At 44.2% G+C, this 71,024-nt stretch overlaps 3 protein-coding genes across 4 annotated transcripts; 2 read left to right on the forward strand and 1 right to left on the reverse strand.

The window, feature by feature from the left end:
- Window positions 1-2,667: 2,667 nt before the first annotated feature.
- Window positions 2,668-11,667, forward strand: HRK (harakiri, BCL2 interacting protein; the record flags this gene model as incomplete). The annotated part of the gene is made up of 2 exons (XM_082773709.1): window positions 2,668-2,994; window positions 10,952-11,667. The coding sequence occupies one exon, from the start codon at window positions 2,668-2,670 to the stop codon at window positions 2,932-2,934; it is 267 nt and encodes an 88-aa protein (XP_082629835.1). The 3' UTR covers window positions 2,935-2,994; window positions 10,952-11,667.
- A 2,528-nt stretch (window positions 11,668-14,195) lies between these two features.
- Window positions 14,196-50,384, reverse strand: RNFT2 (ring finger protein, transmembrane 2). 2 transcript variants are annotated; one of them, XM_082774002.1, is made up of 13 exons: window positions 50,246-50,384; window positions 49,712-49,900; window positions 47,276-47,765; window positions 43,976-44,454; window positions 42,763-42,839; window positions 41,115-41,215; window positions 38,465-38,618; window positions 27,272-27,421; window positions 22,715-22,780; window positions 21,624-21,725; window positions 19,434-19,960; window positions 17,533-17,603; window positions 14,196-14,217 (listed from the first exon to the last, which is right to left on the reverse strand). In XM_082774002.1, exons 3-11 carry the CDS (start codon window positions 47,356-47,358, stop codon window positions 19,826-19,828), a joined length of 1,347 nt encoding a protein of 448 aa, XP_082630128.1. In that variant the 5' UTR covers window positions 47,359-47,765; window positions 49,712-49,900; window positions 50,246-50,384; the 3' UTR covers window positions 14,196-14,217; window positions 17,533-17,603; window positions 19,434-19,825. The 2 variants fall into 2 exon arrangements, with proteins under 2 accessions (XP_082630128.1, XP_082630127.1); XM_082774001.1 differs by lacking the exon at window positions 14,196-14,217 and having other exon boundaries at window positions 16,421-17,599.
- A 53-nt stretch (window positions 50,385-50,437) lies between these two features.
- Window positions 50,438-56,410, forward strand: SPRING1 (SREBF pathway regulator in golgi 1). Its single transcript, XM_082774003.1, has 5 exons — window positions 50,438-50,712; window positions 51,240-51,396; window positions 52,652-52,803; window positions 53,331-53,444; window positions 54,070-56,410. Exons 1-5 carry the CDS (start codon window positions 50,602-50,604, stop codon window positions 54,151-54,153), a joined length of 618 nt encoding a protein of 205 aa, XP_082630129.1. The 5' UTR covers window positions 50,438-50,601; the 3' UTR covers window positions 54,154-56,410.
- The last annotated feature ends 14,614 nt before the right edge of the window (window positions 56,411-71,024 follow it).

Genomic DNA, 71,024 nt, shown 5'->3' on the forward strand with positions numbered 1-71,024 from the left:
GCGGTCTCACAGGGGGCTCCCAGGGCTCTCTCAGGGTCTCGCAGGGGTCTCACATGGGACTTAAAGGGTCTCACAGGGGTCTCACGGGGAGCTTTGCACAGCCTCCACGCCCCCCACTTCTCCCACCAAGATTTCACCAGACGCCCCATGCCCCTTAGATTCCCTTCGGTGTCTGGGGTTGCGCTCACACCTATGGAGTGGTGAATTCAGCGCTCCACACTGAGGTCCAACACAGTCTGCACAAACCTGCAGCTGGTAGGCTTCAAACACCTTCACACCCCACCAGCATGAGACTTTTGATGTGTTTTTTGGAGGAAAGGGTGTTCGGGGAGGAGACAGTGTCCAGCTGAGTCTCCCCGGTATCAGCCTGCTTTGCTTGAAGACGATTCAGGTGATGACTAAAAGCGGCTGCTGAAACATTGGTCAAGGTGCTGCCATTTCCTCAGCAAGTCCAGAGGAGCAGCTTAAAGATAATCTACACAAGCAGAGGGGCATTTTAGTTCTGGATTTTATTTTTTTTTTCATGTGGATTACCTCATCCTGGAAATGCTGTATTTAGACACCCACCCTTCACAAAAATAAATAAATAAAATAAAATAAAATAAAATAAAATAAAATAAAATAAAATAAAATAAAATAGCCTATAAAACTCCCAGTTGGGCTTGGAGGAAGATCTCTGTGGGGTACATACTCTGACTTGGGGAGCCCTGCCATGGAGGGACTGCAGAGGAAGAGCTGCCCCTGCAGCAGGACTGCTCTGGGGAGGACATGGGGGGAATAAGCCCCCCAGGATGGTCTCCACAGACCCCTGTGCCATACCTGGCTGCTCTGCTGGGGGGTGGCAGCAGGCTCCCTGATGGGGAATGGGCCCCTGTAGGGAGACTGCTGCCCCATGGGGAGCTGCAGGGAGCCCTCGCTGCCATCCCCACAGCTGATGTGTTATAATAGGGTGTCCTGCTGGGGGGCTCTGCATCCCCCTGGTCAGTCCCTGGGGGCGGGTGAGGACACCGTGCACGGCTCCTCCTCAGCCACACAAACTGTGGTCAGAATCAGTAATGCTCCGGGTGATGAAATCCCCTCCAGCCCTGTGTAATCCCCCCCTGCTGTCCTCACCATTCCCACACTGTCTTGGGAAACTCCCGCACCGTCCCCAGTTCCCTGAATGTCCTGCTACACAAACACTGCCCCTGAACCCCTACACTGTCCAACCCATCCCCGTGCTGTCCCTCTGTCCTCACACTGCCCCCCATCCCGCAATGTCCCCCCCGTCCTTCAATTCCCCTCCATCCCTCCCATCCTGCCCGCTCACCCCACAGCCGCTGTCCCTCAGTCCTCACAGCACCCCCCCAGTGTCCCCAAACCACTCTGTCCCCCTCCCTGCCCCTCAATTCCCTCTCTGCCCTCCCCATCCCACTGTTTTCACTGTCCCCCTATTACCACTCTATCCCATTCTGCCCGCCCCGTACCTCGATTCCTTCTCTGTCCCATCCTTCTCTGCCCTCCCCATCCCATTCTGTCCCCTTTGTGCACAGCCCCGTGTCCTCCTCTGCAACCCTGTCCCTCAATTCTCTCTGCCCCATCCCTCTCTGCCCCCCCGCTTTCCCCATCCTTCAATTACTGCTCTGCTCCCCGTCCCACTCTGTCCCCCTTGTCCTTCAATTCCCTCTCTGCCCCCCATCCCTCTTTTTGCCCCCAGTCCCACTCTGCTGCCCCATCCCTCAATTCCCACTGCCCCCCTGTCCATCTCTGTCCTCTGTCCCACTCTGCCCCTGTCCCTCAATTCCCTCTCTGCCCCCCCGGTCCTCTCTGTTCCCTTGTCCCACTCTGCCCCCCTGTCCCTCAATCCCCACTGCCCTCCCTGTCCCTTACTGACCCCAAGTCCCTTTCTACTCCCATCCCGCTGTGGTCCCTCAGTTCCCTCTGCCCCCCATCCCCCTCTGTCCCCCCACTCCCTCTCTGCCCCCCTGTCCCTCACTATCCCCCCATCCCACTCTGGTCCCCCAGCCCCTCAATTCCTCCTCACCCCCATTCCCTCTCTGCCCTATTCCCTTTCTGTATCCTGTCTCTCAATGTCCCCACATCCCACTGTGACCCCCATCCCTCAATTCCCTCTGCCCCCCCGTCCCTCCCTGCCCCCCCATCTTACTCTGTCCCCCCATCCTTGCCCCCTGTCCCTCACTACCCCCCCATCCCACTGTGACCCCCATCCCTCAATTCCCTCTGCCCCCCCATCCCTCCCTGACCCCCCCATCCCACTCTGGTCCCCTCATCCCTCAATTCCCTCTGCCCCCCCATCCCTCTCACCCCCCCATCCTTCTCACCCCCCCCACCCCTCTCTACCCCCCATCCCTCACTGCCCCCCATCCTCCTCTACCCCCCTAACCCCCATCCCACCCCCCTCACCCTCACCCTCACCCTCACCCCCCATCCCCATCCCCATCCCCACCCCCACCCCTCTCCCCCCACCCTAGCGCCGCCCCGCGGGGGATGATGTAACCCCCCCGGCCCTCCCCCCTCCCCCCCCCCCTCCTCCCCCCTCCCCCCCCCCCTCCTCCCCCTTCCTTCCCCCTTCCCCTCCCTCCCTCCCCCTTTCCCCTTCCCCTCCCCTCTCCCTTCCCCTCCCTCCGCACACTCCCGCGGCACTCGGCGCCGAGCGGCGGCCCCGCCATGTGCCCGTGCGCCCTGCACGGCGGCCCCCCCGCGCCCTGCCCTTGCAGCCCCGGCCGTGGCGAGCGGCCCTCGGCCGCCGCTCGCCTGGTGGCCGCTCGCCTCCGCCGCCTGGCCGATGGGCTCCAGCAGCGGGCGGAGCGCCGCAAGGCGCGGGGCAGGGGTCCCTCGGCCGCCCGCCGCCGCCTGGCCGCCGTCGTCTGCCTGCTGTGCGCCCTGCCGCCCGCCGCCGCGCTGGCCTGGCTGATCCGCAGGAGGAGCCTCTGAGGATGGGGAGCGGGGCCCCCCGCTGGAAAGGAGCGGGGGAGCTGGCGGGATGAGCAGCAGGTGGGGGACGGGGGGAGCACGGGGATGGGATGGGGGTGAGGGTGGGGTGGGGGTGAGGATGGGGATGGGGTTGGGACGGGGTTGGGATGGGGATGGGATGGGGATGGGATGGGGATGGGATAGGGATGGGGTTAGGATGGGATAGGGATGGGGATGGGATGATGATGGGGATGGGGACGGGGTTGGAATGGGATAGGGATAGGATGATGATGGGGATGGGATGATGATGGGGATGAAGACGGGATTGGGATGGGACAGGGATAGGATGATGATGGGGATGGGGTTGGGATGGGATGGGGATGGGATGATGATGGGGAAGTGATGGGGACGGGGTTAGGATAGGGATGGGATGATGATGGGGATGGGATGGGGATGGAGACGGAGTTGGGATGGGATAGGGATAGAATGGGGATGGGATAATGATGATGATGGGGATGGGATGATGCCGGAGGTGGGATGGGGCCGGCGCTGCTCGGCACGGGAGGTCCGGCCCCGCAGTGCCCGGCGCGCTGTCCGCGGTACCGGCTGCGGCGGCTGAGCGCGGCCCCGGCAGCGCGCGGAGCCCCGGGCTGCGGGGACGGGTGGTGGTAGCACCGATCTCCTCCGCTCCCTTCTCCCCTCGTCCCTCTCTCCCCGTCCCTCTCATCCCTCTCTCCCCTTTCCTGCCTCTCCGTCCCTATTCCCTTTCTCCCCTCTCCCCTCTCTCCCCTCTCTCCTCTCCCCCCCGTTCCCCTCTCCCAGCAGTCCCCAAACGACCCCTTTCCCCTTCCCTGAACTTTCACAGCTTCCAGCCCCGTGCCTTCCCCCCCAGCCCCCCCGTGTTCTCGCTGGGCAGTTTTGTCCCCATGCCCGCACTGAGATCCCGGTGGGGATCAGAGCAGGTCCCATGCCAGCCCAGGGGCACGGAGGATGCTTGTAGCCCCCTGCCCCGTGCCTGTGAGCCCCCAGCCCTCTTGTGAGGGGAGGAACTTCCCCATGTCCTGCCATCCCCTCTGGGCTTTAGAGCCCACGGGTGCTGCAGGACACCCACCACTGAGGTCGCTGGGTGCTGGGATTTCCTTGCAGGACCATCCGGAGGGGCTCCCCCTGGCTCTGTGTTTTGGTTAATGCCTCACCCGGTGCTGGAGGCTCTCTCCAAGGGCAGTCCCAAACCACAAGCCGGGGAAAAAAGCATTTGAGTGCAGTTACCTCTGGTTCCCAGAGCCCCCTCTGTGCCCTGGAGCCACCGAGCAAACCAGCAGGGAGACGGGAGGTGCCTGGTCCCATAACCCTTGTCATCTCCCTGGGCTGGGGGGGACAGCTCTGCACCCTCAGCCCCGGGAGACCCAGGGATCCCACAGGGATGCGGGGAGCTGGTCCCATGTGCCATAAACTGTAAGGTGCAGCCCGGGGCAGCTGGGGGGCTCTGAAGTGCTCTTTGGGACATGGACCTCCCCCTGCAGACATGAGGAGCAGGGGCTCCTGTTTTGGGTGCTTTAAATTACATCTCTGAATGCCTCCCGGTGTCGTATTCCACCGGCTCAGGAAGGACTTAGACAAGACCCTAAAATAAAGCAGCCAAATAATGCCACCAGAGCTGTGGCCGACCTCCTACTCTTAGTTTTAGCTGGGCTGTTTGTGGTCATGGGCCAGACCTCGTCTGGCAGGAGTCAGGGCTTTGCTTATACTGCAAAATATCTTGTGTGCTTTTTAGGTGCATGAAATGTAGTCAAAAATGTCTGCATAATGTGGGGAAAAGTGTGGTCATCTGGAGAGTTTAAAAGTAAGGATTTCCAACAGGTGTGTGTGTGCGCACGGCGTGCGTGTGCGCGGGGCTTGTTGTTGTCTGTCGGGCTGAGCCACGGCTCCTGTGGCTGTCAGTGGGTTCAGCTGCTTGCAAAGATTTCTTTGAAAACAAACCCAGTCTTTAGTTATTTTTGGTGAGCCCAAGCAGTGCCTGTGGCGTGGGGCAGTGGGGCCGTGGGCTCTGCCTTCCCTTCCCATCACTTTGTGGCAAGCGTGGTTGTAGTGTTTGGAATCAAACCCCCCGTCTTGCTTGTTTGTCTGTGCTCAAAAAAAGTTGAAATCCGAGGGGAGCTGCAGCATCTCCCTTATCTAGTGTCTCGATCTCCCCTGTCTCACATCTCAAGTGGCCTTTTCTTTCTTACCAGCCTGGGGAATTCCCTGCCCAGGCTGTGAATTGATCCCACGCAGAGAGGTGGCAGGTGAGAAGGGCTGGCAGAGCAGCCTGCGCCTGTTTGGATTTTAAGTTTCTGTGAAGGTTTGCGTAGCTTTGGTTAGGCAGATGATTTTTTTCCCCCTGATCTCGTGCTGTGGAGCCCTCACCTCTGTCTGGCTTTCTGCACTTCAGGCCCAGCGCTAACCAGTTGCTGGTAGGGTGCTTTGATGAAGGCGCCGTGGAGGAGCGAAGCCTTGTCCTCAGCGCAGCCGAGGCTCCTTCAGCATGCACAGCCCTTCCTCGCAGCTTCAAAGGCTGCCGCAGACAGGACGTGCTGAGCTGCCTCCAAGTGCTCTGGGGCTTCGTGAACGCAAATACAAATGTCAGTCCCTGCAGAGGTCCTTGTGTGCGAGGTGAAGCAGTCTCGGGGATACAGCAGGCAGGGGTGGGAGAGGAAGAATAAGTCCCCTGGCTGCCCCGTGCGCTGACCTGTCCGACTCCCGGCAAGCTTCTAGGCACAGGTGACCAAGCTGCAGATGGAAACACAGTGCAACTGTGAGAGTAATAAATACATCCTCTGCAGCTCAGTTTCTGTGTTGTTTTTGCTGTTTTATTTTCATCAGTAGTCTTCCTGGATAGCGCTTTGCTCGCTCCAGTGGAGACAGCTGATCATCTGCAGCGCCTCAGCACCCAAGTGAGAATGGGTTAGATTTAGAAGAGATGTTGTTAGACAGCAGCGTGTTATTAACTCAGCAGAGTATTTCTGAACAAAATTAGGGCATCCTCAGAGACACTGTGTGGTGATAATAACTTTGTTCTGCAACAAGATGGAAAGCCCAGGCTTGTGATCCTGGGATTTCACAGAATGGGTCGTACAAGGAGAGTAACTTGTGCACCTAATGAGCGTGCTGCCAAGTCAGCATTTGGCTTGCAATCTAGTGGCCACGGAAGGAATAGAGAAGTTAGGGGAAAGGGCCACTTTCAACTTGGCTAACGACTTGAGCTCCCCTCCTGCTTTTTCAAGCAGTAACAGCGTTTGTCCTTAGCAAACGGGAGTGCACGGACTGTTTCTGAGGGAGAGGGGTGGTGGTTGTTCCCACAGCTCCTCGTGGCTTTACGCAGCTGTGCGGCTCAGGAAATAATCCTGTATGCTGGGGAACCTCTGCTCGCACAGCCCCCAGGTGATGGTGCCACTGGAAGTGGGATTAGGCTGCAGCATGTGACCGACTTCTGTATCTGTGGACCATGCCTGGGATTTGGGGATGAATGCTTTGCAAATGGCAGTTTTATAATATATAATCTGACATCACCTTCAAATATCCAGCCAGGGCATGAAGTATAGTTGTCATGTGCCAGTTTGGCATGGGATGTCACTTGTATTTTGCTCTATTAGTTCAGAAGTGGCAGTGTATTAAAATCAAACCCTACATGTCCCTGCCAGCCTCGCCAGCCTGGTTCTGCGCCCACTGCGTTGCCAGTAATTCCCCCCGCTGTTTGCTGCTAGGTTCACGCAGAGCCACTCTGTCCAAAGTCTCAGTGCAGTTAATTATCTGTATTAAAATTGGGTTGATAAGATTTCTGGAGATGTCACACTGAGCTGTGCAGGAGTGCAGAGAAAATTAAGGACCAGAGGCAGTGCTGCTAATACAGGGGGAAGCCGGCTGGCTCAGCAGCGAGCTGCGGCTTTGCAGGAGGACAAACATTCAGCGTGTCGCACCCTGTCTGCCTCCCTGACACAAAGAGCCCAGCGCTGCCGTTTGTCCTCCTGCGACGCCAGGAGGGTGAGGGAGCCTGCTCGTCCTGCTGGCAAGCGTCCTGCTCACAAATCCCACAGGGCACCCTCACCCCTCGCCCCAGTTAAATTGTGCAAGAAAAACCTTAAACGTGAACTTTCATGCTGAACAAGCAGCGAGAGTTCTCAAAAATAAGCAGCAGCCCAGAAATGCCTCTCCCCAGGCAGGCTGTGGCCAGGCAGCCCACTCCTCCATGGGAAGAGGTGAGCCCCTGATATTTCTTTACCCTCTTTGGCTTCCTAAATCTTCCCGTACTAAGACCTCCCAGACACACTGTTCTTCATGTTCTTCTTGAGTAGATCTGCTCTTCTTTCCTCTTACCTCCCGAGCCCCCTCCTAATTGTTTTTTTTTTCTTTCTTTTTTTTTTTTTTTGTCTTCCAAGTTACCCTTCTGTCTCCCACAGAGATGCTAATGAAGTGTGAGTGTACATGGATGCGGGCTGCTGGGGAATTTGACAGGGCTCTTGCCCAGCCCTTGTTTCCTCATTAACCTTCTGCTGCACGAGGAAGCAAGAGCTTCGTCTCTACCTCCAGCTTTCCCAAGCCCTCGGATATTTTTTTTCCTTAAATATACTCATAACTGTTATTTTGTTTATTAGGAGTGGAACAGGTGCCAGCTGAATTGCCTGTGTAAGCCGTTTAGATCAAGAAGTGACATGCTGGCACGTTAGCCGTGAGCAGAGCTCCTTTTGCCAACTGCTTTAGGGGACACGAGCTCAGGTTTTCCTATGGCTTTGTGCAGGTGGTACCCAACCGTGGCACTGCGTCCTGCCTCTGAATGAAGATTAGTTAAAGAAGTGCTGAGATCAGACCAGGGACCCCCTGCCTGAGTTGTTTCGTGGCCAACCTATGCAGCATCCTGGAGAAGAGCACTTTTCTACCTTTCTTTTCTCCATAAACACCACCTTAGCAGGCTGTGTGATAAAATTGTAGAATTTAAGGCTGGAGAGTTCAAAATAATGGAGAAGCCTAGATGTCCAAATTATTAAAAGCAATGGGATGCGTCAAGGCTGACTGAGATGGTTTTGCAAGTATCGGCCAGCATAATTTGTCATCTCACAACTTATCGTTTCATCGATGAAACGAGTAAGGGCAACTTTCTGAGCAGAGGCTGCATCTCCTCAAGTGACCAGGAAGAAGGGAATACATCACCAAAGGGAACGTTAGTTACCATGAAAAATTTCAAAGCAGATGATTTTTTATTTTATCTTTTTTTCAATCCTTGTTCTCAGTAGACTCTGTTTTTCTTATAGGAAGTCAGCTGTAATTCCTTCTTTTCAGGAATAAATGAATTTTTTCTGTAATAGTGGACAATCTCCCAAGAAAGTTTCAACGCTGTACAAATGACACCTAAAATAAACAAATTCTCAGCAGCTCTATGCTGGCACTCTTCTCAACTTACTATCCACCCCAGTATTACAAGTAGGATGTAGTTTGGCTTTGCTGAGCCTTATTCAGACCCAAAGTACCAAATTTTGATCTATCTGCTGAGTGCCTATTGTGGGAAATTTGGAGTAACTCCACTGAAGTCAATTGGGCTGCCCTGGATTTACAGTGCTGTAAATGAGATCAGAATTTGGCTCAAAGTATATTCCATTAATGAGTCAGATACTGGCAATGCAGCCAATGTGCACCCAGAAATGGCTTTAACACAGCCTAGGATATTCAAAATTGTTTTATTGAAAGGCGGGCTGAAGGCCAGGATTCTGGGGTTCTCTTTTATTCTTTCCATGAAATTCACCTTTATGCAGAAGGCCAGCACGAGGCCGATGCAGAACTTAAGAGCCATTTAAGCTCTCAGAAATAGGGCTTGTGAGATGCATAAACATCGCGCTGAGCTCTCTGCCTGCCCCAGAGCAGATTTATCACTCGGAGTTCAAGATGTTCTAGGATTTATCAACTTTTACGGGTTTTTAAAGATTTTCTGTATGTTAAGTGACAGAGCGAGACCGTTTGTAAAACCTTCTGACACCGTGGATGATCTGTTGCAGGCCGGGTACGGCACAGCAGGGCAAGGGTTCATAGCTGGCATTTGGAAGTGCTACTACAGGAGAAACAATAAATAAGGATTAAGCGGCTTTGCTTTGGAAGAAATCATTGAGTCAAATCCCGAAGTCTTTATTCAGAGGTAACCTGAGTAAATAGTTCACCTCTCTAAGCAATGACATCACGGGCTCTTCCTCAGCATCGCCAGCCCTTCTCAGCACCCTACGGGCAGCTCAGGTTGTGCCTTCCCTTCCCACCCTAGCTGATGTGGTTAATTTTGGAGACCTCTCTATAAAGACACCCTGCGAGAAATGTAGATGTTGAGAATCTCCTCCTTGTGAAACGTCAGGAGGCTGGAGAGAGCCGTGGTGCTGTCTGTCTGTCTGTGCTCAGCGTTGGCTGCGACCTGGCTGTGCGGTGTGGAAGGCCAGGATGAGATGCCAGCGAGATGTGTGTGGGAGCCTGGGTGGCAGGAGGGTGCATGACTTCAGGCAGCCAAGCCAAGGGGCCAGACAGGGACACAAGTCAACTTTTGGGCTATTTCTTGGCAGCTGTTTATTGGCAGACTGTGCTCCGTGGGCTGTTTTTGTGTGGCTGGTATTATCATGTTCACACTTCTTCACGTAGTAAACACCTTTCCCATTTACTTACTGCCAAAAAAAAAAGTAGCTTTGCAAAAAGAAAATGAAAAACTGTCTCCAGTACTTCCAGAGTGGGTGTGCGTGTGAAGTCTGTGCACATGCAGATATAGAAGCCATAAAAACCATGTGGCTAGCTGGTAGCCTTGATCACAGCAAGACAAGTGAAAATGTGCTTCAAGTCGAGATGATTCATTCTGGCTTTTGTCCTTCATGCTATTTTCACTGTTGCTTTAGCTGCCTCAAAACTAGAAAGCAAAAGCCGTAAACTGAGAGCAGGAGAGGTTGTATTTGTCACATCCTGCACACACCAGGCAGCTGGCAGTACCTGGGATAAAGCAGATAGGGATAAATCTTAGGAGGCTGATCCAGGGACATTCTAGGTTACTCGGAGCCTGTTGCAGTACCGGCTTTTGCCCACCTTCTTCACCGCAGAGGTTTCAGTTAACCTCGGGGGCAGTGCTGCTGTATCGTGATAACCTCTGCAGTGGTGTATATGGAGCAGTACTACAGAAGGGAGGGAAGTGACTCTGGGTTTACATCTGGGTTTACATTAACGCTGATCCGAATCTGCCCCCAAGCTGTTTGCCAGCCCTAATTACGCTCTGACTTCATGGCTGATGCAGTCTCAGAGTCAGCTGCTCCCCCCTCCCTCCTCCCGCCCGGCTGAAGTCACCTCATCCCGAAGGCCAGCGGAGATTTCTCCGCTGAGGTTTCTGTAAGATCACTCCTTGCCACAGTCTCTGCAAGCTAGACAACACAGCCTGAAAGTTGGGATCTGCCCCAGCAAATGCTGGTATCGACAAACCTAGGTATAAATGCAGGAAATGGGAATTTCACAGTCGATGCCCCTTGGGCACCTCTCCTGCTAATTTGCACTTAGATGGGTGCCTTTCTCTGAGCACTTTATTAATTAAGGCTTGCAGCCCACCTATGAGGCAAATAAGTTATTACTGCCCTCATTTTACAGCAGCAACTGCAAGAAGTGGTTTGCCCAGGGCCACAAATCTAATCAGTGGTGGAACCAGGAGCGAGCGAGCTCTTCCAGTCTCTTGTGATACTCAGTGCACCCCATTGCCTACCTGGAACAAAATTAATGGCTTCCCTAAAAGTTAACATTTTTGTTAACGTGATGTAAATGAAGATGGATCGCCCGAAAGAATGAGCCTCACAAAGTGAGAGCTCACCAGAATTCCTGCAGCAGTGCAGATAAAGGCGTCATCTCTTGTGTTGAACCACAAAACCATCTTCCCCATAAATTATATACCTCTTCTAGTCAGTAAATTTAGCGGAAGGGTTCAAGCATAAATTTAAAAGAAGCTTTTATTGTAACCAATGCATCAATATAATTAAAACCAAACACAATTCTTTTGCTTTCTTAGGCTGGAGGAAACCCTGTGCCCTTGGAGAAATTGTTTCCCCTTTTCCTACAGGGAATCCAGAGCCTGAGCAGCAGCTGTGAAGAGTGGAGATAAAGAAAGAAGTGGAAGATGTTGGAAGTGCTTTGGGCAACGTGAAGAAGGATTTGCACTGAAGGAGCTGTTCAAGGGCCCAGCAGCAAAACAGAGACACATACATGCTTATATATAGAAGAATGTAAACCCTCCTGTATGCATACGTTAAAATGTGCATGCCTTGTTGAGAACGTAAGCAACATTCCTTGTAGATGATGGTGGTCTGAGCATTCGTGCTCCTGCAGTCTGAGTCAAAAGATTAGTGATGTCCTTGCTGTAATGCTAGCATTTTCTCCACTGCACCTTGTTTGTGGTGACATAAATGTCCCTTTCAATGCAGCAGGATGAAAAATTATCTGTACATCCGGAGTTAAGTAATACCTTGACCAAACTTGCTGCAAAGTGGGCATGTTCTAGCCTTGGTGGCGGAGGAAGAGGTGCTTAGCAGCTTGGACAACAGACAGTTTGTGTGTGTATATATTAAGCGCTATAGCACCAGGTGAGATAAGCTTTTCTTAAGACTTTTGTTTCTCTGGTGCTACATTTACTATTTGTCTGGGGCTAAACTGCCTCTTTGTGGTGCTACAGTTTCCCCAAGAGGATGTTCTGAAACATGGGACAAGGAGAAATCTATTTTGGTTATTGATATTTATACACAAGATAGCAAAAAATAATACTTGTTCAAGAAGGTGCTATTTTTTTTTCTTTCTTTCAACCTCTGCATAAATTAAGACAGAAAAGTAATTTAGCCCAGAACTTTATAAAACTAATTTTCTTTGGGGCAGTTCTTTTTCTTTTGTCAGTTCCGAGCTTGGGAAGCAGCATTCGCTGAGGTGGCAAAGACACACCAGCTCCTTTCACTGCAGTGTACATGTCAGATCTGCTAATGCAGAATCTTCTACAGCTCTGGAGCTGGGTGTTCTCCTGGATGCTGACTGGAGTGGTCTCAAATCCTGTTAACCAGGATTTGAAGAAAAGACCTATGGAAAAGAACTATATCTAGACTAATCAAGAGACTAGAGGATAATAGGAGAACTTGTCCTTAGAAATCAAGAGGCTTTTCCCAGCCTAGTACTGAGCACTTTTTTTCTTGCAGCCAAAACTACCTGTCAGATTCAGGATACCTTCCAGAAGCTATTTACGGTAATTCTTAGGTACATTTTTTAGAAACATTTTTCCTGGCTTCAGATATTTGCAGCACAAAATTAACCTTCACATGGCAGGGGTGAATTTTCAAAGGCATAAAGGGATGTCAAGATTCCAGTTTCCAAAGTTTGGCTCCTTGTCTTTTAAAAATACTTTCTAACCCCTGCCCAATCAAGGAACAAACCGAGCAGTTGCTATGTCCCAGTCAAACTTTGCATTTTTGACTACTGCAGGAGAAATGTTTCTAAGCAATCTAAAAGCTAAATTCTCTCTTTATCAAATATTCACCAATGTGTTTTGGGCACCTGCACACATATTCATGGGAATTATTGATCCAAGTCAATTCACAAACAGCAGAAAGGGCTACGCTGAAAGAGCAAATTGTTGCTAATGAATAACCTTGCCCTACTTTATTTTATGTGCAGTGGTGGGAGGGATCATGTAGCTAAGTGTATTTTGTCTATTGATAGAGTTTGGATGGCCTCAGAACCACAGGGACTACATCCACCGATAAAACATTTTTCTACCATTTTTGGCCTGATGCTCACTAATACTAGGCATCCTGTATTCCTTCCTGGCTCAGTCTCTGATCAGAATAAGAATTCTTCTAGCAAATGGAGGAGCCTCAGTTGATTTCAGCAGGGTTGCAAGTGCTGGATTAGTGACTGCTGGATCAGGCATAGTCTTAAAAATACAATCTTCTGCAAATCACTCAAACAAGGAAGCGAACTTGTGTGTTCCTGTATTGCACAATAGTCAAATTTGAACAGAAAATAATTGATTGGGAAGACTGGATGCATAATTTTGCTACAGAGGACACATAACCTGAAGGGGGCCTTCCCTTTACCCCTTCTCTCACCCTGTGTGTGTACCCCATACACGGAGGTAGCCTTGTGACAACACAGCCAACAGAGGAGCTAGCTTACATTTCTCAGTTTCAAGTATGAGGGCTCTCCCACATTTCCTCACCCTTAACAATTACTATTAGCTCCTGAGATCTGAATGTTTTAATAAACTACTAACCTGGAATGTGCATTACTTTTCCCTTGCATCTTCTGTGCATACAGTTTGCACTACCACTGTTTTATCCTGCCATGCTGGCTATTTGAGCTTGCAGCCTTGAGACTTCTTGCAGCATTTTTTCCCAAAGAGGCAGTTCCCCTGAAACACTACAGCACACAGCAAAGGAAAGAAAAAAGAAAGTTCTGTTCTTATCCCTTTGGGAAAGCCCCTTAAATCAGTGACCAACCTTAGCACAAAGTGATTGGCTAATCTTCCCGAGTCCTAACTCACCATGGACAAGCTTTTCTGAAAAACAAGCAACCGAACCAAACCAAAAACAAACAAAACAAAACAGAACTCCCAGGGAACCAGCCTCTTCCTTGGTTGTTCCCAACATTCAGCCACAATGGCAGAAGGCATGCTGCCTGTTGTTACTCTCATGAAATAAGAACCAAATCTATGGTGCTTCCCAAGTATAAACAAGAGCAGGAACAGACTCCAGATCCTGCTTTAATCCTGATTTGCTTCACTTTTGTAGTTCTAAATGGGATGTTTGATGTGAACCAAGGGTTAACTTTTGGAGACTTTCATCTATTAGTTGCTGGGTCAAGCAAGCTTTGCTAGAGAAACAGCTTACCAGCACTTTATAGCTAGCATTCACTGTACATAAATGGAATTACTTAATAGAGGGTATGTATTTGTCAAAGCCTTACATTTTCTGGTATAATTGCTATTCTTGAATGCCTCCATTTTTTGAAAAGGGGTGTTTTTATCCTTTTTAAAATACCTGATTTAACCCTGGTTGATGTTTGTACTAGAAAAGAAAGCATGCTGTATACTCCCCTAGTGCTGTTCATACTGCATCGCAACAGCTGTGTGAGGTGGTGGGGGGTTTCTGTACCTTCCTCACGGGTAGGAAACCAGCACAGTTCCTCTCTTTCTCTCTCCTCTTTTTTTTTTTTTTTTTTTTTTTTTTCAGCAGCCAAGAAGTCATTGATTTTGATTAGCTTCGCAGTTGTGCCTCGGTGAAGACTGGGGAGTGCTCTCTAAATGAAAAAAAAGACCTCATCTTAGGTTTCAGCAGACGGTGCGTGTGCAAGCCAGAGGAGGAGGTTATGAGATCATAGTCTATATAGAACACTGCATAATGTGGCTGTGAGGAAAGTCTTTATTAATTTTTAAAGCAGCACTCCACCAAGATAGCTCCTATCACATATTGGAATTTCATATTTCAAGTTAAAAAAGCAGTACAGCATGGACCACTAATCAGTTCCTCTCCCCTGACTGTTAGAAGAAGTCACTTGGCCAAATTAATTCTAGGATATCACCACTGTCTGATTACAGACAGCTGCGTTACACCCAGGACAGAATTTAGTCTATTGATTCCAGATTCCTTCTTAGAATTATTTTCTGTAGGTAAGAAAATACGGAATGGGACCAGTTCTACCTCTTATGTTGTACAGGAACAGCAGTGCCTCCTAGGACAAGCATCACCCAATAAAAACATAGAGCAAATCACCCAAATCAATGAGTTGCCAGTGATGAGGAATGAGAAACCCATCGTGCTTCTGTTTTAGAGCATGTAGGCATGCAGAAATTATCCTAATTTAGCTAAGCCCATTACTAAAGCAATTTACTTAAATCAGAAACACTTGTTAAATCAGTTTAATCTGATTTGTGAATTTGTTTTTTTTTTCTATACCATGCTAAAATTATAACTTCAGTGCAAAAGCAGAAGCTGTATCTTCTACTGGAAATGATTAGAAGCAGATTTAGTTAAACTGATGCAGATTCTATATCCACAAACACCTTGGCACCAGGCACTTTCCCTGCTGCCTCGTAAGATGAAACAATTTGTTCAATGCTGCTATTGCCATTAGCCCTTGGAGGTTGAACAGGCAGAGGAGAATCTCCCTCTGGGAGGCAGTGGAGAAAAGGGAAGCAAAACCAAAGGAGATCCTTTCTGAAATTCTGCCGTACCATGTACAAAATGGCTAACAGTGAGGACAGGATAACACATCTACCTTAATATGTATTTTTAATTTTTCTACAAATGGTTTTGAGAAAACAGCTGTCCACAATTGTAACAGAAGCCTGGGTGTATGTAACAAACTACCTGTGGTTCCCAGTGAAGCCCACATTTTTTGTAGGCACACCAAAACTTCATGGTTATATTCTACCTCCACAACTGGTTGAACAATACCTTAACAACTGTTCTTAGAGCAAATTTGATTTTGAATCCAAGCTTCAAAACTCAGCCTCATTCTCTGCCTCAGTGTAACACTCTGAAAGTTCACTGCTTTCTGTATGCTGAGTTAAATTTGTTCCTCTCTCTCTGTACAACAGGTTAGGAGACACTGGCCACATGAACTCAAAATCTAAAAGCCTAGGGAAGTCTAAATAAGGTAGGACTTGATCTTAGGAAAACACTAGTCTGAGTGGAGGAGAGGAATCCTCACATGATGCTTCTACCTTGCTCTTCTAATTCCATGCTGGTCTGAATGTGCAAGACATTTTAATTCAAAGGGCTATCTTTGCTTATAGTACAGGTTTATTCCTGTGCCTGGCATAAGACACTTCTGTGCTTCTTCTCTCTGCCTATCCTACTGGCTTGAACCACGTTCCACCTGCATAAAAACAATCTCCATCAGTATGTACTCCAAATGCACTCCTAAATTTGTGTCTTCCGAACTACAGCTCTGCCCTTAGCAGTTGTGGGAAAAAGCTGACTGTTCCAAAGGTACAGAATTTGCATTCCCCATCTGCAAGATAAATTCAAAACTACAAAATTGAAAAAAATGGTGAATATTTTTTCTGACAATATTTATTTGAAAACAAGAGTGAATTTTCACTTAACTCCAATCACGCTTCTTCAGCGTTCACTCTGCATAAATACTTGAGTACTTGAATTTCACAAGTTTTTAAATATTTACAGGAAGTGACTTTGGAGCTTGACAAATATTCACTGAAAGCTTCTGGGTATTGAACTGTCAATCTCCATGCATTATTGGTTACAGATGCCACCTAACTGCAATGGGATTTAGTTTTCATGGATATTCACAGCATAAACTTTCCAAACAATTTGAAAACTGCAGTTTATTGCAAGAAGAAATCTCCCCATCACCTTAAATCCTTAGGACATCTGAAAAATTTCCAGTCTGCTCCCAGATGCATTTCTAACAGAATAAAATTGATGAAATGCAGTGAATACACAATTCCTTGCACATTACTGATTTAGTACTATTTGGATGTAAACTCTTGCAGAGTCACTGTGCAAGTTTCCACCCTCATAAAAGCAAGAGCAAAGCCTATACTTACTGTTGATACAAATCCACAAAGTCTCCTGTTTATAGTTGGATGTGGCTTCTCTTTTGTAAAAGGAATTTCATATGTTGAGACTCTTTGTACATATTTATAATGACTTTATTAAAAAAAAGAAAAACTACTGTTAAATGGCAAAAAAGGCTCCGGCTTTTATTTTCCACTCTAAAATTTGACAGAATAATTTCCTTTCACAACCCTGTCTTCCCATGGAAATCAACAGAAGTTCCTCATCAGTTGTCACCCCTGCACATCTTAAGGTCATATGTCATGTTTTAGGAGGGTAGAATTATCCTGCCCGACAAAACCGTCACCGTAACTTAGCTGAGGAGGGAGAGTTTGGCAGACTGCTGACCCCACAGAGCTGTCATTTCCACAGTGTCCAGGCCCCAAAATAGGGACAGAAGGATGTTGTTTTAATTTAACAGCTACGTAATAGTGGCTTATAGTGAATTCTTCAATTTTGTGGGACTTAGATTTGATCTTTGTTGGGCTTCCACCAGAATAAATATCCACAGCATAAAGTTTCACCTTACATTTAACACTAATTAATCTTAACAGAGAGGTGGAGTTCTGGATGGTCCACAGAGTCTCAGGCACTCATGCCCTCTCAGATACAGGCTCTTCCCATACTGAAGGCCTCACGTACAGATCACAGTGCTCCATTTTGTCACTGATATAGCGCACTAAATAGCAACAAAAGCCTTCTGTCTCAAAGGTTAGCCAAACAGCAGCTTTCCTGAGTTTCTGTTGTATTAAGAAAATGGAGCCCTGCAATGAGTTACATGCACACAGGTGTCAGATACCACTGAAACAAATCACCAGAGGAGCCAGCCATCTGTATGGGAACCAGAATGCTGCTTTATAATAGAGGGGGAAAGCAAAAATCAAGAATCTCTGAGATGAAGAAAATGAAAAGCAGTAGAAGTTCTTCAAAAAATTGTGGTGCCAGTGCAGGGATTCTTACATGGGTACCACAAGCATGCAAGGTACAGGGCAATTCTTCCCCTGTGTATTAGTATCAAGTCTTACCACAAGACCTTTTCCGAGTCCTTGGGCTGTAGCAAAGGGTTTGAAGTATGTGACAGTCCTCTCTTACTCGGATTGCTGACTGGGAAAAAGTGGCCAATAAAGAAAAAATGTAAAAAAAGAGAAGGACTATAAGAATGGCAAAATATATTCCCCATGTGTTCTTGTTGATTACCTTCCTCCTTTATCACTAAACTAAACTAAATAAATAAATAATGTTGAACCAGTGCTACAAATGCTATTTGTAGTTTTAGGCTCATACTGACCTTTTCATACTCTCTCCTAATACATTTTCCAGGAGCATTTAGAAAAACATCAGAATTAGAGGTAGCTTTTCAAACATTTCAAAAGCAGACACTACCAACCTTTTAATTAATTGGCATAGCACTGAGAACTGAAGCCGAAGACTTTCATATTAAATTAGTCTGCTGGCAGACACAGGAATTTTCCCTTTTCCCGGTGAATATACCAGACTATCACGCAGAACATTTTTATGCCCACTGAAAACCTCACTTTCTTCCTTCCTGAACTCTCTTTCTCCATCCCAGAAAGTCTAATACCACTGGAGACAGCCACTGGATTCCTTGGCTCAGTTTTCCACTGTCATGGGATCCATTTGACAAGAATCAAATTGCTTTGTTATGAAAAGTAAAGCTATTCCTCCTCTATTTCCCTGTATCTCTCAGACCAGATTTGGACTATCTTCCCTGCTCAGGCTCTGCCTCTCATCATTTCTCCTCTAGCCATACTTAACTATTATTTCCAAAGAAATGTTGAGCCTTAATCCTGTTACCATTAGCTCCTGTTTGCTTTAATTCTTCTCCCTGTGGAGTTTCACGGCAGGAGGGGAAGGCAGTCGGTATGCACACACAGGCTCATTTCCCCCAGGTACAGTTCTTCCTGATTATCCACTCAAGTGGGATTGTAACCTTACGGCCATTTCCATAGCAATGAGCACTGGAAGATGCCACAGTTGCCTAATGAGGCACTTTCTCTGGGCATGCAGCAAAAAGCAGAGGTTGTTTAGTGATGGAGAAAGCTCCAGCAAAGGAACAGCAACTCAATTTGCATGCAAGTGCTCCTGCAGCACCCTCAGTAGAGATGGAAATTGCAGCAATCTCTTCTTTCTCAGCTACCAAGTATGTTAATTCTCCTGTTAACAATACAAGGCATCTCCTCAAAGAGCTTTTTCTGAAGAGGAGGTGTTACAATCAAGTCTCCACCTCACAGGTGGATTATCCAGCTTGTGTATAAACCAGGCTGGCTCCTGAAGCAATGCAGCTGCTTCTGTATAATTCTGCCCTCCAGCTACTAAGTCTCACTAAATCCTGTCTCTCCAGGGGGCCCTGTATCCTGGTGCCCCAGTCTTTCTGGTAGCAACAGCGCTATGTGGCCTCAGTGCTGCATGAGTGCACTTCTGGTTTTGGACCCACAAAGGTTCTGGATGCTGAGGGGTGCTGGATTTTAAAGCCAGTAAGCCTTGCCCCAAGTGGCTATGCTGAGATACTTTAAGTTGTGAGATGGTCTTGCTTAGGACCTTAACTTCTCACATAGTCCAATCAACCGACTTTAATCTCTCCTTGCCTCCCACGATTCTCCCCAGATGCTAGGAAATCAGAAAATCTGATCATGAAAATTAAAGAGGAAAAACACTCCCAAGAGAAGCAAGTGTCAGTTCCAGCGTCACTAGCATGGTCTTTTCATGAAGGTGACAACACACAATTTGTGGAATTAATATAGAAACAGGGCTGTTGAGAAATGACATTTCTCCAACCCCCAAATAATCTTTGGGCATGCAATTCTGAAGTGGTATTTTGGAAGAGTTCTGAACAGGTAATGTAGCAGCAACTGTGTAATTCTATGAAGCTACAGATACAGGGAAGTTAGAGACATTTAATGTGGAAAATCTCACCCATGGTTTGAGCCAGAGAACAACAGCCTTTTTCTAGTACACCAGGTTATACACGTGCAGTGGTGAATTGACAGTACACTCTCCTTATACATGCAGTATTTACATACACTAAAAGGACAGAAAAAAAGGAAACACACCAAGCAGTTTATAACCATGTAAGTTCAGGAAAAAACCCTGGATGTAGCTTAGCCATGGAGGTTGCCACAACACAAAACACATCTTACTTGCCTTTGAGGGTAAAACTTCTGGCTAGTAACAATTGTTGTTCTATTGGTTCTTGGAGAAACAGAGCTGGAAGAAACACTAGGCAATGAAACAGGGGCATAGGATCACCAGATTTCTGTCTCTTCCTTTTCTCCACGTGTCAGTCCATTTGTTGGTATGTGTTGGTTTTAATACACCTGGAAATGAGCAGAGGTGGTGCCATCTTTCCAGCAACGCAGGGTTTCTACCGTGACAGAACGACAAAGAGGACAGGTCTTCTCCCTGTCAAACCAGAGGCAGAGGCATTCTTCACAAAACACATGCTGTGGAGACAAAAGGGCAACATCATGATGCAGGCAGGAGGTCCAGTCTTGTCACTAAGCAGAATGCACACTCCACAGCACAGTCGTGGGACCAGGGAACCATTCAGGTTCACATGGACAGTGCAGCCAACTAGCAATACTCAAGTGATATGAAAAATAAAGCCCAGAATTATTAGTACATCAGTTTGCCAAAGCTAATGAGATATTACTCTGTTTCTTAGTATATCAATAGAAAGAAACACTAAAAAAAGCCTCGAACATTTGGGCTAATGAAGTAACTGAGAGCAGAAACAGGTTTTCTTTCTAACTTTTCTTTACCCTGTTTCAACCCTCAGATCCCTGGGTTATTTTACAAGTCAAACAACTTCCTTTCCTTCTCCTATCCCTTATGGCATTTGTTTCTGCTCATGTCACCCAGTCCCAGTCGGTAGCTTCCATAGTCCCAATTTCCCCTCTATAAGAGTCAGTTTTTGCCCCTTATCTTCTCTCATTTCCATCCTGAGCCACGACAGGATTCTCCCTCCAGCCTACCCTGGGTTTGAAACAGAGATAAGGAGGGATTGCTGTCCAGGACACAACCTCAGCTAGACCCAGACTGGAAGAGCAGGAAGGGGAAAGGGATTTCTAGAATCAGTGAGAAGCTCAGACCTCCTCAACACATGTGGAGTCAGCAGAAATGTTGTTCATCAAAATCTCAGCTCTGACAAGCACATGCAAAAATAGCTTCCTCTGGGGCTTACAGCTTGATAACATCTGCACAGATGTTCACAGGAATAGTAAGAGGCATGCTTGATGCATAGGTGACCTACTTGATTGATTCTGAACTTCCTCTTCCAAAGGATGAGAATGCAAGAGCTCTTCAAACAAAGGCTCTAAAGCTTTATTTTGACATCACAAGAGAGCAGGTGACTCCATCAAGGTCTTCCCGCATATACCCACACCTCACCTGGAGACGATCTGCAGGATGCAGAATTTCAACCCTAACAGGCGAGAGAAAACCTTGGGGAAGCACCAGTGATCTCACCACTAGGGAATGCCTTCAGCTGGCCTCTGACAGATGACCAAAACACGTCAGTGTGGTGTGTTCACAGGGTTTTAACAACACCGGGTTAGGACTGCTGCATTACTCAGAGCATGACATTCTTAAGCTTTAAGTTTTGCCAGTGTTTACCAAATGAGAACAATCCCCACATACTGGCAGGGGTGACCAACTTCTATAGGCAGAACTACTTGTATTCCTGGCCAGGTGTTCAGACACCACAGTTACACAGTGCTGCACCAGTATTAATGCTCCCTATCAGGCTCATTCTGGATCTGTTCCCCTCTCAGAGCTCTTGCTCATAATTCAGCTGGCCTATTGACTAGCCAGTCTCCCCAAGGGTCAGATAAAAATGTCTTGCATTCCAGAGCCAAGGTCTGGACTGCCAACTGGCAGTCCCTGGACTACAAGGCTGATCTTTTCCATCTCAACTGCTATAATCAGACCCTACAGAGTGGAGTTCATATGGCTCAGCTCTCATGAATCACTGGCTATCTGGAAGAGGGCGATAAATATCCACTAGGGCCTAGACCAAGACCCAGCAAGAGCTTTTAGAATTACCTAGGCTAACTGTGCCTAGAAATGCCAACAGGGGAACCTGATGGGGGAAGCTTGGGGTCTTACCTGGCACATAAGGATCAAAGGTTCCCTGAACTCTGCTTGGCAAATGGCACAGATGTCACCTGCCTCACTGCACTGCTGGCTGGTGGCACGAACTCCATAGGTCTGTTAGGAAGAAGGGGAAAAAAAGCCATTGTCAAGAGGTTTGAAGATAACCTGGTTTGTGTCTGAGAAAACCCATAGATCATGTTTTTCATACACAGATATGTATGTGTATGTACAGGGAAGGGAGATTTAGGGATCAGCATGAAGAACACAGGGAAACTGCAGTTGTGTGTTCTCTGTCTCGTTACCCCCTCGAGCTGACTCCATCTTTTAGTGTTTCCACTTACGGAGCAATGATAATGAAATTTAATGAGCTCAACAGGGAGCTGAAAGGATTAATTCAGCATCATTTGCAGAGGTGTTTAGATAGTGGGAGGTATTATTATTAGCAAGTTAGACAATAGAAGAAAGAATTAACAGCAGCAGCACCCACAGGCTTCTCACTTTTCTTCTTAAGTACTGTAAAGTAAATGTTGCTTCTCCTACTGTAACAATAATAGGGGAAATGGAAACATGCTGAGGAAGAATGACCAGCCCAAACCCCCAGAATAAGCAAGGCAAACTCTAACAGACTTGTATGATGTTATGTTCCCTTCCTATACAGTCTGTGGTTTTACCATTGTAAAATACAAATCACAGTGTTTCACTGCAACAGATCTGAATGTCAGTGCTAGGCAATGTAGCATCTCTTAAAGGCACTGCACATCAGGCACTATGTACATTTATTTAAAATCCTTCTCACACTCTGAAGCTCAAAGTTTTGCCAGCTTGTGTGGCTTTCATGTCAATGGATTAATCCATATTACACAAGGCTTCCAATCAGACTAGGAAAGCCAGACTTGCAACAACCTATTTACCATAGCTGGGACAGGGCAGATATCAGAAAAAGTTCCTAACACCCCTGACAGGAGATACCAGCTTATCGAGCCATGGGACAAGAAGTTATTTTATTCTATGATCGTGATATGCTGAACAATTTTCAACTCCATCATTCATTAGTAACATGGTTTCACCTAGGAAACTGTTCTGTGAAACCTATGACTACTTACCTGTGGGGTGCAAAGGACTTTCAGTGCCTTCCGGACACTTCCCACACGACCACAGATGTCAAAAGACTGCAATAAAGACATTAAATTTTAGATATTTTTCACAAAACATGTGTATGTGTGCATACAGTTCAGAAACTCAGGACACACGTGGCAGAGTTTCTGCAAATGGATTCTCAGTGGGAACAAAGATCCTCAATAACAATAGTGCCAAAAATATTTCATGGTGATTGTGAAATATGTAGTAAAGGTGAATCGATGGTGCAGCGAGGTAGCCAACAAAAAACCTCTGGCAACAACGGGTTGCAAATCAGTAACTTTAAAGTACAAAAAAGAGATTATGGGGTAGTGGTGGGGTAAATTGCCCATCCTCCCTAGGTAGGAAAGGGCTAAAATGGACCCATTCCCACCCTGAGTCTCTGAAAAGCCCAGAAATAAGGCTAGAGGACATTGTGGTTATCCTGAGAGCGAGGGAAGGAGAGGCTACCTTTTTACATGGAAGAGGTAAGAAATTGCTTTCCGCAGCCTCTGGGGAGAAGGAGGATTTCCAGGGCTGTGAGGCTCTGCCACACACTTTGATACTTCAGGGCCCAGATGATATTAAGAGAGAAGGAGTGGGAATTGCCCATCCTGCTGCAGGGACAGATTTAGTGATTAAATACTACCAAGAGAAGAAAAGCCTGAGGAATGTGAAGCAGGACGGAGGCTGGCTTGCTCCTATCTGCCTAAAGAGTGAGGAACTTTAAATGCCTGGAAGGGAACGAGCTACCAGCACCTTGGTGCTTGCACACAGCCAAAGATGGCCAAGAGCAGGGACAGCACCAGGTCCTTCTCCTTCCCCCTCCCTGCACTGCCCAGCAAACATGATGTAACTGCATCTGGAGAGCAGTGCTCCTCATTACAGACTAAAAGCAGTTCAGAGAAGGGCAGAAAATGAGCCTGCAGAAAATGATTTCTGAAAAGAGACTGAAATACATAAATATTTACAGCTTGGCGAAGCAATACCAAAGTGTGGGGAAAAGATGATAAACTTCCTCCAAATATCTGGGGGCTCAGCAAGAGAGCAGACACGCAGCATCCTTAAAGTGAGGACAGAGTAATACTACTAAAAGGGAAAACGGCTTGGAAACCTAATCCAATTTGCCATCTTCCCTGTCTGCTGGCAGGATGCAGAGAGAAAGATACTATGAACTAGACAAGATAGAAAGAAACGATTGGGCAAAGAACAGCCCTGCATTAGTTGGGAAAAGGGCCAGATGACATAACGGGACCTTTCCATTTCTAACCTGAGTGAGGAGCAGCCTGGAGGGCAGGGGAAGACGCGGTGCAGAATGCGCAGAGTTGTAGTGGACTTGCAGTACAGAGGCACCAAAATGCCTGGGGTTGGCTTTCTATTTTTTTTTCTAGCATGATTAAGTGGGCTCACTGCAGGGAATGCCAATGAGATCATCGTGCAATAGACGTGGAATCAAATGAAGGCACCAATAATGCTTCCAGTCAGCATGTAAAAGGCTCCCAGGGTCCTTCCAGTAATGCTTCCAGTCAGCAACTAGCACTTGAGGCTGCCGACTGCTACAGACTTTTTATCTTCTAACACGGGCAGGGATCAGCTCTCTCCCACAGTACAGTTCACAGCTTTTTTTCTGGTTGCTTTGCTTATAACAGGACTTTTAACACCTTTCCCCTGGTTCTGATATCTCTGATTCTCCCAGCCCATTCCCCCCCTTCAACTTTATTTCCCCTGGACTTTCCTGTACCCCCCTAAATGCACGTTTTACTAGTTCCTTTAACATCCCTTTATCTCCCCATGCACTGAAAACTACATTGCATCAGTTGTCTTTCTAGCAATAGGACTGCAACAGCTGGGTTCAGTGCCTGCTCTCTTGTCAATGGAAGAGCTACTGTAGAATTAATTGCCATCACCCCCCTTCTCACTATGCTGAAGTGCATGTGTCTGAGGTAGGGTTCAACTCACAGCCTGAACAAAGCAAACACCTACTGTTATACCACTCAGCCATTTTCTCCCCCTCAATACCACTCCTACCCTCAGTCAAAGGCTTCTGTCCAGGACAGGGAAGTATAAGACCTGGATGCCCCTACTTACGAACATCTGGGATTTCTTTGCCGAAATCAGAGGTTCACACCAGAGACACCAAGACAGCTCCCACTAGCTGCACTATACGCAATCTTCGGAAAGCCAAGTCTGCTCTTTGTGGGGGGAGAGGGGACGCAGCCCTAGCTAAGCCCTGGATGTTTGCCAGAAGCACAGAAGGTCTGAGTGCCAAATTGGCTTCTGTGGTTTTTCTAATGTGGTTTGTGGCTTTGCTAATGTGGACTCCTTTGGGTATATTTTCTATGTCTCAGGCAAGGAATTAGACCTGCAGCTCTTGTGATAGTAGATGGGGTGCTCATACCTAGTATTTCATGACCTGCTTTGGAAGAGTGAGCTCCCATTACTCCTGCTTTTCTCTCTCTCTCACTTCCAAGCAAAGTCTCCAACAGGGACAGGTCTAACCCTAACCCATACACAGCTGTGGTGCCAAGTTACTGCTACACACCAACATAGGACAGTAATATTCCTGGACAATAGAGAAAGCACCAAACCAATCCATACAGGACTGCTCGTACCTGTGCATAAGGGTCCTGAGTGCATTAATATGCCTTCATGGTTCTGATGAACTTCACCTGGGGTCTCCACCCCACATACCCTGCCCATGGGCTCAGGAGCTCTATTTAAGCTCATGTCTGTAGCTTCAGTTTCTCTTTAAGCTGTGCTATAGGAATGTTAGTTTCCAGTTTAGCTGTAAGTGTATTTACCTACAGGTTCTAATTATCTTGGCTTATCAATCCATAGAGTTCCAACCTTGACCATGAGCTTGTCTTATTACTATGGCTACACCCAGCAATCATGGGACTATGTCTGACCCTGGTTGCCTTCCTCTGATCATGGCCTGTGGATTAACTTCCTGCTGTTATCTTGTACCTGCTTCACTGCAAACTATTTACCTGAAGATTTGGGCTCTTCAGCCCTGGCCAGTGAGGCCATTGTCCTGCCACTTGTGTTCTGCTCAGCTCCCTTTCTCCCAGGGAGCAGCTGGCTCCCCACTACTCCTTGACACTGCGGTGATTTCTCCAGATGCAACAGACAGCACAACAAACTGCAGGTAAGCATCCCTTCTGCAGGTGTTCCTTCCTTTTTACAAGAAAGAATGACAGAAAGATCACCTGAAGTCTGCCCTTGATTTGTGATCTGCCTTCCTTGACCCCCACAAGGCCAGAAAGGCATGCAAGGGTGGGATACTGTTCTCCAGAAGAGATTCAGACAATAATACTTTTGAAAGGGGCAAAAATCCTCTCCTGTATCTCAGAACAGGAAATGTGTAGCTAAGAGTCACGATGAGTGTGTGGGGAACCACACTAATTTCATATGTCTGTTATTCTGGCAGTGCTCTGTTTCTGGCTTGACTTGGCTGCAATGGGTCTGTGACCATCTTGCTTCCCATGACCTCCTCTGCTTATCTCTACAAAAGCTCTAAATCCCTCTACAGCAGGGTTTATATGCCCCATTTCTGTGCATATACAGGTATATCTCAGATAAGAACTGTAGTTTGACTTTACATGGTTTGGTAACCCATTAGCCTCTTGGAGCTCTTTTCAGCTGAGATATTTTCTCTCAGTTCTTCAGTCCCCCCCAGTCCCTTTCTCCTAGGGTGAGACAAGCATCAGAGGTGCAGCAAGCTAGACTCATGTGGCCTTCCTCAGAACTTTCTCAGAGGAATGGATAACAGGTCTACATTTGTTTCAGCTACTGCTCTGCCTAGGACAGGAATATTAGTTTCCAGTTCAGCCATAACCAAACAAAGATAGCAACCCTAGGCAGAGCTGAATACACATAATTAGAAATACAGCTGTTTCTAGAGCTCACATTTGTGACTTGTCGTAGTCAGTCACACCTATTCATTTACAATTTTACAGGCAGACTCTGTGTTGTTTTTGTTTTTTTTTGAACTCCTTGCTTTTGAGCAAATGTAATGGCATTTGTCACTGAGATCCTGGACTTGTCTCAGCCACGCCAGAACTACTTGTTTTATCTAGGCAGGACTTGCAAGTCCCTTACTCTGCCTGCTGCACTCAGTACTGTGAATGACAGAGTACCTATTCTGCCTCAAAAGATAGAGACTTAAAAACATATAACTGTTGCAACCCTCCTTTTAGTGCTGAATCTAGAAGTCTGGAGGTAGCTAACCTTTCTTCTGATACTGGTCCCCCAAGGCTCCACTCCCATTCTCTTCTAGCCTTTATAGAAAGGGATTAGAAAACAGCAATGACTTCATCAGCCTGATGCAACACTGCATGAGCAATCACACATCTTTCTCTAGCTCACCAATGCCCACATAGTGGTAAAGCAAAATATTTTGACAACTGAAGCACAGGGTGTCCTCAGCAGCTGCAGCTTTCCTTCCTAAGTAGTGATGGCAACAATTTAAAGGTGTATTTATTCTCCTCAGCTGTGCTTCTTGCTCTGCTCTTGCTACAAATATTAATTGAGGTGGTACTCACCTTGCAGAGGCTATACAGGATGATCAGAATCCCTCCTAGGAAGTAGCTGCTGGATGGGTCATCTCCCATGATGTATTTATACCACAACTGGATGGGGACAAGGGAGCGGAACAACTGACTCAGCTCTTCAATAACCAAATAAAACTTTCCCTTTAAAAAAAAGTGATAGATGGTTACTATCAGGAAATCAAAAGAGCATTTAACAGGTGCGGGGCTTGAAGTTTATAGGACTTCTGTTCGCTGTCTATCTATGTGCTCTGTTAAATGGTGCAAAGATCAGTGTATTCATAAGATGCATTTTTCTTTGCAGCCATCTAACCCAGTACCTGGAAAGGATAACCCATATCACTGTTTCTTTGCTGTCACTGTGTTCCTCTTGTTCTTTGCCTTATCCAGCTATTGTTTTTAAACATCTGAGTCACAAACTTTTAGAGCAGGTTATAGATATCTCTTTGCATATCCATACAGTGCTGCAGTGTGTTAGCAGTAGAGGTTAAGGTTTTCAGGGATTAATATGTAGATACTATAAATAACGAGGAAGGGAATGCAAATGAGGTCTTTCACATGCTATACATCTTCTGAAGGTACAGGGATTTAAATGTAAGATGACACTGGTATTCCTGACAACATTGTACATCACCCAAAAAAATCAAATTAATTGCCTATTTCCCAATGTCCTTCCCCTTCTACTCTGGTGTTGGAGTGTTTACAGTACACAGATAAGGCTGGCTCTGAAAAACCATCAGGGCATTTTAAACTCAAAGATGCCAAACCTTTCTGAGGACCTTATGGAAGAAAAGTGTTTGTGTGAAGCACACTGGTGGGAATGTTTCCTGCAAAAGACTCAAAGATGTGATCACATCCTTTGCAAATCCTTGCCAAAGCTGTTCTTGCCATTCTGGTGTTCACTCCAGTTAGAAAGCTTGCCTTCCTTGAAGGCCACCTGCAAGGTAGTAAAATCCCTCCTGACTTACCACAACCATGGGGTACAACTGAAATTTTCCTACAACAAGGTGCCTAAAACTAGGATCAACAAACTGGCTAAATAAGGCTACCTAATCTAGGGTCAAGGAAGGTATTTGTTCTGCCCCACATGGTTTAAAAGGAGAACAGTGCCAGTGGAGTAGGTCAGGGCAAGCTGTGAGTCAGAACTATGTCTAAACTGCAGTGACATTATTCAAACTGATTTTTTTTTTGATATGTCAAAATTCTTTTATTTGATAAGATCAGGGAGAAGGGGAAATTCCCCTGGAATTTTGCTGTGTTGTCCTAGTTAGCTTTGTCATCAGTGATGTCATCACGGGTCAGTTGTTAATTGGTGAGATTTGGAGAGGGGATTAAGTCCTCCCCGGTCCGCGAGGCTAGCGGCAGCCAGCGCCCTTCCCCTGGGTCTCAGAGATGAGATCACTCGGCAGGCCATCCTGCCGTACCGAACAAATCGAATCCTTCAGAGAGCTCTGGCATTCTCATGATCTCATATCCCCCCCGGGACAAGGAGTGAGGTCACACCAGCAGTTGCTAACGGACCTGGGCTGCTTTCTTCCTCTCCCCCCCCAATCCCCTCCTCCTTGCTAATCCCAGGTGGCATCACATAGCAAAAATGTAACAGCACCAATCTGGGGTCCTAAATGCAAGCAATTTATTAAATTAGCACAGAGGGCTCTATCCAGCCTCATGCTTCAATACAATCATCGTTTATTTCTGGAGCCCTTGTGACAGAGGGTCGCAGTCTGCTAATGACTACGCTGTCACTTCCTTCCCTTCACACAGGCAGCTCTCCACCTCCCCCTCCTCAGCCAGCTCTGATGAAAGCTACCAGCAAGCTAGAGGCAGCAAGCTGCTTGCTTTCTGACTCCTTCCTCCCAACAGGCTCTCACTCAGCTTTTACTTAGCCTCACTTCCCCAGCAGGCTGGGCTAGGACAGGTCAGTGCTTACTCTCTCATTGCATCAGATGGAACTTCTGGATCCAGCATGCGGGGTGTCTGTGAGCTCCTTCCTCTGAAGCCTGACATCAGGGCAAAGCTGAAACCCTGCTAACTCAAAGCACTGACACACTGAAACACTGGAGCCCACAGCACAGCGTAAGGAAAGGTGGGTCACAGGCTGCAGAATCAGAAGTGGAAGAGTGGGGGCTCTAAAATGAACGTGCAGCAAGTAACAAATTTCAATTCTTTTTAGCCACAAAATTTCCCCACCTTTATGGAGCTTTCCAAATTCCTTTCTGTTATGATGTGAGCCTTGTTTTCATTGGTAACTGCAAGATACTGGGATTTCTTAGCAGCTAGATAATTAACACCCTTACAGGAGTGCAGCTAAACCTTTCAGTTGAGGCATCCTTCCATCCAGTCTATTACCACCATCCACTTGACCATTTAGGAGAGGTCTTTTGATAACCTTAGAGTGATTACAGCCAGGAGGAAGGAAGCAATACAAGGACAGCTGAGCAGCATTTAAAAGAGAACTAGAGCTCCAGTAAATGCTTACAAAAATAAGGCTTGTCAAGCATGTCAGTGCAACACCAGCCCTTTTTTAAGCTAGGAAAAGTGCCTAGAAAATCAGAAGTAATTCTGCAAAGGGCTGTGCCAGGAATAAATGGGGTCTTCTGAGCCAGAAGCTTAGAAAACAAGGTTGTAACCTACAATTTCATCAGCAGAATTTAGCTTTCTAACAGCAGTAACTCACTGTTAGCAGCACCCATCATTTGTAAATGCACCCAATACTCCTTTCTGTCTTCTGTTCTCCAGCTTTACTATATCTTGGCTACCTAGACTGAAGTTTTTCAAGCTAAATACTTGTTTTAACCTGCATTCAACTGCATTCAAGAGTTTCAACCTAAAGCATTTCAGGTAGTTCTCATACACATTTGGAAGAACTTTCATATTAAGCATGACTATAATTATTTCTCCTGTGGATCTCTGATTTGGAACAACCTGAGATAAGTCAAGGGCTGCTTCTGTTGGGTGACTTTTCGTATTTCATAAAAATCAGTGCAAACCTAGGCACTCTGCAGAGTGTGATGCATGTCTGAATTGCGTAGGTCCCAGTCCTTGAGCAAGCATTTCATCACACTGGACTACACAGACTAAACAGGGAATTAACAGAAACTATAGTTCTCTGTTGGGTAGAGTCAGATACCAGAACAAGCCTTGGCTTTGGTCTCATTAAGCCATTGCAACAAGTTGAAATTAAGCCGGAGTAAAATGAAAGTACACTGCTGAACCTCTGTAGGGTCAGTTACTGCGAAAGCTGTCAGCTTTCTGCTGTCAAACACTTCATTATCACAAGCAGCGAAGGACTGTGCTGTGGATCTAATTATTACCAATGCTGATGATGAGCCATGTGATGCCACATGGTGAGATTTGTGTTTTTTTCCAGAATGCTTTGTTTAAAAACTAAGTCAATGACTTGCGTAACCCTCCTTTTTCCTCTACCTCAATCATAGTAAAAGACAATTTCTGTACTTTAAATCTAGCACTTATTTTGGAAGAGCAGAATTCAGGATTTTCATGCAATCTCAATCTTCCTTCTGTAGATGTAGTGTTTAACAATGATCACCATTTTCACAGAAGGTGAGTGGTACTCATTAAGCACATGACTTTACTGTTTTGTTATACACTCATTAGATGATGGCAAATTGCATCTTACCACTTCATGCTATTCAAGCTCTGATGAGAGAATTACTAAAGATCCCTGAGTCTCTTTTTATGACATAACCACTATAGTATAGTATAAGACTTTCAAAAACTTTTTTTTTGCATCGTTGGCTGACATAAGGGACAGCTATTATTTGCATTTTCTAAATGAAAACTTGAGACACAGGAAGGGTAAGGTTGGTTTTGGTGTTCAACCTGAGATGTCTGGGATTAGAGTTTTTAATATATTCAATTTAATAGATCACATTACCTTTAAAACCACTGACTTCAGTTTGCAGCTGTACATGGCTTTCCTACAATCACATAGGAATTATTTGGCAAAGAAAAAGATGGAATTTAATTCTCCAGTGTAGCATTCAACTTTAACCTATAGAGTGTTTTTCTTCTTCCAATGGTCTCTTTGTTCTCTACGTGCTTTCCAGTTTCTACACCAGCTTCTTTCAATATACCACCTTGCTCCATCTGTGGGGCACAGCATACCATGTTTGGTGATGGATGAAGAGGTCTTACAGAAAAATAACATAAAATCATGTAATTAAAAAATGAATTGCAACATATGCAACACCAAAAGGGGGCAAATTACAGCTGCAAAAGCAATGCTAATTTCCACAAACCCTGAGTATTGATGTTGTAGTCTTATTTAACATAAAGCTTTGTAAAAGCGTGCATGTGCCTCACAGAAGGAAATGGAGAATGGCATGCTAAAGTTTTACATGGCAGAATTAAAATGGGATGTAAGAAGTGAGACAAGTTGCAATGAGGCAACTGTAAGTTGTGATTAGCACCCAAGGGAAGTTCCAAGTCTCACTTGTTCTGCTGCCAGCAGCATTAGGACATATACTGAAACAGGAAGATGCTAGAAAAACTGAGACCTGCTGGCAATTTGGATCAGAGGAGAGCAGGCTCTGCTGAGATTTCAGGTCATACTGCCAATATCAGAAAGTGTTGGGTAGGAGCAATAAACAGCACTGTGGCACAGAGGGTGCTGGTGAAAATCACTGAATCATGGAATAGCTTGGGTTGGAAGGGGCCTTAAAGTCCATCCAGTTCTGACCTTTCCTGCCAAGGGCAGGGATGTCACCCATTAGGTCAGGTTGCCCAAAGCCCCATCCAGCCTGGCCTTGAACACTTCCAGGGATGGGGCATCCACAGCTTCTCTGGGCAGCCTGTTCCAGTGACTCACCGCCCTCATTGGAAAGAGTTTCTTCCTTGTATCTCATCTAAATCTATCCTCTTTCAGTTTAAGGCCATTACTCCTTGTCCTGTCTCAATATTCCCTGACAAAGAGTGCCTCCCCAGCTTTCCTGTAGCCCCCTTTAGGTACTGGGAGGCCACTGTAAGGCCTCCCTGGAACCTCCTCTTTTCCAGGCTGAACAACTCCAGCTCCCTCAGCCTGTTTCTGTAGGAGAGCTGCTCCAGCCCTTTAATCATGCTTGTGGCCTCCTCTGGGCTCTCTTCAACAGGTCCATGTCCTTCTTGTGCTGGGGGCCCTGGGCTGAATGTAGGGCTCCAGGTGGGGTCTCACGAGAGCAGAGCAGAAGGGGAGAATCACCTCCCTCACCCTGCTGGCCACGCTGCTTTTGGTCCAGCCCAGTGTACGGTTGGCTTTCTGGGCTGCAAGCACACAGACCTGGCTCACGTGGAGCTTCTCATCAACCAACACCCCCAGGTCCTTCTCCTCTGGGCTTCTCTCAATCCATTCTCTGCCCAGCCTGGATTTGTGCTTGGGATGACCTGGCCCAGATGTGGCACCTTGCACTTGGCCTTGTTGAACCTAATAAGGTTGCACAGGCCCACCTCTAAGGCCTGTCCAGGTCCCTCTGGATGGGATCCCTTCCCTCCAGTGTGCTGTCTGCAAACTGAGAAGCAATTTAAAGGTGGGACTAGAGGGACTGTGAGATTTTATAGTTAGTGCAGTGCTTCTGAAAGTCATACCTTAGATCACTTACACTGGAAAGTTAAAATCTGAAGGCAGTTAAAAGCAGTGTTTCTTTTTAAAAAAAAATTAGTAGCTATGAATTTCAATGCCTGGTAGGGAGAGGGATGGGAAAGAGTCCCAGTTCTTCAGAACTTAGTTGTATGCTTTAGTTAGTTATTCTTTAATCCCTTACTTTCATCTCCAGGATGCCACACCTGCTGTAGGCTGAAAGAGGGAAAAGCTTCTACAGAACCCTCACACAGTTCCTATGGTCTAGAGGATCAAGGCTCAGATTATTCTACAAGAAGAGTGAATCATTTCTGAGTGATTTTCCCCCAGAGAGCATCCAAGAGGATAGGCCTATCTATTGTCACCTATCTAGAAACACCAATTTACCTACACTGTTGGAGAAGATTAGGATTAATTAATAAATCTTAGTGACATTTTTTGTAACACATCATTTATGTACCAATTCCCACTGCTCATGTGCCTTGTTTTAATGCTCCCATATTTTTCATTAGCAGCATTTGGAGGCCTCAAATACTCCAAGTGACTTTTTTTTCCACCTCAGGATGAAAAAAATATTCTAATCACCTTCTTGTTAAATGACTGATACATATCCGGTGCTATGATGAAAGAGGGACTGCCATGACATTAGGAGAAGGCTGTTGCTATCACCATTGCAACTAACTCAACCCCCTTCTGGCATCTTCTCTTAATATAAGCCTTCTGGAAGAGGCTGAAGCCTGCAGGAATTGCAAGCTGCTCCAGCTTGCCCTCCTCCATGAGCCATCATGATGGACCTGTTCTATGCGATGGATTGTTCTACATGAATACTGTGTGCAAGATGAGGTGGTTGCTCGAGGAACATAAAACCTCTGCATGTGCAAGTTGTTTGTACAACTTACTGTGTGATGAAGGATGGGTCAGTCTGATCAGTCAGAGGCAGGGTCCCATGATTTTGAACTGTGGTATCCTGTGATGCTGAGCTCTGACAGAAGATGGAGGCAGGCTGCAGAAAAGTCCTAAACTCTGTAAGGTAGGTGCTCATTCTCCTTACAGGAACTGTCTGTGCACTGAGAAAGAAACATGATAACTGAAGCAACTCATGCTCATGCACCGTTCTAATGTGGAAGAGCAGTGGGGCTACTTAGAATTAGGCCTTACTAGCTTCAGACTCAGAATGAAGTTACTACAGATCAGCTGCGTGGTTATATATTGCTTTAAGATTCTTTAAGATTTGCTTCAGTTGAATGATCATATTCCCTTGTTCAGAAGATACTCTGATATTTCTGTCATGTCCAAAATGAAGCTTCAGAAGGAATATGGAAAGCTTAATGTGCTAGTTTCCATGGTAGAGCTGTAAGCATTCCATGCTAGGAAACATGGGGTGCACCTGAAAACAGTATTTAGTCCTAAGTCCAAGTGTAAAGAATGGCTGTCACACATACAAATGAAGTATTCCCCAACTGGATTTGCTGAGATAGTACTTTAAAAAAAAAAAAAAAAAAAAAAAGAGAACAAGCAACTATTTCCATAGACGCAGTGAGCAGCCAATAGTGCTAGTTTGTACACTTGCCACTGATGCAACTTGAAAAGCATTTAGAAAAATCTTCAAGAGTAATGCCAGTATCACTGCAGACTTCAGAAAAACTAATTTGCAATGTCTAGATCCACTTTTCAAACAAAAAATCTTGAGTATTTATTCAAATATCAACTTCATGCTACATTTTCAACAAATGATATTTGCCTTATGAATTTTCAACTTTCTAGGAATGGAGCTCTGGGATTCCTTGGTGTTGTAGCTTGGCTGCACACCTGTACTGAATACGCAAAGAAAATTCTTACTCAGGGCTTTTTTTATGCACCAACCATTAAGATTACTGGAAAAGTGTGTTCTTGGTATGTGCCTTTCTCTCCTGTATATCCAAGGTTCTTACATAGTTCTTTTGGTTTTCCTTCTCTACTCCCTCCCCCATGTTTCACTCCATTCCTCAGGATATCAGCTTCGATTACTGACAGCAGCATGAGGAGGGGATGGGAGACTTAAGGCACCTGGGATTTCCTAAAGGGAAATCTTTGGCAAATGTCTTTTTATTATTTATTTCCTTATTTTTAATTCCACCCCTCTCAAGCTGTCATTTCTTAGCAGTGAAAATGAAAAGCTGCCATTTATGTGTGCACAACAATGGAGGCCTCTGCAGGCCACATGGCTCCTGCAGTTTAATTTACTTTAATTCATTTTATATTGAACCAAATGATCTTATTTGCTGTTTTTGATGGAGAGCCTTCAACATGCAGGGTGGGAGCCAAGCCCCTCTCCCAAAGAAATTATGAGCCCAGCTGCTATTAAGACTTGTACCCAGCTTTGAAGGGTACGCTGAAGCTCGTGGGGGAGGAAGGGACATCTTTAGCCACAGGCATGCTCCTTCTCCCACAGTCTCCCTCTGACTGCAAAGGTACAAGATCACACTGATTTGGGTTGCCTTCCTTTTTCTGCTGCTTTTCTCCCCCCATGCACAAGCCGCTCTTTCCCTGCCTTCCAGCCTGATTGCAGTCTCAGATTCTCTTGGCACCTCTGTTTTTCCAGGCTAGTTTAGAACCTAAGAAACTCTGGGATTTTCTTAAATTTTTGATCTTCCCTCATTCGTTGGTTGGGCTGCCTGCAAAGATATTCCATTTCTGAGCTATTCAAGCTTGGAGAACTATGGGTAGACATAGCAGTCTTCATGCTTCATATTCCAGCACTGAGTATAATTTTGGTTCCTGACAACCATTTTTTGGCCCCAAACGACGTGTACTGCTGCCTGTATTCAGACTGAAAAAGCAAATCAAAGAGATTCTACCTTTTAATGTTTGCTTGCTTTTTTCTCAGTTATAACATCGGATCAGGCTTTAGTAAACCTCATTTCCATTGCTGATGGGAAGCCTCTTTGCTTTTTCCTTTTAAATGTGTACTGGATACAAGATGGCTCTTAATGTGATGGGGCCATACTAAAAGTACATAACACCGGTACTTCAGACTGGGAGAACTGAGTGTGCTAGCCCACATCTTTCATGTGTTCACTGTCAAAATGAAAATAGGCATCTGAGCTAAGTGGAGTTCGGTACTACTCGCTATTTTCATGAATGACCTTAAGCCTACTCTGTTCCATCATTATCAAATGTGCAGTTCACACTAAAGTAGGAAACACATTGGGAAGAAGAATTATAATTCAAAAATCATCTTGACAGACTAGAGAAATGTCCTGGAAAACCTGAGGGTGCAATTAAAGAAACACCAAAGACAGCCCAGCAGAGAACAATAATAAAATCAAAGTTCTGGAATGAATGAGTATCTGAGAAAAGACTCATTTGGGTTTGTTTCTTCTACACAGAAGACTGGATATATGAAGGCTTCAATGTTTAAAAGAAAGAATCTGATCTTGTTTCAATCACAATGGATATGGAGAGGTACGAGCTTTAAGAGAAGGCCATTCTGAGGTGACGCTTCACACTAGAAAGACTACACAAGCATCAGTGAAAGCCATGTAATAGAGAAGACTAGAATCTCAAGTAGCAGTATGAAAATCCAGACTAGCTTTGGAAGTGCCTTTGAACTTCCCAAACAAGGAATATCTTGGCCTACTCAGAGTTGATCAGAGACCCTGATATCCCAGCCATTGGCAAGTTTTATCATCTACTGCCAGCAAGAAGGTACTGCAAGGAAATTCAAGATTAAATACCCCTAAGCCCTTCACAGCTGTGACGAACTCTGTCCCTGGCAGAGCACCAGGCTCCTCTTCAGGACCTGTATTATAAGGAGCTAGAGGTTGCTGTTCCAACTAGTTTTATCCACAGGAAAAACAACAACAAAAATATTTCCTGGAAAACAAACAAACAAACAAAAAAAAACACCTTATATCTCTACCCTACAAATTAAATTTATTTCTCCAAAAGCTTGTTACCTGCTATGATTAAGCAACAGGCATCCAGAAATTCACAAGCTATAGACAAGGCTTCAAGCAGAAATGCTACTACAAGTATTTGGGGAGGAAAACAGTAACTTTGGCAAACATTAAGACAGCAGATGGCAAATACCTTGGTAAGAATTTGGTCAAGTTAATGTCTGAAGTGCAACAGAACTGTTTAAACTCAGAAAATACTTTTTTTTTTTTTTTTTTTTTTAAATAATCATCTGAAAAATCGTGTGTAGCATTGTGCTAGCCTGTAGAAGTAAGGTAGGTCATCAGACTCAGGGAAAGAACTCAGCTACATGGTTACCAATTACAATTTCCATGGCATCCTGGGGTTCTCTTGGAGCTCTCCCATCCTAGTTTGATCTTACTTAATTTGTTACACCAGATCTCATCCCTAGTTGGCTTAATGGATGCATTGTGGAGGGTGGGATAAAAAATAAAATCCAGATCCATAGCAGTAGGTAACAGCAGTCTCAGATGTCAAGGGACAGTGAGACCATCAACAACATCCTAAGACAAAAAGAGACTTAAAAAAAGTGAGAAATATTGCTATCCAGAAAAAGGTATTAAAAATGAAGCATCTGTGCTCTGAGTCATTATAGGCCCGTGACAGATGTGATCTTACCAGCCTCCCACTGTAGCTGCAAATAAAGACCCCTTCTCTTTCTTCTCTCCCGACAAGGATTAATGAGTACTTGGGATAGCTCTCAGACAAGCAAGCAAAGGCTGTGAACCTTTTCCAATGCTGCAATTTATCTTGGGAAGACTATTCACATCACTTTTTCCTCCCCTCCCCAGGCTGGATTATGCTCTGACCTAGCACATTAATCTCCCAAAATAAAATAATAATAATAGAAGAAAAAAAGCACCTGGACATTCGCCAGAAATAAATTAATAACCATCTCAAATAGCCCTGCTGTGCAGGAACAAACTGCTCAACTCCCCTGCCACCCATGTCATTTGTAAGCAAAACTATTCCCAGTTTAGATATCCCCTTAAGTGCCCTGCCTGAGACTTTCTGCAATTAATGATAGTATCTTGCATCTATACAGTGCCTTTCATCCAAACACTTGCCAGAAAGTTTCTTTATCAAATGCAAGTATACATTGCTACCTTTGCCACTGAAATGGAGACACTACTAAGCGGAAGAAGGGATAGCATGACAGGTCTGTGAAGAGTAAAAAGAAAAAAATATATATATATATATATATACATATATGAAATGGTAACTTGAGAGAAAGTATAGAGAGAAAGTTTCAAAATGTAGGCATGGTCTATGTATGATTTTGTATGTATTTAAACATTTTAACTGTTTACTTAAAATAGTTCTTCAATCATCTATTGACAAAGACTGCTTAGAAAACAAGACTTACAACAGCGTCAACCAGCAAAGCAGTTATCTCACTGCTAACACTCGTTCCTTCTCAAATAATGTTTACTTCTCTCTTTCTAGACTTCAATCGCTTGCTGGCATTACCAAATCCCTGTTCAGGTCTGCAATTGTTCAAAAACCAAAACTTACCTAGGTGACTCTCTCCTAAAGTTTTAGCAGATATTCTCTTATTTTTGTCCTTCCACACGCATTTCTGTCTGTACATGTTGTAAAGGTATCAGATTATCAACGACAAACATCCACACATTCAGAAGACAACAGGTTCTTACCTTTGACTTGACAGCTAGGATGATCTTAGGCAAGGCAACAATTAGGCATTTCAATGCAATAGTGAGATACTTCAGCACAAAGTCCGTAATCCCCACAATCCACATCAGGTCAAAGAAGTCCAGTCTCTCAAGGTTGGGTTTCAGAAATATAAGGCTAAAAGGCATGACAACAAGGTTCAAATACCAGTGAGGAGAACCTCGCTTAGGCTTCTTGATACCAGCTCTATCCACTGCTGGCCAAAGAAGGCCTAGAAAATCCACTGAACCTCAGTGAAGTCCTTAAGGGCAACAGGAATAAGACATGCAAATTAGTCCCACAGTTCCTCTGGGCCTCTTGACTTTGTCTGTTCTTGCCCATTTCTACTGAGGTTTGCTCACTATCAGAAAACAGGACCCAAACACATAAAAAATCTGTTTTTGAGACTGCAGTCTTCAAAACCACAATCTACACTAGAAAAGAGCATCTGGTCTAACCACAGCACCTTCAGTTCATAGGCTTGCTCTTTCAGGCCTGACTGTGAAGGTTCTTCCCTTGAAGTCTCAGTCATCAGTTGTCTTTGAAGAGGAAAGTCATGGACAACTTAAGACCACTGTGTCCTTCTCCACCGAGGCTGGCTGACTAGAGCTACTTCAGGGGCAGCAATCTCTAAAGCTACTCGTGCACGTGAAACAAGCGGGTGACAAAGGAAGCATTGTATTAGGCAGAACTCTGGCAGAAAGGTCAGAACTTCAGGAGGGTCGTGCTCCAAAAGTGGCTCACTGGGCTGTGTTAGTTAGCAACTCTTACCTGAACCAAACCTCCAGAAAGGTAGCATCCCTTACTTAATGCTATTGACTGCGCTGAACATTCGGCCTTTAAAGAAGGGGAGTCCAGGACAGCACAACTTCATGTAGCAGGAGCTACTGACCTGAGCAGCATAAGATCTGGGCCCTACTCAGACTGAAAATACAGGATTCCTGTTCAGGATATTTACCTACCAAAGCCTAATGACAGAAAGCAAAAACTTAAGAAATAAAAATGGAAAGGTAAGATAGCCAACCCAGAATGAAAAGCCTGAGCATGAATTTAAAATACTCACAACACTGGCACAGCACAACAGGTAAAATTAAATCCTAAAAACAGAAACAGAATCAGAAACTTTACTACTATTCGTGCACTAGAAACAAGCAAAAAGTAAATAAATTAGGAAATGAAAAACAGATGAGAAAGAAACAAAACCAAAGCAGCTATTTCCACAGGCCTGCCTTGTGCACAGGCAGAGGTGCCCACATAGAGAGCAACAGATCCACTAGCAGGAGCTTGGCACTCCATGCACCACGACATCACTTGCAGGAATGGGGCTTTTCAGTGAAGCCATTGCTCAGACTGTTCACAGTTAATAAACTATGCCCTAACCAGCGCGTAGGACGGCCCCAAATTGCTGAAAATCTTTTATTTTAGGAGACCTATCTTTTATTTTAAACTGTGCTCATTCATCCCTTTAACCTTAACCTAATTCCTAAAGCTGCTGTTTTCCTGTAGTGTAAATAAATTTCTTAATGCCTTTCTGCCATACCTCTTTCTTCTCTTCCATTCCCTCCCACAAACCACATACAGATTATCCCATAGCTCACCATCTCTCATTCTAACCCACGCATACAAGACTTCTCATCTCTCCCTTTTCCTGAAGGTATTTACATATACATGCAATGCTTTCCAGTGATCAAACCCAAAATCGTTAGGGCCAATTCCAAAAGGTACAAGGGCTGTGGGCCCTTGACTCTTTCACTGCATAGACAGCACTTATGGGAAGAAGCTGAGAAGCAATGAAATAAATGAGAGAAAAAAAAAATGCTCAAGAGACATCCAGCCGCAGCCCAACTGATGCATATTATGCACAGTGTATTTTCCAGTAAATATTTTCAGTCTGAATTTCTAAGTTGCCTTCAATTTTACTTGGGAAGATAATCAATATGGTTTTAACTAGTAGTATCCAAACTACTTTATCAAGTAACTATGTTTGATAATTGCTCTGTTTCTTTTTATTTATTCTGCTAAGGTCCCCTTGCTTAAGTATCCTTGCTTCCTATTTGTCATTTAATCCCTCCTTTACAATGAGCAGGGACGGCACCAAACCATAGCCATGGACACTAACTTTTCTGTACCAGAGAACTGCTTCAGTCAGCATTTTAAAGTGGAGACTATCTTAATTACACCAGACTCAAATATCTCCAAGCCTGAGTATAATGAGGTAAAATACTACTACTTTATCTCCAGTAACAAACTAAAAGCTGGATAGACTGAAAAGGAAAAATATTACAAGAAAAGTCAAAACAGTCGATCAGTTTCTCGTCTGCTTCCAACACCTGCTCTTTACCTTCAGTCACAGTGGTCAAAATGGGAATTTAGAAGTCCCATTATACAAAACTATCCATCCTGCTTTGATACATGAGAAAGTGGCAAGTGTACATGTTTCAACCCGAAACTGTAGCGTATCATCACAGCTGACCCATTCAGACCTGGTTATGTCATTTATTGACAGGAGTACAGTCCACTGGTAAAAGTGACACACATTCTTTTCCTCCATTGAAAGCTATTACAAAAACCTAACAAAGACAGCAGACACCTGAAGTCCTTTTTCCTCCCGTGTACAACGTAAATTTTGCTCACCTGTTGTACAGCTGCTGGGAGCTGAATGTGTAAAGCAAGTAGAAGGTGTTTCCGGTGAGAAAGGCCAGGATCCAGAAGACAACCAATACTGATCTTTTCTCCTGAGCAACAAAAAGAAGCAGAGAAGATAAATTCAAAGTCTCAAGGGTTGTACTGAGCCTCTAACTGCTGAAAAATGCACGACCGACCCAGGAGACACAAATATGCAATTAAGCATTCAGTAATTAGTTATTTACACAGGACTAAGACTCACAAATAGGTTGTGAAGTAAAGATTATAAACAAAAGCAGAAATGGCTCTCACTCACCTAACCTTTTCAAATAAAGCAATTTCAGAGAAATTAATGGAAATACACTGGCGAAGATGATAGCCTTGCTTGCATAGCACAATGCTCAAAGTTGGGATTTTTCCTGGGATAACTAAGTTCTCCTGATATTTAAAATACAGCTTGACAAACAGGTTAAAAAAGTCAGTTCCATATGTTGTATACAATTGTACTACAATTCTGAGCTTTCACCTGTCTGGAATGACACTTTGTGAAATGGGAGTTTTACAGATAGATCCATAGTCACTTAGAAGACGGCTTAGCTAAATCATATATAACATAACCCATCACTATATGCAGCATGTGAATGTTATCTGAATACATGAAGGTACATGACATGCGTTTTTGATTCAATAAATAATTAAAGGTCAGAAGAAGTGAGAATTTTACATTTCAAAGCACAAGGAATGTTATAGATGGAAGCTGGAAGACAGACGATCTTGTCCTGGGTCTTGGTCCTGTGCAATTTTGAAGAGTAAATTTTACTCTTGGGAGGAAAAAAAAAAAAAAAGCTTTTTTTTTTTTTGCAGGCTGATTTATTAAGAATATAGCTCTTTGTAGCTATTCAACAGCCAGGGATGTTAGGTTGAGATTTAAAGCAGAAGGATTAATGGGCATGCTGCTAGAAAGACAGAGGTGAAAAGTGAAAGCCAACAGCAATCTATTACACAATTGTGCAGTTCATCTGTTCATTTAGCATTGTATCACATTTATTTTACTGCTGCTGGTACATGTACTTATATGCTCGTGCGACCCATGTCATTTTGTCAAAAAAGCAATTCTTGTTTTATGCTTTTAGTGCTGTTGAAGTATCCTGCTGACACTGAAGAAGACCACGATAGATCAGAAGATCTGGTTTCTTCACATTCTAAACATATCATAAGAGAGAATTTAAAAGACACTAACAAGTAACACATTTACAAACTCCTTTAGCTGAACATCTAAATGCTAATAAATTAAATATCATTATTAACTAGTGAAATTGGTTTCAGCACCTTTGCTATACATGATGGGAAACTGAGGCATAGGGAAGCTGCCAGTGCAATGCCAGAGGCAGATTACAATCTTCCCAACTTTTTCTCCCTTGCACTTATTATAACATACTTTCACAAAAGTGCAGAATGGAAACTGTGGGAGAGCATCAGTGGGGAGAAGTAGGCAGAAGAAGTGAGGATTTTGCCACAGTACTCTTGTTCTGACAGATCTGTATACATACAATGGTGTTCAACCCTAGATTGCAAAAGAATTTTCAGGAAATACATTATTTTGTATACAAAGAGCAATGTCGCTTGGAAGTAAAAGAGAGTAAGATGCTGTACTCACCTTCAGAGCAACCTGTTCTCGGAGTGTTGAGTTGGCATATGCGAATGTGCTGGCCATACCAATGCACACAGCAATCCCTGCAGGAAAAGACACTGTCAGAGTACAAAAGGCCACGTAGGAGGATCTTCAGTCCTAAGTTATTGGGTAAGAGCATCTTGAGCTTTGAAAAATATTACTGGGTGATATTCTGGATGCACTAGGAATTAAAAATAAATAAATGACTAAAACTGGCAGACTGGACTCAAAATTCAAATACAAGCTAAACTGAAATGAAGCTGCTGCAGTGAGCACTCACCCAGCCAAATACAGAAACTCCGTCCTAACTCTGTGCTGAAAAAGAACAGAAGTGCTGCAAGCTGTGGCTGCACTGTGCAAACAGAAGTCAGCTAGAAGACAGTATTACAGCAGCAGTTCAGCATATCCTAGATGACAGGGCACACTATCAAAACCATATAGGATACCAGGTTTAAAGAGCAAGATGTTGCAGAAATGAATCAATTCCTCTTTTGGGGAATACCAGCAGCTATAACCAGTGTAAACTTAGGCATTATTGGCTTCCCTGTGACAATAATCTCAGCATACTACTCCCCAAATGAGTAAGGATCCTCAGAAACGCCACACATAAAACTTCACAGTAAGAGAAGGATTAGATGAGTGGATTTTACTTGACCTCTGAGGGTCTGAAAGTCCCATGAAAGAAACTGGGATAGACATACTCTTTAAGGAACTCTGAAGATCTCAACTGTAAGATGTAACAGCTGATGCTGTTTGGCTTGTTCTCACAACTACCCTTGTTTCAGCTGTACAAGTGTCTCATCCCCCTGAGACCTTCTGTGCTACACAGAAGCCTTTGCTAGTCACTAATGTAAGTTCTCTGTCTCTCAGAGAGAGAGATCTGAGTGGGAAGCCTTGGTAACATCCTCAGCCCCTAAAGGAATGTCATGGAGAGATTAGGAAAAGGTACAGAAATGATCTCCTACTTGTCAGAATAGGAAACAGATGGGACTAACACAGATGAAAACAGCTTGCATTGAAAGTCAGCTGAAAGGATGTGGAGCTGGTTATCCCATGCATTTTAGTACGCCCCCTTCATGCTAGAACACCTCCAGCTCTAGACGCTGTCACAGAGATATATGCATCAGGCATCACAGCATGATAAAGCTTCCTACCCACCCTTTAATACATTTACAATCCGAAAAGGATAAGTGCTTACCAAGCTTATGCTGGAAACAAACTTTAGCCGTGAGGATCAAGATGAAGGGAAGTCCCTTCTGCAGCCAACCGATCACAGCTTTTAACTCTGAAAGAGCTGGGGCTGGAGTCCCGGCCTGTTCGTCACTGCCTTCCTCGGTGTGTCCGTGGCGGTCCCCCCCAGCCATGTGCAGCAGGGATGAACCCCGGTGATGGCCATGGTGGAAATGATGGGACTGTTGCCGGTGGTGAAACGGGGCTCCTTCCGTACGACTGCTTCCTTCCTCCCTCGGGGTTGGCATCTGAATGAATACTTCCCCACCTCCCGCTGAAGAGCCCAGAACCAAACCTGACTGGAACGGCGTGGCTGTGATGGTACCCGACGGGATACCTGCCAGGCCCGAGAACAGCTGTTGTGGAGAGGAAGTTTCAGCCTTGAGACTTTCAAAAACTCCACTTTCATCCACGCTGGTTTCAGAACTGACTGTTTGGCTCCGGTTTCTGCATTGGAAGAAGATTAAAGAAAAGTGATTAAATGAGTGCCACAGAACTTCTTGGTCTTTTAGACCACTCCCGACTGTATCATTTAAGAGTTCTTCATGCACTGCCAGAATATGTAGGTCTCCAGATAACAGATGCTTTTCACTCTGTTTGCTGTTGGAAAGTCACAGCTGCAGAAATGGAGACCAGTAACCAGACTCCTGAAATAAGATCAGAGTATTTCTAAAGCACTGATCAAGACGCACCAGTTCCTTCATCTGAGGATCAGAGTTCCCAAACGCTCCCTTTACTTTTGGAGGACACATACATATAACACATCTAGCATTAAATTCAACATCTTCAATAATGATTTCAATATTTCAATAAAAACATTGATAAAAACATGTAAATTTAAACAGTGCAACCAAGCCAGGACACATTATATACATACAAATTAATCAGACTACCTTAGGGAAATGATCTACCCCCAAGATCTTCTATTTAGAAATGATCAATACTTGCCCACTGATGAATAACACAAATGAGAGAGTCAGCTGGGGAAGAGAAGTGTTGCAAGCTGCCTGTGTGTCCCTGTTCCAACAAATATTAATAAGGATGCGTTCACGGATCACAGAGAAATTGTTTTATTTTGATATTCTCAGCAAAATGGGCATGGAGGTACTCTGTTTACTGGGCACTGGGCAGAATTAGGTCTGGCACTGATTCTTTACTAAGCTTGTTGGATAGATTACAGGCAGATTCCAAAAGAAAGTCTTAAATATCTTCATCCTAATACCAGAAGAATATATGCTTTCTTCACTTGAACTCAACCCTGTGGTACTGAAACGAACACGTGGAAAGTCTGGATGAAAGGCAGCAATATATGTAACAGGTAGAAACAACCATTAGGGAGTAAATGCCTGGCAGACAGCAAATACCTCTCTAACTTGCAAAAGAAGAGTAAAGAATAAATAATGTGCAACGAGAGTCATAGCCCGCAAATAGGGCATGCTGCAGAGCTCCAGTCTCTCTTGGTTTTAAGCCTTGGAGATGTCTAACTTTAGAAACAGTGGTCACAAGCTGAGACAGCACATGCAGGCACATACAGGGCCCTTAACCCGCCCTCTCCCGTGGGCTCAAAAACCTCCCCAGGCATCTTACAGGGCACAGAGCACTGCCTTTCATCTGACTCTGGAGATAGCTTCAAACCTCTCTAGAGAGACCTTCCCACGAGGTAAACTCCTAATAAGGCTTTTTATAGCTACACCCCATTCCCAACGTCTCTCCACAGGCTCCAGCAAGGAATCAAGTCAACAAGATTTGGCACACCTTTCTTTGGTTCAAAATATGCATCAACAGATTTTGAATTTTACACCTAACATTACAACTCAGGGATGTATACACAAGACAGGGACATAATGTGACAGATCTGTACTTACGTCTGGGAACATAACAAACACATTGGGTGGAACTGAGTGTTACAGACAAATACAAAAGTATTGCTTGCAACAATACTACCAGGATACACGACTATGCTTTCAGCAGGAAGGAATTAATCAGGCACACATTTAAAAATAAATATACACAGATGAAATTCTGAGTCTGATGAAGTCAACCAAAGTGAAGACCACAATGTCAGTGGCGAAAGAATTTCATTCTACAGTTAGAAAACCTTCAGTTGATGTCACTGACATGTATCTACTCTGTTAAGAAAAATAAGTATTTAAAAAGACCAGTTCATATTACCCTGTGCATCTTTTGCACTTAGTAACAGATACCTACCCTGAATATTTTTAACTCTTCAAACAGATACCAAAGTGTCTTACAAGTTTGTAGTCTCAAGAAGCTCTACATTGCATATGACAGGTGCACAATGCATTTTATGTGCTTCTCAGGGCCCAGACTTGCCTGCTGATAAAAACCCATAGACTGCACTGAGGCTTGGGTGGCATCACACAGAACAAGTTGAAAATGCTTTTCTTTTGCCCTCAAATTAAGAATGGATCTGTGGTAAAAGTGGTCACGACATCAAGCTTCCCCTCTACCTGCAAAACCACTAAGAAATATTAAGTGACTGCTTATGATCCAGATCTTTCACTTATAATATCAGCTGAGCCAGAGCAATGAAATTTGTTAGTTCCATCTTTGTCTTAGTAATTAGATTAGTTTCTTCTTTAGAAGAAAAAAAAAATAGAAAGAAAAAAAGTCAAGCACTAACTCTGGGAAAGCACAAGGGAGTGTTTAGTACCAGAACAACAAGAGCGGCAAGCCTCCCTTGCTGATATTATAATTACAGAAATGAATTAGCAGTATTCTACTTCTAACTATTCGCATACATGAACCTAGATACAGATTCTAGGATGTCGTAAAGAATCATCCTAAATCTCTAGAAAATACTATGTCACAGAAGTATATACAGGCTCTGTTCATACCGATTGACCCTTTCAGACTGACAGCACTCAGTATCCCCGCAGGACTGTGCCATGGATTGCTCTTCGAGAGCTCTTAGAGCTCTAAAACATCCTGCCTTTACTAAGCTGGCTGTCTCCATATGTGCCATACTGGATCATCAAACCTGTAACACTGTTGTTGGCAGAAGTCAATAACTGACATGAAGGAGAAAAGTAAATCTGTCCCTAAACCCAAGCAGAAAGCCTGGCCACATTACATGCACAGGATGAGGAAGTCTATGTTTTTCTCACTTCCGAGCTTTTGTCTTCTAAAACTTACCATGAAACACACCATATGCTTAAATCAGAACTTTGCCACCTGGAGAGGAAAAGGTAGGAAAAAGGAGGGGAAAAGATTTACCTTTCAGGAGAAAGGAAGGGAAAAGATTTACCTTTCAGGAGGAGCGTTGTCAGTGTTGCTGCTATGCCGTCTCTGCATTTTCCTCAAAACCTTAAAACACAACACGCTCAACATTAACGTTGTAGGTCACCAGTTCTCAGTGTGACTAACAAAGGTCCACAGAGTCAGAGGGCTGTGAAACCCCTTCAGCTAGTGACATGGCTGGAATAAATCACTGGCTTCTCTGGAAGAGAAGCTTGCAATTGTTATGTGGTACACTTGTGAAGAAGCAACTTTCAAATGGCAAACAGGAGTGCTCACAAACAGGTCTCCAAGCAGGGCAGGCATGAGTCAGATCCCCTTCTGCAGCATGGTGCAGTCACAAAGAGAGTACACAGGTATGATGGCATGGTCTCCGACAGGAACTTCAGAACATCTCACAGAGTAGCTCTAGATGTGACATGTGAATCAACATATGCTCTCTGCAAATGAAATGCATTCCTCTTCTTCTGAAGAAACTTCCCGAGCAATAAAAAGCAAAACTGAGGGAAAAAAAAAGAAAATGTGTAAACATTTTTAATGAAAAAAATACAATCAAGGCATGACAATATTCTTTTAAACAGGCAACCCCTTCCTTTTAAACCACAGATTGCCATTAGCAAACTGCACAATGGCCGCAAATGATATCCACATGTGCAAAAGATCACATGTTCTTGTCCCATTCATTCTGGAACTGCCAGCATAAATAAAGTAAGGTCTGGAACAGGAAATAAAAAGGCTTTGAAATTGTATTAACTTCAGGATCTTTTACTAGGACAAGGAGAGAAATTATTTAGTTATTTAAATCTCTGCTTTCAAGTGGCTAATTTTAGGGCAACAACCTCAAACACATTACATTTTTTAAAATCAAGATCATTCAAAAGTGAAAAAGAACAGAAAATCATCAAGGCATAGCACACAGTACCTGGCAAATAGTCCTACACAGTGTAAAGGTATCTCACTTATATAAAACCTGAGGCACAGGCAATTTTTGCAAGTGATTTGTGCACATTCCTACAGGCACATCATAGAAGATTTAGAAAGAGATCATTTAAATACATAAATCTGATCCTACTCAGCTTTAGACTAAAATAGCTACTGAATAAAAATGTAAAAGACTTTAAATACTTCCGGATATCAAAAGCGATAACATTATTTATAGCATTTTATATGGCATGAATCCATGTAATTCATGTATACAAGAGTACATGTATACATAAATAAGTGTGCAGCCCTGTATCCATAAATCACACAGCTAAATTGTATTGAACTTTTAAAAGGATGGGAAGAAACATCAATGTTTACGAAAAAGAGAAAGACACTTGGCTTGCACCATACAGTCTTCAAGACCCCCATCAAGTGGGCTGAACTGGGACAACACAGGATTTGAGTCATAGATGACAGAAAATGTCAAGGCTTTAATATGAGACACCAACTTTAGACATCCCTTTGACAGGTAATATAAATATACACATGTAAATAAAATACACAAAAGCAAATAAAAAATTGGGACAATCACATATGGCAGGAAGAACGTAACTTTTAACTCATTTTATGGAGAAGATACAGGTAGCCACCAAGAGTACCAGAAATCTAATTCTCACCAAAGTTTTCAGATACCATAAGTTACCAACACTCTCCTAAATACAAATTTTGATCCTGTAACTTGAAACTGTATTTTAATCTCTAGATATATGTTTCTATTTAGGTTGTGTTCTCAGGGCTGAATTTTGTTTTACATGTATTTGTAAGTTTCATAAAATAAAAAATATGTATGAGACTTCTCTCCCAGATTTTTTTAAAGCTGCCTTTGTATTGACAACACATAGTTCTCCAGGGAGCTTTTACATTTTCCTTGTGGTGTTATCTAATCCTGACCTGACAGTATCTCTGTTGACTCAGTATATAATTTTATCCCCCCTTTTAACCAAAATAATAATTAAGATATGATTAATCAGTCAAGGCCCCAGGCTCACCCATGCAGGTGAAGCTGTCCTACCTATGAACAATGCTGGGGTCACTGCTTATAAAGAAATCTGCCAGCCTTCCCAGGCTACAAGCTGAGTTGAAGTCAGTGTGTAGGTAACTTTGAAACTTGGAAAATCCTTCACTCCCTTCCAAACCATTAGAAGTCTACTAGACTGCGATATGGGGTGAAAACAGCTTTTAAAATGTCACATAACTATGTGGGGAAAGACTTGTTCTTTTGTCATCAGCTACTAAGCTTTTTTTTTATTATTATTACTGTGACATTAATGTTTAGTATTGAAGACGTAGGACTTCGTAAGATGTGAACTTATGTATTACATCCAGAAGTCCCACAGATTTAAAGTCAGATACAATTTAAATGGACATTGTTCCAAAAGGCACTCAGCTTCAGTACCAAATGATTACATTTTCTCCAGATTAGGGGTTTTCATCTTGCACCAGTTGGACACGTTGACAGTACCTGAACAACAGGTTTAACTAGAGGTGTAAGGTGCCACAGTGGGAGACAGGGCAGCTCAAGAGGGTGCAAACACCTTCCACATGGAGTCCCTCAGATAATCCAAACACGGTCCAACTTGCAAACTCATCACAGGGCCTCCAAGCCAGCTGAGAGAAAAGCACCTGGATCACGGCACTCAAACAGGCGCACCTGTAAGAAGCACACACACAGAATTATTTTCACCGCAGCACAGAGTTTAATTTTTTTGTCTCCTCAGGAAAGGCAGCAAGGAGCAGCACCTCAGTGCCCCAGTCCCTGGAGGCACACCACCCAACGCAGCCGCACTCCTTGGGGGTCAGCGCACCACCATTCCCAGGGCACCTGCTGGGCTGTGCTCAGGCTTTGTGACATGCATGTAGGAAATAAATATACATGGAAAAGCATGTATATAGAGAGATTAAACCAATCTAAACGCTATAGTATATAATACCCACAGACAGATGCCTATAAATACAGCTGTATGCATGCACACATATCCACAGGCCAGGCCTTTACCTCCCAGCTGGGCCGGGAGTCGAGGAGGCAGCTACCCGGGGGCTGAGCAGGCAGGTACCGAGGGGCTGAGAAGACAGGAACCGGGGGGGGGCTGAGCTCCGTACGCCGCAGGCCGCAGCCGGCTCCCAGCCGAGCGGGCCCGGGGCCGCCCTGGCGCTGCGGCCGCGCCCCCTCAGCGCACGCCCGGCCGCGGCTTCCGCCTCTCCGCCGGCGGAAGCGGCTGGGCCTCAGCGGGGGGCTCCGCCAGCCCCGCTGCCCTCCCCCGCTCCCGTCCTTGCTTCCCTCCTTCCCCGAGCCGCAGCCGGGGATGCGGGGCCCGGCCCGGTGCTGCCGTGGCCCGCGGGCGGCTGAGCGCCATGGTGCCCTGCGGGGCGCTGCTGTGGCGGCGGCTGCTGCGGAAGCGTTGGGTGCTCGGCGTCGTCCTGGGGCTCTCCCTCGTTTATTTCCTCAGCAGCACCTTCAAGCAGGTCAGTGCTTCTCTCCCCAGCCGTGTCCTGCTTGGGGGGTGCGGGACGGAGCCCCCCGCAGCGGTGCCATAAGTACGGGGGGGATTGCTGAAGAGGGGGGCTTTGAAAAGCTCGGGGGTTAACCAAGCGTTTAGCCAGGTGCTGAGGTTAAAAGCAACGGGGTTTTGGAACCTGACCTGGAAGAAAATCTTGCAGGGACTTGGTCTGCTGCTCTCTGGTTTGTAAGCTGTAATTCCCGTAGCAAATATTCCGCAAAGAAATGTGTGCGTCTACAACTATTTAATACGCTACGTGCCCCTTTACAGTGGCTGAGTCCAGATGTAAAGGCTGAGCCTGTGGTGAACTTGCATCCCCTTGTTTTACTGGGTTATGTTGTTTATATGCTGCGTGTAGCAAAAAGAAAGCTATTGCAAGTAGTATGTTGTGTGCTCCATTGATGTTTGAGTTTCCTGCGCTGCAGAATTTAAAACTGCTGGGTATTTTTAAGGAGCTTGTGTGTTTGGTTGCATTGCTGCCTTTCCCTGCAGGAAGAAAGGATGGTGAGAGATCGGAACCTCCTCCAAGTGCAAGAGCATGAGCAGCTGATCCTGTGGAAGGACCAGTTCAGCTCAGGGAACAGCAGCCATCTGAGCAACCAGTGCCGGAATTCTGTTCAGGGGAAGCTCCTCATCACAGACGAACTGGGTATGCACCAAGAACTGGTCCTGCATACTGTGGTGCTGTATGTGGTGTTGTCCCTCTGCTGATGGGGCTTCCAAGCAACAACTGCTCCTTGTTACTGCTTTGTTACTGTAGAACCTCAGCTGTTGGCATTGCTATGGTCAGACTGTGTTTTGCTGTGGCTGCAGGCACTGCTGATCTGGTTCTGTGCACAGCAGGCTTGGGTCCAGCTGGGCTCAGCTGAGGCACAGTACCTCCTGAGCGTGACTGTACTGTTTGCAGGACCATCTCAGGTTTAGCAAAACCCATCTGCCTTTATACTGCACCTAAACATTGGGTCCCGCTGAACTCAGCGTGGTTGCTTGCAGAGCTGTTTGTATTTCCCTGCAGTGTGTTCCTACTGGAAGGTGTGTTAGGGAGACCTGACTGGTCTTGCACACAGGCAGGTCAGGATTGGTATAATTAGTGCTCAGTCACAGCTAACAAGCTCATCTGACCCTTGTAAACCCAAGGATATCTCTGCTGCAGTTTCTCAAATTAACTACCTGTTTTCAGCGTGTGGAACCTTTCCTGCCATGGACAAGTGCTTCTTGTTGCTCAAGCACTGGGCTGTTCTCAACCAGAAATGAAAGGCTGTAAAGAAATCATCACATCTTTTGTGACTTACATAAATACTAAAATTGAGCACTGCCTGAGTTAACGCTCACTGATGATTCACCAAGGTCTCTAAAATCAGTGATATCTTTCACAATCAAACTCTGTGGTAGTAGTACAGCTTCTGTAAGGAAATGCTCTGGTTATACTATTAAAGATTCCTATAAACAGTGAGTATTACAGCTCCTCTGTGTGGATAAATCGGTTTCTTCATCATAGTCAACAGTAAAGAGAGTTATCCAGGTAACAGACTAGTTAAAAGAATGCGTCAAAGTTTTTCTTCCAGTACAATCACCATGCTTGTCCTTTCCCCTTCCAGTCATAACAATAAACTATACTAAAAAGAAATAAGAACTAGAATATTAGGCATTTAAAGAATGTTGCTGTATATGCTATGCTAATGTAGGTACATAACAGCTGTGCAGGTAATACCAGGCAGTTGTAAAACTCAGCTCTGTGTCCATGTGCCATGTCGAAGAATTGCTACTTAGGACTTCAGTCAAATTAAGGAGGATCACAAACTTAATGATAAAACTGTCAGTAATGTGTCTCTTCCTACAGCATGTCTATGGAACGTATAAAGGAGTAAGTCTTCACAGTTCTTACTGTTGTTTTTGTTTTTCAGGCTACATCTGTGAGAGGAAGGACTTGCTGGTCAATGGCTGTTGTAACGTCAACGTGCCCAGCACAAAGCTGTACAGCTGTGACAGCTGCCTTCCCAACGGCTGCTGCAGTGTGTATGAGTACTGTGTTTCCTGTTGCCTGCAGCCCAACAAGGTGCACAGTCTTTCTTTGGCCTTTCAGGTGTTCTCAGTTGGATGGGTTCCTTTGTGGCTAAAAGCACTTGTTTGTCAGGAGCTTTTCCCTTAGAGGGGACAATTCCTTTTCTTGGAAGGATGAGAAAAGCTTGCAAGGAGTATGTGGCGAGCTATAAATGAAAGCTTAAAAAAATAATAATAATAATCCATCCTTCCTACTTCTGAGAGGAGAATGTATTGAGTGCTTTGTAGAGTATTTCAGCTTCAGTGGAATTGCATTTGCTGAAGGGAAGTGATTGTAGAAAAGCTGTTCCAGACAGTATCAGTTTTGTGGTTAGCACTCTGTGTATTCTGTTAGCCAAGCACAGTGTAAGGCTCCTCTAGATTCTCTTACTACTAGAGTTTTGTGATGTTAACCTTTCATTGCTCCTTAAAACATCTAAGGGGAGTTACTTGCTATTCCTCTGAAATCTGAGCTGTGTAGATTAAGGTGGGTTTTGATTACTCTTTGTGAAATAAAGTCTTTTTTTTTTGCTGCTATTTTAGCAACATCTTCTGGAGCGTTTCTTGAACCGGGCAGCTATTGCTTTCCAAAACCTCTTCATGGCAGTTGAAGATCGTTTTGAGTTGTGCCTGGCGAAATGTAGGACTTCATCACAGGTAAGCCACTAGCACATGTCTAGGGCTCATAAAAGGAAAAGTGCCCTTGGTTCTAAGAATAGTTGCTCTGTTTTGTTTGCCTGCATATGGGTACTTTCTCAGACTCTGACGTTATAGCTGAGAGCTCATCTGAGGGCAACTTTCTGATTTGTAAGGTCAAATTGTAACAACAGTAAGTGAAGAGCAAAGCATAGGTTTACATCAGGATGAGTTGGTTAGCATCTCTTTAGAAAAGAGGTGATAAACTGAGAAGACCAGCTGAGTTTAATGACTGGGAAGATCTCATAAGGATGAGACCAGTGTGACTTGTTCCCCGTAGCTTCAGAGATGCTATTTACTTTATGCTGTGCTTCTAGATTTACCATCTGCATAGTCACTCAAAAAGTATGTTGCAGTACTTTCTTGTTTTTGAGAAGAGGTGAACTTCTCTTAGCCGTTAAAGATGCAGTGATTTTTATCAGAAGTTTTGGTCTAAATGAGCATTGGGCCTCTTAAAGAAGAATTCCAGAAGAATTTGAGAGCTTTTTTGCATGCACATAAGCACTCTGGGTTTTGACCCTCGACAAAGGGTTGTATTGTTTCAATACACATGTATTGGTAAGGTTTCTCCTCCTCTTCCCAACAGAGCGTGCAGCATGAAAACACCTATAGAGATCCAATTGCAAAATACTGCTATGGCGAATATCCCCCAGAGCTGCTGCCTGTTTGAAAGCTGCACAATCTAAACAACTAGGGGAAGGAACTGAAGACTGGAATCCAAAAGGAAGACAACAGCTGTTGCTTTACAAGAGCCTCGGTGTAAACGGTTTATGATGTTTCTGGCAGCAAACCCAGGAGGTGTACAGTGTAAGCAAGGGACTTAAGTTCTGTGGACTTGAATTTTGCTTTTTTTCAGTTGATGTTATGCACCTGCTTTAGAGCACTGGAAGGGCATTCTTTGAGTAATTCTTACAACAGCTAGTGTTTTAGGACGCATGGAGTGGATCTATAAAACATAAGAAAAATCTAATGTAGCTTTGCAGCTGTACCTGTAGGTTGAGTTGTCTCTGCAGTCCAGAGACTTTCCAGAATTACGGTAATAATGAGAGGATTCTTGCTTTTAGAGGGTAAAAAAGCATGCCTATTGTGCTTCTTTCTCTGGAGTACTTTTCTGATATGCATGGTGTATGCTACATAGGCAAATATGAATTATTTATTCAATTTATACGGATTACTAGCTGAAAGTATTGATGCTTTGCATAGCTAGTTGTTGATGCCTTTCAGTCCCTGTTTCTTTCTATCAGGTAGAAAGGGTATTTTACATCCTGACTAAAATCGGTTGGTGTTTTTCCTCCTTAGTCAAAAGGATTTTTATTGGGATTCATTGCTTATAGAGCTTATGTTCCTCTTAGTGAATTTAAAGCATTCAGAACTCCAATGGAGTTGTTACTCTGTCAAAGTCCCATAGCACAGGAGAAGAGCAGGGATCTGCCCAGGATGGGACGTTTGTCTGTAAGTGCTTTCCTTAGTACTCTGCAAAGGTTTCCTCGAAGAGGAGTCTTAGCCTTGTGAACAGCTCTCTGCTAGTCCACTTTCTCGCAGGAAGCACTGAAAATTTAGTTGCTTGAACTTGTTCAGGCCTTGGTAGCTCAATTATACTTCACTCCTGGTTGTGCAGGAGGCAAAAGGGTGGAGTTGTTCTAGGATCCCAGTTTAATGATCTCCTTGTACACGAAATAATTATGCTAGAATGTCAGAACGTGGTGCAAGCCCTCTGAGGACAACTGTGTTGCATGAGTTCAGTTAAACCATCAGGGTATTTTGATTTGCTGTTTGACATACTTGCTGCTCTGAAATTTCAGCGTGATCAGAATGGCAGTAGAGCAGGATTGGTTCTCCCAATTTCCAATAGCTCTAGAATCTGTTTGTTTCCCTTGTAAGTAATGCTGCTTGCTCAATACAGGTAGAAAACCTTTAAGATGTTGACTAAACTTGTGCTGTCCCCACATGTTCCTATGTGAAGCCCAACTGCTAGACAAAACTGGGCTGCTCTTTTCTATGCAGAGAGTCATTTCCCTTGTTTTTGCCCTAGCCGTCTCTGTCCAGCTAGGGCACTTCTGATTTTGACTTTGTGTATGCTTGTTTAAACTGATACTTCCTGTTCCCTGACTGAAATAAAACAATCTACAGAGGCTTTATTAAGAAAAAACAAGCACAGTGGCAAGATATCCATACAATGCTATTGCAGGATATTCTCATGTGCATCTAGTTAAAATTAGATGTGATATAAAGAAGTGTTATCAGCCATCTGATAAAATACACTTGCATTGTTTTCATTGTTCTTTCCCAAAAGTCATCAAGTGAGATAACGATTCCCATCAGCAGATTCTCTTGAAAATCCTGTTTCTGCAAAAGCTTTAGTGTTAGCAGTTTATCCAGCTGGAAATCTGTCTCCCCTTTGCTGCCATCCTATGGCAACTTGCTGCAGCAGGCATGGTGCAGTGTGAAGGCACAGTGTGAAAAACTGTCTTGAGAAGGTAGCAGAGGTTACTTACTACTCTTTTCAGTGTTAAACGGATTCTTTACCCCTGTTCCAGCATTCTATAACTGGCTTTCTCAGGAAAGACCATCAGGTTGGTCTGATGTATCTTTCCTACTGAGAAGTATGCCAGCACTTCATGTTTCACCAAGATCAAGATACGGATGGCTTGTTCTTTCATTCTTTTCCAAATTGTTATCAATTCTTTAGCTGGTGATACCACTGCTTGAAGCAGTAATTGTGAGAAATCATAGAAACCAACCTGATTCAGGGAATGTTAGTAGGAATTCCTGGCCCCTTTCTCTTTCAGAGAAACAGGATGTGATCAGAAATGCATTGTGACCATTGTCCATTCACTGGGACAAACTGCATTTTCCCTCCCTGGTTGTCAAGCTGCTCAAATTGTCTGTGCTATATGTTAAATCATTAAAAATGTATGTGTTCCAAATAGTGTCTGTACTCATTTCTTTTCTCAAGCTACAATGCACCTGTACTAAAATGGAGACTTGAAGAATGCAGTGGAGTAGAGAGGGACACTGAACTTGAATAAGTAAATAAAGGCAATGAGGTAAAGGCAAATGGCAAACTTCTCACTCCAATTTCAGAAAAGAGCATGCTTCTCTCCATGGTGCACAGAAAAACCTGGGCTTTCACAAAACTGGACCAAGCAGGGAATGGAACTCAAAGGATTGCTTCATGCCTTGAAGATATGGTGAAAAATGTCAAATCTGTACTTCCTAGTAATACTTTTGTGGTTTTAAGTGATGTCCATCCCTCTTGCAAAAACAAAAACAAAAAAAACCCCTGGTGATTCTGTGGTTGTCAGTGACTGGCATCTCCTTTCTGTTTGTCAGCTAAGAGATCCAGGTCGTTCACTTATCTTTGGCAGCAGATTTAATGAGAGCGCTTGATGGAGTGACTAGCTCTACTTATCTGCACTGGGGTCAATGCTGGGGATAATTGAATGGGTTGTGTACTCCATTTCTGTAGTTTACAAGAATAATAATGCTAGTGAAAAATGGTAGCAGCTCACATCTGATAAGGAGCTGGTATAGCATTTGGCTGTACCAATTTGGAAACAGTAAGCTATGGCAAAGGGGCACAGCAGTCTCTGCTTTGGCTATTTTAGCTGAACTTGAATGTGAGCCATTGGCCTTGAAAAAACCTGCTGTACTGCTCCATGAGGGTGGTATATGGAGAGCTGGATTAAAAATTCCTATTGTGGTGAACTGCAGTTTTGAAAAGGTGAAAGAAAACTTCTGACTTGAGGCCAACACTAAACAGTTGAATTGGGATCATGGTTTCTATATCCTCAATCTCAGTCACTGTAGTTGCAATTCATCACTTTATCTCCTGCAAGTGTTCGGGCTCTAATCACTTGGAAGAGTTTCTTATAAACTATGTGAGGATTAATGAATTGTCAGTCTCCTGAACATAAAGCACTAAGCACAGCAAATCCTGAACAAGAGTTTTAGTTCTGATGCGCTTTCAAAAAGCAAATGTTTTTCTGACTGCCCTTGTCATTTAGCTGGACAAGTTTGAGCTTTAGGATTTGTTTTGTCTTGTGCTTGTCGCTTAAACTGCAAGCACGTTAGTTCCTTTAACCTAGCACCATTATGTGATATTTGTTCTTCAGTTATTCTAGTCAAGGAGAGGTGGGGGAGGAGATGAAAAGGAATTCTCGAACTCAGCAAGTTCCACAGAAATGGAGTTCAGCAAATTATTGGTGCTTTAATAAGATTCCTATGTATTTCTTTACAACCCAAGGCAAACAACTGCCCATAGAAGAGGGGAAAAGTGCCAGCTTTAAAACCTGCAGGGAGCAATGGGAAAGTACTTAGTTCTTAATTTTTGATCCACATCTGATTAAAAAGGCAGTTCCATGTAATATTTTCAGTCAAAGAAGTCTGACTTGTAGCAACATGCATGTGGTCTACATGATCTACATTTCTGAGGCAGTCAGGTGACAATAGACTGTTTTCTTAGAAATCATTGCCCTTGGTAGTTTAAAAATACAGATCTTAGTTGAGAATTCTCAGGGTGCCTTCAAATTGAAGCACGTTTATTGCTGTGATCTGCTGTTTTACCATCAGTAAAACAACACAAGTTTACAGAGTAGAGAATATAATGAAATTAATTCTGTCTGAAAAGGTTGTATTGTAGAAACTCTTCTAGTGTGTATTTCAGTTAAAATGATCACAAATTAGAGTTGCAAAAGGGTTTGGAGGCAGGTGTTAGTTCACCTGTGGTTTTGCATGAGTGAGATTACAATTAAGCAGTTTCTGTTAGTAGTGGTTGAATTCAGGACTAGCACCTGATTTCCTGCCAGTTTAATTAATACTCCAATAAAATCCAGCTCCAATTTATCCAGTATGTTTTCTGTCTTGCTGCATGCACCTACAGAGTAAGACTAGTGGGAATCAAGGTGAATGCAAATCAGGTGCCAAGTGGCTGCGTTCTATTCCTGTTCCTCACAAGATCTGCTCAGATCTTAAATTTCTTGGAGCAAGAAGACTGCTCTTGTAGATGCTACTACTTCTGGCGATGGCTTTGCATGAAACATTTAATGTAACTATTGAGTAGTACTGTCTTCCATATACATATGAATTATCACTGTTGGGAGAAGTGGGTTACAGTGGGGTAAAAGTCCCATGTGTCTAGCCTGTGTAGCATCCTAAGCTGTTGATGCTGTCATATGCATAAAAGCTCATCCATTATCTGCGTAAGGTGACAGTAGTTATGCTGCATCCACACCTTCACAGTGAAAAATGCAAATGATTTGCAAATTACAGTTATAGAGCTGCTTAGTAATAACTTTCAAAGTTGTGCTGAGAAAGTAAACGTGTTCATACATGGTACTAATCTATCTAAATCCCTAATGCCTGAAAGAGGCACATTAAATTAAAAAAAAAAAAAAAAAAAGCAATTCTCTGTGGTAGTTATGAGTAAGCAAAGGTAACACACCTCTTGATTTCTTTATTTCTGGTTTATGCTTAAGTGCTTCTGTCAGCCTCCCAGCTTGCCTCAACCAGTGTAACGGCGAGGACCAGCCAGCAGAGGTTACCACAGCATTTGGATAAAAGCTGGCGTCAGGCTGGCAGATGGCCCTTTAGAGCTGCATTTCACTCGGTATGAGGCAGGAAAGCTTAGAACAAAAGTCACTACAGTGCTCCAGGAAAACGCGTGGTGTGACCTGCCTGGAACCACTCCTGCACCTCGGGTCGTGGGCAGCCAAACCCACAAAATGGACTCACCTGGGATGGCTGCCTGCGTTTCTGCCCCGTTGGCCTGGTGTGTTTTTGCTGTGTGCTGTGCAGGAAAACACCTATGGTAATAGGGGCAACCTGACTGATTTCCACTGTGCTAAATAATAATAATAAAAAAACATCTGACCGTCAGAGCAGGGGCAGCTGGAGGCAGGCGCCGTGGTCCTGTCACGGAGGCACCACACAGCCCTGCCCCGCCCCGCCCGCTTCCCGCCTTTTTCCCCTCACTCGCGGGCAGCACGAGGCGAGCCGGGCCCCGCCATGGAGGCTGACGGGCAGGGCGAGGTGAACCGGGCCCCCGGTGGAGGTTGTGAGGGAGGACGGGGTCTCTGACTAGCTTTCTGTTACTCAAGGAGCTCTGTAACCAGCTCCAGAGCACCGAGTGTCCTCTCCCCCTCTGTGCGATGGTGCGGCCGGCTGGCTCCTCCATGGCAGCTCTTGACTGGAAAAAAACAAGGTAAGGCAGCGTGCCCTTTCAGCGGTGTCTCGGCAGCTTGAGGTCTCACAGAGACACACACCAGCAGCGCTCTAACCTTTGTCAACACTGAGGTGCTGTTTTATTTCAAAAATATTTTGTGTACGCTCACTTGGAGGCTTCCCCAGAGTGACTGACTACAGCTGAACTAGTCTGCTGTGGTGTTTCGGTTAAAACAAGTTTATAAGCCCGTATTTTGAGGTGGAATTAAGTGCTGACCTCACTGGTCTCCTATTGAATCCCTGGTACACCGGGAGCAGGCCGCATGCTGCAGGGTGAGGCAGGCAGCTCGGCCCCTCACAGCTCTGTTTTCCTCCTCCCTTTTCCCATCCGCTCACCACAGAGAGCTCTGTTTCTGCTTTTTAACCTCCCACCACCCTAAACCTGCTTCAATTTTTCTTCAGTCAGCTCACTGGCTGCTCTGGTTTCTCATGATTTTTTTTTTTTTTCCTCAAGGCCTTTGTATCTTTTCTCCTGTCCCCTGTGTTGCCTTGGGTCTGTCTCAGCTGCAGTTATTGAAGGTTGCAATAGAATAACAGAAATCCTCACTCCTAGAGGAAATGTTGCTTTTCTAAGTCAGAAAAGGTATTGTAATACTCCCCCTTACTTTTGAGGCAAAAGGGTATCTATTATTTTGCTCCATTTTCAATTTCTCTTCACCCAGCTTTAATCTGGTGCTAGCTGTAGCTTTCAACTCTCTTGGTCTGCCTTTGCTTTGAATATTTATGCAAAATTTCAAAGTATCGCAGTTGCAATACACATTAAAAAGCATACCGACACCTAACCTGAGTTTTGTGTGAGAAAACTGGTACTCTCCCTGGCACCCATGCTGTCAGCTGGTCTAGGAAGCAGAGCCTGAACTTTGCTGCGTTTGTCCCTAGGAACTCGTCAAACCCATCTCTAGAATATGGGGTTTTGCTTTAGTAAGCATATGGTTACTTTTTTTAGCATCACTCTATTTGAAAGTTACTGAAAACTGGTAGAAAGCTTCACTGAAGAAATCATTTGGCCTAATTATGATATCCTAGGTTGCTGCCAACAGCATGTGAGGCTTGTTTACAGGATAAATATGGCTTATGAAAAAGGAAAGTGTACATGCTATCTGGTCTCAATCTTTCATCACGAAAGGCTTATATTTAGCATTTGTTGTAATGCCAAAATGTCACCAGCATTGGTAATACATTTGTTTTAGTAGTTACTTAATTTTTTTCTGTTATCTCAAAGTGAACTCTGATGAATTGAACTCATGGACCTTCGTCTCATTGCATGAAAGTCCAGCCCTATGCTGAAATGTAATTCCATAAAAATTTATAAACAATGATCTCCTCCTTTGCTTAGTGACACTTCTAAAGACTAGTTCTCAGTACTCAACATGCTTTTTTTCCTGTTTTACTAGTCTGTAAATTGAAGCTGGGCTCTGTCTGGATTACACACATTTCTACTGATGAAAGATTTGCAGTTGGAAGTGAGATGATTTAGTGATGATATGCGATCACAAACAGAAGCGTTAAATGCTGCAAGTTCTAACCCCAAGTGTTCAGCAGTTGCAAGTGTGGTCTGCTTCTCACACCGTAATCAATTTAAAAATAAGGGAGAAATTGTATTTGTTTATCGTCTGAAGATGGAGTACTGAAGTTGCAGAGTTCTAAGTTCTTCTCTACAGCTGTAGAGGTCTCATTTTCCCTTCTTATGTAAAAAAAATAGGTTTCTGTGGCCACCTCACTTCAGCAGCTACTATTGGAAAAGAAGCAACAAATGAAAACCATGGGAAAAAAAAAGTGAGAGTTAGCACCAATGACAGCCCTATTATTTCTGCATTATGAGTGAAATAGAAATCAAACCTATAAGGACTTTTTTCTGTACAGCAAATGGAAATTCCTTTAGTGTTTTTTGTTTGTTTATTTTGTGAAATAGAAATCAAACCTATAAGGCCTTATTTTTTTTCTGTACATCAAATGGAAAATCCTTTAGTGGTGGTTTTCTTTGTTTTTTTGGTCATATACAGGTTATATTCAGCTACAAAAAATCAGCTTCATCACCCTTCTCTGCACCCGCTCAAGCACCTCAATGTCCTTCTACTGTTAAGGAGCTATAATTTTTATAAAGTCAAATTTTCTGATCCTGAGTCCTACAACTCAGAGAATGATGGTGGCAGGTGGAATTCCTTTGACATTTAATACGTGCTGTAAGTTGGGTAAAGTCCGAGGGCTTTGGACCTCATCAGGATTCTCCTTGACTTCCTGCCAGCTGGCACGCAGGTAGGTTCCATATGAAGAGACAATATATTCTGTCCTCAAAACAGGGCTTGCAGTGAAAATGCTGCAAGGAACCAGGCTATTTAAACAAATTAAGCTATCTATTTGTGAGCATCAGTGAAACATTTTGTGATGTTACACTATATGCACTTGTCGCAGTCCTGCCACATCAAGGTTAGAGTGGGAAGGTGACTAGCTGGCAGTCACTTAATCAAACAGAAATCTTGATTTTTCAGGTAACCCAGGCAGGGTGAGGCTTGCACGCTCCATTGCTTTTAACAACCAGATAATGAATATGCTTTCCAGAATTCGTGTTTCTCATAGTGGAAGTAGCAGCTGCATGTGATCTGTGTCGCTGTCAAAGGAAAGTGAGATGTAGTTAATTCAGGTCTACACAACAAAGATGTATTGATCAGGGCTCTCCTTGCAGTGGTTGGATATCTGCAATAGCAGTGGCTAGGACAGTGCAACAAGCTGGGATGGCAAAACCAAATATGCATTGTCTTAATACTGAAGGTGAGAGGGCTTATCACCTAGCTTCAGTGCTGAGCATCGGCAGCTATTGAGTGGTTCTGTGCCAGCCTTCAGAGGGTCTGTAAGATAACTAAAATCAAGTGAAAATGACACGGGTTTTACATGTCATTATAAGTATGCTTCATTTGTAGCTATAGGGTTAATCTCATGGATTCTGTACGAACAGCTTGCAGTGGATCAGTTCCATGGGATTGTAAAAAAGAAAAAAACAACTGTTTATGGCATCTGGATGAAGTTAACTGAGCTGCTTACAGAGGTACTGAATGTTGCAAGAATTATATGGGGTGGATGTATACATTATGTTTCCTCTGCTCCTTCTGTACTAGTAGTACTTGGATGGGGATGTTTATGTGCTACATATTTAGTAGTTTTTGTATTGCAGTGCGTTTTTTTTAATGCAAAGCTAAAAATCCTTGTACGCTGGTTTTGTAATAAAAACTGTAATTACTGTTTTTATTTCTGCAGGGGTACCTAAATTGCTGTCCATCTTCCCGCTTTTTCTTCTTGCCCGTTTCCCTTAATAGCTGTAGGTACTTTTCTTTTGTTCATATGTTGTGCAGAAGAAAAATGGACACCAACAGGTTTGCTAATTACTATAAAATTCTTCCCAGCCTTGTTCTGTTCAGATCATACTATTAGCTAAAGTAATGGAGTGCAATGGCATGACGACTCTCACGCTTTTCATTATATGAGGTTTTGCTGGTGCAATATATTACTGGGATTGTCTTCAAGGGCTGTCACCAATAGCTTTTGATTTTCCACACCTGCTGTTTTCGTTTTATCTCAGCGTTCCTTTTTAGCTGCTACAGTAATCTTCCTTATCTTTCCTAAATGACTTTTAAGGGCACAGTACTGTTACCCCTTTGCTTCTTCAGTTCTTGCTAGGAACTAGCAAAGCTGAGTGAGCATTGGTGTGCTGAATACCTCGAAGGACAGTCCTTTGACCGGTGTCAGTCCTCTCATTCACATCAGTGGGCTCGTTCCTGGTAGTTTTCTAGATGCAAAGGCAAGGTCTTTACCCTCACTGCATCATTTTGCTCCTGATTCCTGTTTTTCCATCCTCGATGCAACCTATCCGGACTGTCAATGTCATCTTCTTCAGCCGTATTTACTGCAGCATACTTTGTGTCTCATCACTGTGATTATATTAGCTCCAGTGATTGTGCTTTCACCTCATTACTGAAATAAAGTTAACGTTAATGAGAGTCATGCAGCTAAACCTTTGCTCACCTCTCTGGAAATTTATTCTAATGATGAAAAGGAGATGCATGTAGATCTGTTGAAAAGCAAGCTGGCTTTTTTTCTCCACCCCCATCTAGCTGCCTACCAAGTCTGGTGTTAAATAAAGTATTTTGTTACTAAGTGCAGATGATGCAAAAGAATCCAAATGCATTATAGAAGATTAGTGACAAATGATATTGGTTAAGCACTGATCTATGTACTGGTCTGCTGCAGAATTCTTTTATGACCCAAATTTCTGTGTTGCTGCCGTGTCTGTGAAGGCTTTCTCATATTAGCCTCCCACAATGAATTAGCTATCAGGTACTTGGAGATTCTAGGGGGTATGCTAGGAAAGCTGAAGATATTATCTTGTGTAACAGTAATTGTACCTATAAATGAGATGTAGCATTGAGGGAGAGATAGAAATTGTTTACAACAAACACAACAAGGCTTTGAGCTAAAAGGAGAAATATATCTAGATAAGCAAAAGTTAATGAGATGAGACAAATGTGCATGATGCATGTGTTAAGCAAAGAGGCTCATGAGATCTTTTTCTGATCGGAATTTAGATTTACAAGAGCAGTCACTTTACTACTGCTCGCTGCTAGGAAAGCCACTCAGTAGAGGTGGGTCTTTTTGTTTGTTTTGCTCATTTTTTGTGAAACATTAGAGAACAAGAATTCTCTTTTCATTAAATCCTCATACAAGCAGCTACCATGACATGGTTCCAGTCCTGTCTGCTGCAGTAGCAGAGGTTAACAAGAAAGATGGTAATATCGACTAAAAAGAACACATCCTCTGAATCAAACTTATTGTTTCATTTTTTCCTTATATGTCTCCTCCTCATGTATTAAACTTGAACTGAGTCTGATGTAGTTTAAGATGTCCAAAGTGGTTCTTGCAGAAAATTTGCATGTATATTACAGAGTTTTTATCAAAAAGGCAACATGTTGTTTGCCCAAGACAATGTTGTGAACAGACAAACCTCTTTTGTTTTCAAAAGGATAAAGATATGTCTTGCTAAATAAATACCCGGGACTGTACAGTGAGTAGCGTATTTTAGACCCCAAAATGTTCACAAATGCTTGCTTCAGGCTTTTAAAGAAAAAATAATCCAAGAATCACCAAAGCCTGGTGACTGAGAAGAGGGAATGAAATACAGTACTGTAGTGATAATCATGTTTTGACCTATTTCAGATTCCAGGGTGTAGAAGTATTTTCTCTCTCGTACAGGTTTGTGATTTTTACCAGAGTTCACAAGGCAGTGTATGTAGCCTTGTTGCCGAAAGAGAAGCTTTCTAATAGGAAGGTTGTTTAAGTTAGCCTTTTCAAATGTCAGAATCCTAAACAAAATAGATAAAGTTGGATAAAGGTAACCCTTTACAAAGGTTGTGAAATAACATTATCGCCCTTTGGCAGAGGGAGAAATTGAAACACGGTGTTTAGGAGACATCGTTCTTGACAGGCGATGGAGCATGTGCGGGTTTGAGCATAGCATCTAAACCTGGCCCCTGGAATGCTGTCCTGCTCTGCTTTCTGGAGATTTCTATCTTCTCTTTCTGAGCTTGTAACTGTAGACATGAGTCAGTGCTATCTCCAGGCACAACACTGCAAGCTATTTTGGAGTATATCAGGTTGAAATGTGCCTTATGAAATAATTTGTATCATATTTAATTGGAGAGATTTTTATAAGACCCTATCCTAAACCAGCTTTTGGTAGAGACACAAACGAAATAGTTTCTTTGTAAGAAAGGTGGATTAAATCATTTTCGGCTTATTTCACGGTCATTCCTACTGCTCCAGCAAGCGCTGTTTTGAAAATAGTCTCTATCAGCTGCAGGTATTCACTTCGGTTTGCTTTCTTTTCCTTTATATGCTGTCGTGGTTCCGCTCGAGTGGGCAGCCGAGCTCCACCACAGCCGCTCTCTCACTCCCCCTCCTCAAAGAGGAATGGGGAGAAAATATGTGAAAAGGGCTCAAGGATTGAGATAAGGACGAGAAAATCACGCAATAATTATTGTAACGGGCAAAACAGACTTGGCATAAGGAGATAGTAAGATTTATTGCCTACAACTAACAAGCGAGAGAAGTGAGAAAACAAAGGAAAAAAAAAAAACCAAAAGCACCTTCCCCCCCCATCCACCCTTTTTCACCTCCTCCCCCCGAGCGGCGCAGGGGAACGGGGAATGGGGGTTATGGTCAGTCTACAGCACTTCTTCTCTGCCGCTCCTTCTCGGTCACTCTCGTCCCCTGTGCTGTGGGGTCCCACCCACGGGATGCAGTCCTTGATGAACTGATCCGGCGTGGGCTTCCCACAGGCAGCAGCTCTTCCAGAACTGCTCCAGATATGGGTCCGTACCACGGGGTCCATCCCTCAGGAGAAAACTGCTCCAACCTGGCTCCCCTACGGGCAGCAGCTCCTGCCAGATCACCTGCTCCTGCGTGGTCTCCTCTCCACGGGCTACAGGTCCGGCCCGGAATCTGCTCCGGCAGGGGCCTTCCACAGGCGGCAGCCTCCGTCGGTGCAGGGCCACCTGCTCCACCGTGGTCTCCTCCACGGGCTGCAGCGTGGAACCCTGCTCCACCGTGGTACTCCATGGGCTGCAGGGGGACATCCTGCTTCACCATGGTCCTCACCACAGGCCGCAGGGGACTTCTGCTCCGGCGCCTGGAGCACCTCTCCCCCTCCTTCTACACTGACCTTGGTGCAAGGCTGTTCTCCCACTCCCTTGACTCTCCCGGCTGCTGTGTGGCGCAGCGTTTTTTCCCTGTCTTAAATATGCTCTCACAGAGGCGCAAAACAACATCGCTTATTGGCTCGGATCTGGAAAACAATGGGGCCCTTCCCAAACATGGGGCAGCTTCTAGATCTTTCTCACAGAAACCACCCCTATGGCTCCCTGCTACCAAAACCTTGCCACGTAAACCCACTACATATGCACATCCCCCTCTTCTCCCACCTGCTTCCCAGCTTGCCTTTTCCTCATCTCGGTGCCCAGGAAATGCCAGTGTCTGGTTGAATGAGCTCTGCTATAAATCAAAGTGTCATCACTTAGCTGGTAGAAGTGATTTAATTAATGCGTCATGCCATCCCCGGAGCCTCTCCCCACCTGACTGCTAATCAACCTTCATCAGCAGGAGAAAAACGTAGCCCTTCTTAGAACTGTGCAGGAGAGACCGAAGGAAGACAGTTAATTGCAGCTGCAGAGATCAGTCTTGTCACTTGTCTCTAATCTGCAGGCTGTTTCTTGAAATACTGCTGTCCAGGTCTCTTACAAGCCATGTTTAACTTAATTCATAGAGAAATTATCTTGTATAATATCAGCAATCACTTTCCATCAAAAATGTATTTGGCAGATGAGACATTCAACAGCATCCTATTGTGCACTTATGTATTGAAGTAACTTTTACATCCTGTTTTAATTGGAATGAGCAGTTTATACATAAATACTTCCCAGTACCATGGATGCACTTCATAGGTCGTGCTGTGCAGTTACTTCTGCAGGTCACTGAGCCAAAAATGCTCATGCCAGTATGAAATTACAGGGCAGGTATCATTAGATACTGGTATCCTTTGTCAGCTGCTGAATAAATAGCTGGTGATACAGGTACATATGTTTCATGCTGATCATTTCTGTGCAAGCCAGAGCACCATTTCAGTTTGGTGTCCCCACTTGGTGTGGGTTCTGTAGTAATGGGAGAATCAGCCTCCATCTATGGGATAACATGAACAGAAGGAGAGTTTACGGCATGTTGTATATGAGATTATTCATATTTATGTAGGCAATCAAGATAATAATGGAAAACAGAACTTGTGGGAAGCAGTGTTTTTATGGTATGTATAACACCGAGTCAGGTATGCTGCTTTCTGGGTTTGGACACTCACAACTACCCAATGACCACGAGAAAGATGCACCACTAGGTTGCATCCAGGTTTGCCCCAGCTATAATGTTGTCTGCTATAGAACAGTCTTAAGACAAGTTCCTGTCTCTCCTGAAATAACCAATTGTACCGAAGCATGTGAGCCTGCACCACCTTCTACAAGGTTCAGTAAGATGAACAGCCGTGCACCCGGAGTTGTTTTACGGTTTGCAGGTCAGTGGGAAGACAGCAGTGCTGTGTGATAGTATCAGCCTTAATACTGTGGGTACTAGGGGGTAGCTCTCTGCTTTTGGAGCCTAAGACAATGTCTCAGTGTGGCTTTTGGGTGGGCCTCAGAGTGGGAGAGGAGCTTGGCCCCGCTAACCTAGTGTAGGTTAAAAGCTGCCCCAAGATGTAGGATGTATGAGCTGGGTTTGGCTGTGCCATGATGGGATACTTCCAAATATTCCTGAACAGTTTAGGATGAAGCCACCTGGCCTGTGTACAAGGCAGGGTCTAATCCTTCCTGAGAGGGCCTGCCCCACAGCCAGCTGACCGTACAGCCTTGTTGTGCTCCTCACCCTGTCTCATGGCGAGCGATGTGGGTGAGTCAGCTGCAAGCTCTGTGCGGTGATGCTAACTCAGTTCCAGCTCTGCATTGTCTCATGGTGTGCGAGGCAGGCACCCAGAGCCACAGCCGCAAGGTTGGGTGCTCTGCGATCTGACCAGAGTAATTGCCATTATGGTTAAGCAGCTGTTTCCTTTGTAAGTCCATAATTTTGAGGGTTCATTACGTGGACATAAAAATCCTCTCCAGGCAGAGATTTGGCAGGCAAAGCCTAGCCAGGGAGCTGTTTAATCATTTGTTAGTTTGTTTGGTTTTGCATCTGTTGGGCAATTTTTTTTGGTGTTTTGTATACTAGGCAGCAAAAGATAAAACTGCAGTCATTTTCAGTTGCTTACCATTACGGTCTGTATCAATATTTATTTTATTGGTGGTCAGTTATGATTTCTTTGAAGAAATAGATGTATATTACTATATTAAAAGTACTTAGTATGTAAACAAATGCAGTATTCAAATTAGCAGCTTTTTCTGACACTTCACTGATCTCCTTGCTGAATACATGTGCTTTATTTTAGTTAATTCCCACAAACTGCTGCTGTGTGATTGCTTATTGCTGGTTCTGTTGTTTTGTACTAGGGCACTCTGATGATTCAGTAGACAAAGACAGTGTTCACTGCATAGCTTTGCTGCTATTTTTATTCTTTCCCCAGCTTTCTTGACAGAATTGAAAATCTGGAGCCAAGCCGCATAAATTCTGCCTCTTCTTGGTGATTTAAATTGAGAACTTTTAAGGTGGTGAAATTACTGTAATGTTATCCCAATACAACCGGTAGCAATTCATGGTTATTGAGGAATTTTTATTTTATTTACGAGAAGCTGTTGAATATGACACTGGTAAATTTGATCTCTGAAGGGAAATGTCCTCAGGCTTCCTAAAATTCTACAGCATCCCTTATTTCTCCTGTTCAAACCACACCTGAGCTAATTTAAAAGCAAGATGCACTGATACCCATAGCAACTGATGCCAAATAAACCTGTCTTCCTTTGTAGGATTTTGCTTCGGGCACCAGCCTGAATGGCTGGCCTTGTTGTAAGGATTGTGCTGCAGGTGAGCCAACGGAGCCGTGGTGTAGCAGACGGTTGGATACAAGTGGATCTTGTTGCTGGCAAGATGCTGCGCTTATAAATGCTACACCTGTGTGTTGTGGTTTCTTTCCCTGTAAAAAGCCTTGACAGTATCTGATGACTTTTAAATTTTATTTGTCATCTGTCCAGTTCTCATTCTGCATTGAAAAGTATTTTAATGGCTTCTGTAATGAACTTCTTTACAGAGGGGAAAGGAGCTGTGGGTGTTTTCATCTCACGCTTTCAGGTTGTTGTAGCACTCCAGCACTGCTCTCTGTGCAGGTCATGGCACCTGGAGGCAGGAGCTGTGTGAACCGTGCTGCCCTCTGAAGTAGGAATGGCAACTTCTACAAGCCTGGGCTAGCTCCCGAGGAAAAGTGCTTCCCGTGCAACTGTTCAGTTCTAAGAAGAGGTAAAAGGATTAGTTCTTGTATATTGTTACTCTCACTGCCTTTAGGCTGGGACAGTGTGACCAGAAGATGTGGTGTGAAGGAGCGAACGGAGCTGTGGGTGTGCGTGCCTCAACCTCCTGCATGCTGTCAGACCTCTTCAGCTGCATCTGCTGCTCCTCTGCTAACACCTCGTGAAAATTGGCTGCTGCACAGGAGAGCAAAGTTTGTCTTTTTAGAGCAGGCATACCAAAATTCTGTTATTGCTACCATGACAAATACAGTGTTAACCAGGAAGTTCATAAGTACTTACTAATTTAATTGTTTAATATAAAAATGTCTCATTAACACCTATCATTTTTTCCCCTACAAAATTGCTTTTTGATGAAATTAAAAAGCTAAGAAAAAATAAAAATATTCTTAAATCAAAACTTATTTAGGTTCTGGAAAAAAGGTAGCCAAATGTTTTAATTTTGATTTGATTAGAAGACTAAACCATTAGAAGATTTTTTTTTCTTCCTAATTTTTTTCCATGATACAAAATTTTTAAAATTACCACAGATAATAACAAAAAAAAAAAAGTCTTTTTTTCAATGAAGAATTTTCAGTTAAATGGATAATATGTACTTGAGAGAGGATTGGATTGAGGGCCTGGTAAGAAAGCTGCCCTTTCTGTGGGGAATGGATGAGAAGGACTGTCATTTCTGAAGGTATCAGAAAAGCTGTTTTTTTTTTTTTTTTTTTTTTTTTTTTACTCTTGTGTCTGCCTCTCATTCTCATTTCTGTGTGTGTATTAAGTGGCTCTAGCTGAGCTTTGCGTTGAGATGTGTCATTGTGATAAATCACTTTTACTTGAGATTATATTTTTCCTCCAAATGAAGCTGCCAGCAAGACACATTTTAGCAGTTGCAAGTGGCTGCAATGTTCTCCACCGCCTGCCCTCCCCGTTCAATAACTGGAGCACTTTGCTTGTAGTGGACTGTGTTTTCTAATGGGAGGGAAAAAATAACAGGATGACAATTAACAACTGTCAGCACTGGTCAAGGATCTTTTTTTTTTCCTTTCCCTACCTTGTATACATTCAACGTATTTACTTGTATATACTCAAGTCCTAGGCTCCTTATAGTATTTTCCAGTGAAAGTCTCCAAGATCCCTATGAACCATACAGAAGTTCGGAGAGTTGCTCCAGATCAGATGATAGACCCGTGGCAGGGCTGTGAAGGAGAATCATCAGTTGTTTCCTCCAGCCTTGTGAATGCACATCATCAAGTTCAGGCACCCGATGTGTTTTCTGTACGCTTACTAACCTCCATTTACAAATAGTTTTTCTCTTTTGTAATCACTTCAGAACTGAAAAGCTGTTAAAGTA

This window comes from Aythya marila (assembly GCF_965140915.1).
Source record: "Aythya marila genome assembly, chromosome: 17".
Classification (NCBI taxonomy): domain Eukaryota; kingdom Metazoa; phylum Chordata; class Aves; order Anseriformes; family Anatidae; genus Aythya; species Aythya marila.

Coding starts and splice junctions, on each gene's coding strand:
- RNFT2 (XM_082774002.1), bottom strand. CDS start 47,358: ATGTTGAGCGTGTTGTGTTTTAAGGTTTTGAGGAAAATGCAGAGACGG. Junction 44,455..47,275: donor GACAACGCTCCTCCTGAAAG/GTAAATCTTTTC, acceptor CTTCCAATGCAG/AAACCGGAGCCAAACAGTCA. Junction 21,726..22,714: donor AAGTCCTTTGCACCCCACAG/GTAAGTAGTCAT, acceptor TCTTCCTAACAG/ACCTATGGAGTTCGTGCCAC.
- SPRING1 (XM_082774003.1), top strand. CDS start 50,602: ATGGTGCCCTGCGGGGCGCTGCTGTGGCGGCGGCTGCTGCGGAAGCGT. Junction 51,397..52,651: donor CCTCATCACAGACGAACTGG/GTATGCACCAAG, acceptor TTTGTTTTTCAG/GCTACATCTGTGAGAGGAAG. Junction 53,445..54,069: donor AATGTAGGACTTCATCACAG/GTAAGCCACTAG, acceptor TCTTCCCAACAG/AGCGTGCAGCATGAAAACAC.